The sequence below is a fragment of the Pelodiscus sinensis genome, chromosome 5 (genome assembly GCF_052426305.1).
Source record: "Pelodiscus sinensis isolate ZL-2025 chromosome 5, ASM5242630v1, whole genome shotgun sequence".
In the NCBI taxonomy this organism is placed as follows: Eukaryota; Metazoa; Chordata; order Testudines; family Trionychidae; genus Pelodiscus; species Pelodiscus sinensis.
The window spans coordinates 90,148,708-90,209,655 of NC_143056.1; the positions used below are offsets into that span (position 1 = coordinate 90,148,708).

The window sequence follows — 60,948 nt, forward strand, 5'->3', positions numbered from 1 at the left end:
AAAAACCCTTTTGCGCAAGAGCCATTCTTCCTCAACAAATGATGAAATAAGCTAATAGAGAAAGGGAGGGGTTGTGCAAAAAAGAGCCATCTATACAGCGCTTTTTTAAGCAAAAACCTCTTGTGCAAAAGCGATCCGAGGAGGAAATGCAAATGAGAGCACAACATATGCCAATGAACGCTCCATTTGCATTTCCTCTTGCGGAAGAGGCTCGTAGTGTAGACGTAGCATCTGAGACAAACCAAATCACGCTGAAAGCTTTAGAAAATTTGATTCAGGATGTGAACTCTCAGCTACACTTCGCTTTCCAATATCACTGCACAAACAGGTAGCACAGCAACCTATTCTACAGATCCCAGGACAATTATCAAATCACTCAGGAGGGCAGAGAAGAAGCAGGGATTTTGGAATATGACTCAGATGAAGGTTTAACTAGCACTGCGGAGGGTTTCGAACATGCAGCTGCTTCAAATGTGTGCCTAATTTAACAGTACAGTACTCGATGGCAGTAGACATTACAACCACCCAGACTGGAGGCAGGAGGAAGGGCCAGTGGACGAAGGAGGGATAAACACGGAAAAAAGCCTTTTGAAATTTTTTGAAGAGTGTTCTCTATCAGCTTATTTCATCTAGCCACAGAGAGCAAGTTAACTTCAAATCTCAGTTACAGCATGTGAGCAATTTTTATTGCTCAACAAAAAGGACATTAGACATTTATGATCTCATTTTATTAAATACTCCTACTCATGATGATCACCATCAGGCACGCGCATGTGTTTAATGTAAAAAAAAAAAAAGCCAAAAAGGTGCATGATATTTGGGCATTAATAAGGTTAAACACTCACCTGGATGACAGGTGTTGTTGGGGCCACATGCCTGGGTTATGGATTAACCAACTGCTATCAGACAACCAGGATCTGTCATCCAAACCTAAAGCAAGCAAGGCAGGTGCTTTTCTTGCTGATCCAGCCAGGGGCGCCGATTGAATTACATTAGGAAAGAATAGCTTTGCGTTTTCATGAAACTTGATTAGAGAGAGAGAGAGAGGTAGCACCTTGCACAACATGGTGAAGTTTAAAGGACAATCTGCTCTTCTTATGGCCCCTTCTGTTGGCTACTTTGATCTGAGTTTCATTGTCTGAGTTTAACACCTTCATCTTTAATTTTACTGAGAAGTTCTTTAGAGTTGTTTTTCTATAGCAACCGATTGTTCAAGTCTTTTAATAGGAACCCTCAATTATCCAGGATGCTGGAAACTGAATACATGCAGTTTTGGTGAAATATAAGATTATTCTCACCGGTATTAAAACATGTAGGAGAGGCCACATTAAAGAATCAGGTTTTACTTTCCAAGACCATTACTTAATAAAATGAACACTGGCAACAGCTCAGCCCATTAGGTTTGGAACCAGTTCAACCCAAAATGCAGAAAAGAGACTTAATGAAGCAAAATAATACAGGTTAGCCTGGCTGTCCTGCTCACTTCAATAGGATCTTTATTATAGAGAATCCTGCCATATTGGCATGGCCCAATACTGCAGGAGTTCAATGCCACAGCATTACAAATTTGATAGAACAAAATCAGACTCCTCTTTGGGAGGGTAACAGAATCTACTCTTGTCAACCATTAGCCTGTTTTTAAGTCCAGAAGCAACTATTATGAGCATGTAGTGTGATATTCTGCATAACGCAGACATTAGAATTTCACACAGCAGTTCCTGCAGCCACTCCATGTGGTCGAATTAGCACATACGTTTTAGAAAGGCATCCAATCTGGTATTGCCCTAGCTGTTAACGTGCTTATTTCCAATTTGAACTCTGCTTATTTAAGCTTCCAGCCATGAGATCTTGTTGTGTTCTAGATTTTGCAGAAGAATTCAACTATTTGGATGAGAGCACAGACCAGCACAGAGCAAGTTTCCATTGATTGACTTCTATTTTCAGGTGGCTCAGGGCTTCTGAAAAAAGCAGATCCTTTGCTTTTATGCCCCACGTGTTAAGACTGTGAAAGCTGAATTTTAAGAATATAACAGAATATCAATTGCATAAATGCAGATGAGTCTGGCCCACAGCTTACAGAAGTGGATCTATGTGTTCCTAAAGTGAATGTGATGGGTTGAGAAAGGGGGGTAGACTTAGAAAAATATTTGTGTTGGGTGGTATTCAACCTTTTTTAACATTTGCATAAATGACTGAATCCTGGCTATGTGCTAAGTTCTAGGATATGGGGATCTGGTGTGCCCATCTGCATTCAAAAGCCTAAATGTTTGTAAACCAGATGATAAATCTTTAAAATTCTCCCTTTGATAGAACAAGCACAACTCATACTTGAAGTTTGGATATTCCAAAATATTTCTGCCAGATTTCCTTCTATTGTCTAAAAACTGAGGTTCATCTTGGGAAGGACTTAAAAATAGAACAACAACATGCGACACAAAAATAAACAAGAGTAGCATGGAAGAGATAAGTATGCATGGTGGCAAAATCATGAACCAGTTAAACTGGAGATATCAACGTGTTTTTACAACATATACCTGAAATTCACAGCTAACTGAAAAGAAAGAAGGTTAGTAATAAACTCCCACCTCACAAAGATGTTTTGAGGAAACTCCATATGTAGCTGGGAGGTGCTGGGATACTGCTGTGAAGAGGGCCATTCATGTATCCACAGAGAACAAGGCCAAGATACCTGCCCTGCTAGCTTACTGCAGCATAGATGACCCAATATTTTTTAAAGAAATGCGTCACACTGAAATTAAAAAAATGTAACAGGACAGTCTGGGATATTTCTTTGTGCAATCTCTGTTTTAAATTACAAAAATTCATGTCTTAATTCAGAGCAAACTTTCTAATATGCTTAGTATGAAAATGTCAAAGTTTAAAATTCAATATGAATCCAGGCAAAAAAACCTTCTTGAAAACATGAGATTCTGACAAGTCCAATTTAATAAAACCACTGACATGCCTGATTTCTGGCCAGCTTGTTTCTTCTAGCATTTGCATTAATATGACTTTGGGACTGCAGTATTGTCTGTCTCACTGAAACCACAGAGCTAAAATCTAAATGACTGGAATGTTTGAGACTGTGTGTTTCATTTTGTACTTGCAAGTAAATATTTTTGTTGGTTGGAATCATAACTGTGAGCCATAGCAGACATTTTGGTTTTCCCACATAAGTAACATGGATAATTCATGACACAGCATAAGTCCCATCTTTGGCAGCCACATGCACGCCCAGTGGCGGCAACTGCACACCATCATTTTTCTCTAGGAATGTAATAGTTTGTTAGCTCACTAAGGCACTATTTTAAAAACCCACACTCACTTATTATACCTAGCAACTACATTTTATATTCAGTCTTGACATTCTTCACATACTCTGCAAAGGAGATAATTATAGGGGGCCATTTAAATAGTTGGCTACATACATCACTATATATTTAGTCTTAAAAAAATAATCTCTAAGACTTGTGTTTTCTGAACATTTTCCCTAGTTTCATGTTGAGAAAACAACAGCTCTGCAAACACAAAGAATAATTCTGGCTCATACACTCCACTCTACAGGGAGAAAGGCTAGGTTTGTGGTTAAGGATGTCAGGGCATTTAGGATCTATTCCCACCTCAGCCACAGACTTGCCATGTGACCTTGGGCTAATTACTTAATCTCTCCTGCCTCAATTTATCTGTAACACGGGGAAAGTAGCTTACAGAGAAGTTGTGACACTTGACTAATTTTTATGATTGTTAACCTAGATTTTCACAAATGACTAACAATTTTGAGTGTCTCAACTTTTAGGCATGCTCAACCTGTAAGAGAATAAAAGGGGAATGATTTTAAAAGGTTGTTTATGCACAACAATTCCTGAAAATCAAGTTGACAGTCCCAGGCATCTATAAGCATTCATCATTCTTGGCTACTGAGATATGTATTAACAGGAAAACACAAACAAATGCATATAAATGAAAAAAAGCATTAAGGGGTAAAGCTTTCAAAAATGCCTACGTGCCTAATTTTCAGGCGCGTCTCAGGTTCCTGATGTGCTCAGTTCCCATTTCCAGTTCAGGAAACAAAGTTTTATCTTAAGTCTAAATTTGGTTATCATCAAATCACTGATGATTTTTGTAGGGTTTCATTGTGTAAAAACGTACACATTTCACTTTGGAAGAACAAACATCAATAAATTGGGGAACCAATGAACAATTGGGAGACTGGGAGCAGACAAAACAGAAACAAACCATTCAAAACAAATTTACAGAATCACCCAACTGCACTCCACAGGATTAAGGAAGGATGTGAGAAAATGCTCATTTAGAGCACTCCCATTGCTACTGACAGTTCATGTAAAATGTCTGTGTGTGACTTTGTGAAATATGAGATAGAAACAAAGGTAAATGAATTACCAGTAAACAGAAGACTTATTTACAGCAGTTAGCATTAAGTTAAGCAAAAACAGGATATGTAATGTTGAATTTAAAAAGCTCAGAATTGAAATATTCAAAGCCCGCTGCCCACACTACCATCTCACTCTCATACCCCCCAAATCCTCCTCCTTTCCAGCATTTAAAGGTTTACACTGAAAGCTCTGTTTCGCCTAAGGCAGCAGCTATCGGATCTGAGCTAACATCCTTTAAAATCAAATCAGTACACTTACACCAAATTTCAACAGGCTTTGAACTGAGCCCATATACCGTCAAGATATCATGGTGAAAACCTATAGAAACTGGAAGAGGAGGTTGACACATTCTGCTCTTATTTTGGTTGGTTGATTTTAATGAAAAGCAAAGATACAGGGGGATGGAATTCTGAAACAGTTGCTATTTCAGCAGTTTTCACATTTTTAGGGGCTGAGTTCTCAAATCTTTTGTCTCGCAATTTTTGGTTGCATCTTCCCAATCCAGACAAAAATAGACATGCAAAGGTATGCTTGGTGGCCTACTCATCAATCTAACAGAAATGTTGATACAGCTTTAATTAAATTATCTACACCTGTAAGTTTCAGAAACACAGATACTTACCAATGGCACAGTCAAGGCTTCCTCAGCAGCATGGCTACTTTTATCTTGCAGCCAGACTATGCTGCTAGGGCTGGGACAACACCCGCCCCTCCTCCACAGGGTTCTCAAAGTGGAGAAAGGCACATGCAGTGGTCTCTGGGGTGCAAAGGCTGCTGGGAGTGGAAACTGGTGTGGTCATGGCAAATGTTGACACTGACCCACATGGCAGGGTAGCACTCTGAGATGAGTCGGGGGGGGGGGGGTCAAGGTGGTGCTCCCTGCCCTACACCACAATGGGACCTGGCCCAGGTCCTTCTGTGCAGGGATGGTATGAGCTGCTTAGCTTCAGCGCTTGCCCCCTCCCCGAATGCTTGGTTTGGATAAAGGAATGTTAAGCCGCGGTATGAGCTTAACAGTATGCACAGCTGCCACCGCATGTGATCTATCAGCAGGTGAAAAGATAAACCCTGTAAACATACACAAGATAAAAGACAGCACCATACTTGAGTGTTTAAACTAACCTGACCTTGCAGCTTGAGAATAACTAATGGACCCTGGATAATTTTTCTATTGCTCTAAAAACCTAGAAAACAAATGTTTGCAAAAGCAGCAATTGCCAGCACACCATGCACACAGATTTACACACAGCAGCACATTACAGATATTAATACAAATGCAGAGAAAATATAAAGTCTGTTTTCCCCATTTCATTCAATAAAATTTGCACCTGACTTTGCCTGCTAATGACAGGCTTTCCTCTATGCATTGTAACATGTGCGTAGTAATGGAATTATAATGTCTACCTCATTTGCAGTTTTGAACACTTATCTTCATACATTTCTCCATTGAACAGTATGCTTGTGTGGTCTCTGTCTACTGAATAGAGTCATAACACCTCAGCTTTATTCCCCAAACTGTAGCTATACAGAGGTTTCTCCTTTAGTGAGAGGGGTTTGTGATTTTGGAATAGGAAGATCTGGGGTACAATCCAGATGTCACTAAAAAGTTTTGCATGGCAACAGTAATATATGTAAGCACACTGTGAAGTTCTGTATGGTCATGGATGATGGTTTGGGTTGGGGGTTGTTGTTTTTTTCATTTCTACAGAACAGCTTTTTCCTAGAAAGCAACCCAGAAGAAAAAAAATCCTCTGAAGATACAGCAACAAATCTGGTTTTCTAGCTTCATATGAGAATCAAGCTATGGTTTCAAAGCATTTTTCCAAAGTTTTCAGATGGTCATTTCTTCCAGGTGTTGTGTCTGTATGTGTCTCATCTAACCACCCTCAGCAAGAGAAATCACCATCTTGTGTCCAGATTACACAACACAGCATAAATAGTAAATCCATGTAGGTTTGATCAAAATAAGTGCTGACCACTTAGCACTCAACTCTCACTGAAATCGATGGGTGTGGAAAGTGCACAGCATGTCATAAGAAGAGCTCAGCACCTCAGATGACCAAACTACATATGGAGGTCCTTCAACATTTAAAACATGTAAATGGAAGAAAGGAATAAAAGTGACATTTTTATCAATTAAGCCTTCTATTTTACTCCTACTCATAATTGCATACACTCCTGTTCGTGTCTCTGTGCATTTAAAACGTAACAATTGCATCAGTCATTTACTGCTTACAGTACAATTTATATTAGACATACTATTCCATGCATGTAGTTCTGCATTACATTCCCAGTCCAACATAGAAACAATAAACAAACAATCACTAAAACAGATTGTTCTCTGCACATCTATTCACATGTAAGGATTGCATACAGGAGACGTGATTTATGAAGATCATTTGACTATCACACCAAGTCATGCTGCTGGGGCAGACAATGGAATATCATGGTCAAATAAAAATGAAGAGCTAAAACAGAATGGCAAACATCTCAGGCCAACAGCGACTGGCAGCCTCATTTGGCAGGATGATCACACTTAATTCATCAACTAGATAGATGATAAAAACAGCAAGGAGAAAAGGAAACTGTTTAAGGAGGTTAAGGACTCTAATAACCAGGACTCAGAGTAACTGGCTTACACTAAACTAAGAAAAAATTGTGCTATCTTCCTACTGCATCAGACTAGGGGGGACCTAGTCAACTGTGCAAGAGTCTTGCTGTGGAAGACTGGGGAAAAAAACTTAGAAAAAAGGGGATAATCCTGGGATTCCAAAGGGACAGAGTAGACGACCTAATACGCTCTCTGCCCCTCCCTCATTTCTGATACAATAAGTTTAACCAGCACTGGAAAGCACCACAAAGACGACATCCCATGAAAAAAGGGAGTATAGAAATGGGGCAGACAGTAGGTTTAGACTGTATAAAAATAAAAGAAAGCTTCTGATGCCACAGAGTGCACAATGAATTAATTAAAAGGTGGGCTAGTAGGAAACACACAGGTGATAGCATGTGAGGTGACCACACAGACACATAATGATTTTGTGAGTGACTTAAAGATCAACTTACATTTGTTCCACAAGTTCAACTACACAATGGGCGAGAAAATTCTTTGCTCCCAAAGCATGTTCTAGACAACATTGGAAAGTGGATGGTACAGACACATGCTATTGAGATCAAATGCCCCAAACTCCAGACAAATTCTGCTTCAGCTGCCAGCATTAGAGAGAAAACAGGAAAGAAAAAAAACTATTCAGGAAAGGGAATGACAATTGCAGAGCTACTTAAAATCCTTTGTTGACTAAATGGATCAGGGAAATTAGAAACAGAAGCAACCTACTATATCAAATAATCTGATCCTTGCCATTGTCACTGCAGGATGGATCCTGCCAGTGTATTTGGGGCTGATTTTATCTATTCTAGTTATAAAGCTCTCAAGTAAGGGACTTGACATGTGTTAAACATCCATCACAAATGTGTTAGGTGATTTAATGGTGACCTGATCTGAAAAGTCCAGTGAAATGCCTTGTTAGGAGTGATACTAAGGTATAAATGGGACACACAGTCACCACTTACCACATCTTTTAGGATTTATGTATGTATTATGAAAAAGTTATTTACCCAAGAGTTAGGTGGGTCACCAAAGCAAGTGGTACCATGTGAGACCTATAATTGTTAAAATGCATTTATTTAGGTAAGTGTGTGACCACTGAAAATTTCAGCGATTACACGCTTACATGCAAGGGGAAGTGGCTCCTGCCTGCCCTTCTCCCCACACTGCTTCCTTTGATACAGAGGAAGCCAGGGAAGGGGAGGGCAGTCTTCATGTAACTATGCATGTTAACCAATGAGCACATGCTCATATTAACCGTGTACACGTTTATTCTTTCACATCCCTAGTGTATCACAATAATTTGACGGGAAAAAGTACACGGGCTATGATAGTGACCAATAGAACGTATACTCAAGCTTCTATGGATTACGGTAAGAACTGAGAGGGGCCCAGCACCTTGCAGGATTGATCCCACCCAGCTCAAATGAAAGTGAAATGATCCCCAATGATTTTGGTGCCACATCCTATCCCACATCCACTCCCTTGAATTTAAACACAATTTATTATATCCGGGTACAGTTTATGAGGGGAAGCCTGAACATGATTGCTTGCTTTCCATCTACCCAAAATGGATAAATGACTACATGTTGCACTGGGGTTTCCACTAAAATTCTTGCAAAGATAAACAAACTCTGGCTCGGTGTGAACCAACAGCTTCTATCCACATTTACTACAGGAGAAGGGAAAACAAGGCTTGTCAGAATGCAACAGAAGAGCTCATTTTCAAAGCAAGATGATGATATTGTGTCTGAAGCAGAGCTTAATTATTCCAGATTGCAAAACAAAGGCACGATTGTTCCATCCAAAATTATACTGACCTTGATAATGTTATCAATATCATACAACCACAACATGGACACAGCCCTTAGCACTCACCAACAAAAGGAAATTGTCTGTATCACAATCTCCAGCTTTGACCTGAATTTAAATAAGTAGTTTTGAATAGGAATGTATCATTATGAACATTTAGTAAATACAACAATGTTGGCATCATATTTCAATAAAAATAGTGTTTCATCTTCCCTTATTACAAAAAGGCTGAGCATCTAGAGCACGAGTGCCTAATTCATTCAAGAATTTCAAGGCACTGATCTTGGCACGCACGGAAAGCCAGAATAGGCAGTTCCATTATTTATGGTGCAAAAGAGCAGCAAGCACAATGGTTATAAGTGTTTGCATTTTAAAGTGCACTGTCGTCTTAATACTCCCTTCCTTCTTAAAAAATTAAATAAAATTATAACTCCTTGCCCTGATATAATTAATAAAAGTAACAACTGCATATTCCTATCAAACAATTCTAAAAATCAAGTCAAATTAGAAGAATTTAAATATTTTTAAAAGGGGTTGATTATAAAAAAAAATCCCTGTACAAGTCCTCTGTATTGTAAGTGGTGTTCAAAAGTAAAATCGAAACGTCAACCAAAATGTTATATGCTTTGTTATAAATTTTCAGGTTAGTAGTACTTTACAGAAAATCCATTCCACTTCACTGCAGCATCAGCCCGCCAGCTGATAACCTTATTGCAAAAAATGGTATGAAAAAAATTAGTCCTCGCGTCTGTCTGTCATCTACACAGTTGCAGGTGTGGATGCTGGTGCAGCTTTTCCATCAGCTCTTCCTCTGTAGGTTCTTGCAAAACATCCCTACAAAGCAAAAAGCTTAAGTTGCTTAGGGCAGCAAAGGAAATTTTTCAATATTTTTTGCAACATAAGTACTGAGATATAATGTGCTTATTTCAAGACTGGAGCAAAGAATTGAAATTAAAACAGGCTGATGCTCCCTAATGATACATCTAGTTGTGAGTGATCCATCCTTCTACAGATGTGTCATAGAAAGCCAGCAACTGTTTTCCCATAAGGAGAAGGGAAGCAATTTCCTGCACACAGTGCAACATAACTGAGGTCAATAGATGAGTTTCCCTGAAAAAGCTTGTCAAATGAGAACATGCTCCCAGTCCCAACGCTGCCATTGCACATTACATTTGTATGACAACGTCTACTTATGCAACATGATCAACTCTCCACCCAGAGCTTAACATAAAGCCAAGAATCTGGATCATTTTATCCTTCCCAACTAGAATAGTTTTTCATTACTAGCACCTCTTCTCCCAACATCATAGGAGTGGAAGTTTCTTGGCAGGCATAAGTAAAGCATCTTCAGGACTGCTCCAGGTGAACAATTGAAAGATTTCCACTCTTACTTAACATGCTTGAAGCAAACCTCACATCTTGTTCCTGTCTGGGACAAGGTCTTTGAAAAAGGAGATTAGCAGCCTTAAAAATAGGTTCTCATTAGCCACATACTCCCAGTGTGACTCACCTGAACATTAATTCCACCGTGGTCTGGTATTCAATTTCTGAGAGAGACCGCCGATGGGAGTGACGGTCCCACTTGTGAATAAAGTTCTGCAATTGGAAGGAGAAAGGGAAATAAAAGGCTAGTTTCAGTATCTTTAGATATAAGGTTTAGGTTTTATATTTTCTGCATGGTTGAGATGTATAAATCTAAATAAAGTCCAGAACAGGAATGTTCTTAGAAACGAAGCCTTCAGTACGGTTCCTCTTTATGAATACAAACCAGACAGCAATGCATCCACATGCAGTTGCCTATGCATATCAATAAACCAAAATAATACTAATACACCAAATAATAAACCATAATAATAAACCAAAATACTACTTCTACACTTCACTGAATTAACATAACACTTCAACACATCCCTTCAAGGTAAATCACTGCTTATATTTCTGTGCCTCAGATAGGGATGAGTAACTTTGTTCATGGTCACACAGTGAGAGAATGGTGGAAGTAAAAATAGAGCAAAACAACTTCAGGACTCCTGCTTTCTATGCAATGTACAAATTGCATTTCCTGATTTTAATATCCACATTTTTTAAATGTTCACATTTCTAAAGTGCTCCTGCAAGCATTCACCAGTTGAGGTTCCCCCTCCCCCCCCCCCCTGCTTCCCCGCCCCTCAGCCATTTCTTTTACATACTCCAAGTTAAAATGTCACGGCTTTATCAAAGAAAGAATACATTTTCTTGCTTGTCTGCTTGCTTTGATTTATACAGTAAAACTACAGTGGTCCAGCATCCAATGGTCAAGCACTCCTGCACAATCTGGAACCCGGAAGTGCTCCGGGCAGCCGGACAATTGGAGCTGCTCTGCCCCCGGCTTCCCCGATTCAGCCGCTGCTGAAATTGACCGGGTTGGTCCCGTAGCATCGCCCCTTGGCGCTGTGGGACCAACCCGACAGCACCCCATCTACTCTGCCCCAGACTTCCCCAAGTCAGCCGCTGCTGAAACTGACCAGCGGCTGACTCCAGGAAGCCCAGGGCAGAGCACTCCAGCTGCTCTGCCCTGGGCTTCCTGGAGTCAGCTGCTGGTCAGTTTTAGCAGTGGCTGAGTTGGGGAAGTCTGGGGCAGAGCAGATGGGGTGCTTCCAGGTTGGTCCCGTAGCGCCAAGGGGTGCATCCCCCTCACTCCATCCCAGACCCCTCATAGCCCCCCCCCCCCCCCCCCCCCCCCCCCCCCCCCCCCCCCCCCCCCCCCCCCCCCCCCCCCCCCCCCCCCCCCTCCTGGGTCCTAAAGGTGCCAGATTATCGGAAGTTTACTGTACAATGGCAAGAGGTAGATGGACAATTCATGCAGGAACTAAGTTTCCTGCCACACAGACCCACATCCAAGCCACCATGCCAGATATAGGCAGCAAATCTGCAGAAAGAAGTCAATGGATCTCTCTGTACCTCTGGTCCCAAAATGTGGAAGATCTTCCACTAATAGAGAAAGTTTGGAACTGAAGTCAGTAGTCCAGAATCTATTTTGTAGTTATTGAGACTTTCAGAGAGGATGCAGAGACATGTGACTGGTGAAGCTGTAGGTTTGTCGTGGCAATGTTTTTATACACTAATTTCAGCACCATGTTTAAAACCTGTTTCATCATGACCATACTCTAAACACCAGTGGTTTTCAAACTATGGGTCGTGACCCAGCACTGGGTTGCATAATGTCAGACACTGGGTCACCTTGCTTGTAGGGTGATCCGATGACTAGTGTGGGGTGGTAGGCAGGCTTCCTGCCTGTCCTGGCACCATGCATTACGCTGCAAATCTGTAGGAGGCAGCAAGGAGGGAGACAGCTGGGACCGCAGGAGCCAATATGCATGGGTAAGCTGGCTTGAAAGCAAACAGTGTAACATACAATAACAAGGGAGCAGGAAAAATGCTGTCCAAATGATCCTGGGATAAATACCTTGCAATGAATGCTCTGGAGTCTTTAATGGCTACACAAAACTGGCAGGACCTTGGTATGTGTGGCCTCATCCAAAAAATGCATATTCCCTCTTAATACAGTTATTGTGTGCCAAAGGTGATCAGACATACACAAGAACATTTGGGATACTTCATGCTAATAGTAATATTCTCTTTTCATTTCCCATTAGAGGATATTGGATGGACAATGTTCTCTAAAGCTATTTTAATTATTATGTCCATAGACACTTACCACTAGATGTCCTCTTAAGCCTGGACAAGTTTAGAATTGAATCCATCACTAGATTCTCAATTTGGCATAAGGGCAAAACTCTACCTCCAATAGATCTGCATAAAAACACTCACACTTTTCAAGAACTGACAGCTAAAACGGATTCCCTTACCTCCAGAAGTAAGGCCACGAACAAATTGACCCAGATGACAGAGGAAATTAGCCACCAGGCCACAAAATAGATCTTTGACCACCTGAAGAAGGATATTAAAGACAAGAAAAATAAAAATACAAACAATAGTAGGAGACTGACAATTTCACCTTCTAATGAAAATTATTATCCACCACCTTCATCCCTTAGATAGAGCCAGGAATATGCATTGCTATGGACTTACATTTTTTTCTGTAAAAAGCTGCACTATTTTCATAAATAAAACCATAGTCTGAGAGAAACCATTTGTTAAGTTTGGATTGCAATCAGCAGAGGGATAAATGTACTATCCCTCCTCAGAATCCACCCCCAAACACTCCTCACACAAAAACACACTCATATCAGACCGGTGTCACAGTATGAATTCTGAAAAATATGGAGTAAAATATTGGCTCCACCAAAACTGCCAGGGTATAAAGTTCATTGTGCTTTAACCAACTAAGTTTAAGATACCAAAGGAAAAATTAACTTAAAGAAAATCAAGATTCTTAAACTTTATCAATGCCTACTTGATGCAAATAAAATATGCTAGACTGAAACCAGAGGAGACTGAATGCTTCCATTTATGCACAGAATGGATAAAAACAGTAGTACACGCTTCTCCACAATGATCTACTCACACACCTTTAAGTAGGCCTTGAATTCATACAATGTGTGGAAGCAAACTCATATGGAGTTCAATCTCCCTGGTCAATTCAATTCTGGGTTAAATCAACTGCTAGTAAAGATTCCAAATTATTGCTAAATATGACGCCCACTGGGTACTGGACTACTAGTTTACATACACACACAGTTGTCCATTAAGCAGCAAATTTTGGTTACTAATACTTCGGGGGATTTGAAGAGAAGCAGCTCCATAGTAGCAAGCAGACAATAGTTTCACTCCCAGATCATAAGATGTGTGGTTTCTTTAGGTACCAGCTTTATTACTTACGGACTTGAATATCTTGAAAATGCATCCAAGAAAACTTGCCAATTATTCACCACCATGACATCCCAGAGAGTCACTACTGCAGCCTAAGGAACAAGATGAAACAGAGGTTGAGTGCTCTATTGCACTATCAGTAGCTGTTGGAAAACACAGAACACAATCCACTAGCAACCAGACTCACAGCAAAGTCATCAAAGTTGTTTGGCCAATACTCCAACTGCTCGTAGGTCCCACACTGAAAGGTGCTGTTACCGGAAGTTGCATTGACAACACTACAGTGAAATTAGAGTGCAAAGTTATTATAGCATGCTATAGACACTTCCTTTGGTAGAATGCTTCTACTGAGTTGAGTACCTTCCACTGAGTATAGGCAGAAACGGAGCACTAGTTACAGAGAAAGCAGAAAAGGAGCCTGAAAATTTCCAAGAGGGGATGAGCATTCCTGGAGATGCAAAATAGTGGTTGGAAGTTGGAAAGATAGAATAATGGGGGGAGGGGAGGAGAGACACCTGAAAGATTTAAGAGATTAGTGATAGACTGGAGAAAAAGGAAGAGAAAGAGAAGGAAGAAAAACCAAAAGACTCAGAGTGCGAGTCCAAGAATCTTGTCCCAACACAAATTAAAGAGGTACTATAATCAGAAGAGGATACTGAGGATTGAGATACTTATCAAAGAGTCCAGAGAGATAAGAGCAGAGTTATACAGTGGATTTTCAAAAACCAAGAGAATTTTTCCAAATACCACACATTTAGAATAAAATCTTACCTAATATTTCCCATAGGAACAACAGCGCCTTTAAATAGCACTATTCCAGTTATAGCAAATGCATAGAAAACTACCTGGAAAGGAATACACATTAACATTAGTCACTAAAAGGCTCAAAAACTAAATCTGAGTACTGTAAGATAAGCTCCTCAGAGACTGTACAATGTTCAAAAGAAATAGAGTCAATCTAAAACTCGTGGGCTGCGTCTAGACTGGCAAGTTTTTCCACAAAAGCGGGTGCTTTTGCGGAAAAACTTGCCAGCTGTCTACACTGGCCGCTTGATTTTGCACAAAAGCACTGACTTTCTACTGTCTGAAATCAGTGCTTCTTGCACAAATGCTTTGACGTTCCCGTTCGGACAAAAGCCCTTTTCCGGAAATGTTTTTGCACAAGAGGGCCAGTATAGACAGCTAAAAACTGTTTTGTGCAAAAAAGCCCCAATGGCAAAAATGGCGATCGGGGCTTTCTTGCGCAAAACTGCGTCTAGATTGGCATGGACGCTTTTCCGCAAAAAGTGCTTTTGCGGAAAAGCGTCCGTGCCAATCTAGACGCTCTTTTCTGCAAATGCTTTTAACTGAAAGGTTTTTCCGTTAAAAGCATTTGCAGAAAATCATGCCAGTCTAGACGTAGCCATGGTATAACAGAGGTAAGGAAATCTGTTTAAAACAAAGCAATGAGTTATTAGAGGTGTAAGAATTTTTAAAGCCCACTCATTTTTTTGATCTACGCTGTATGCTTTCTTTTCTGTAGTCCATTCAGCTAGGAACTGTTAAAAAAACCTGATGAAGTCACTTTTCTTCATAAGAAGTTTCATTTTTTGGTTCTCAGAGCTGTGATAGCTGAACTACAAACACCACAGAGGAGTGACTGTTAAAAAAATCTTTCTATTGGGATTTTTAAAAAGTTATGGGAAGATTGCTGTTGGACTCTGGGCAATTTCCTAAAAGCAAGCTTCTACCAAACATAAACTCTGACCAAATTTAAATCAGCTATTTCAATTTAACCAGAAACATTTGTAATAGCACAGATGCAATCATGATAAAGTTAAATTTTCAAAAGTGCTTCAGTGCTTTCAAAGCATTTTCCCAATTTTGAAAAAGGACCAACTCCCATTGATTATCAATGAGCAGGGGAGCAGACAGCCTCAACAGGCTCGTGGGCGGGTGGGGGTGCAGCTCCACACCATGAAAAGGGAAGGACTTCAGATGGAAGGAACAAAGCCAGGGCAGGCAGCCCATAGCACCACCTAGACCACCCCACCTCCCCCCGCCTTTAGAGCTGTTTGGAGCGTACAATGTGGTGCTCCAGTGGGGATTTAAAGGGCTTGGGTTTCCGGGAACCACTGCTACTACAGTGGCATTGCTGGGAGACCTGGGGCAGGGGCCTGTTAAGTCCAAAAACAAGACTTACATTTTGAAATCAACTCATGCACTTTTGAAAATTTTAATCACATATCAGGGCTTGCCCTAGAATAACCTTCAAAGAGTTGTCAATGCTTCACAAGTCTTACTGAAGAAAGTATCATTTCCTCCTAGGCTGGCCTGAAATAACATGAGCTTTCTAGAAAAAATGCCAGGATAATTCCAGGTCTCATGTTTCTATATTGTTATTCTAAAAGTCCCAGGAAGGAAAAGGGGATTATACTGAGCTACACACAAGAGGATTTTATGTTGACTACAATTGACTGATATAGCTCCACAATCTGCCAGTAGGTGGGGCAACTGGGTTAGTAATGATAAACCTGTTTTATTCCTTGTAACACCAACTATAAAATTAAGGCGAGCATACACATTCAACAGTTAAAAGAGAAGCTGGCCAATAGATAATTAACATTATAATATTCATAATATATGTTGCAGACTAACATTGGAATAAAATAATTCTCAGATCAACAATAAATATAATAAGGCTTTATCATTCAAGATCAAATGAACTTAAACTCCAACTTTAACAAAAATATTTGAAATTAGTGACAGTTGAGTGTGCTCAGCCTATTTCCAAAACCGGTCTCAGACTGTACCCACTTGCATGGTCTAGTACAGCCAGGGACGGCTGTTGGCAAGCCTGGTGCCTTCCTAAGTGGGCAGGGCTGTGGATAGTACAGACATGCCACAGAAGCTGCTTGGGCTGTGCACTGGCTCCTAGAAGCTGTGGCCTGACATACGGCTGCTTTCCTGGTAGAGCTCCGCTGCTCCGTGGATACCCACATTATAGCTGCAGATATAAATTTTGAATCTGCTCAGAGCTCCAGCTGTTTAGGGCTTTTTTTCCAACAGAGGAAAAATATATTTCCTTAACATTCTTAATGGGCATGGCTGAACTGTTTTAGCTGAAATTTAAAAGAGAGCCTGAGGCAAAAACACTGGACAGTAAATTTCAGCCTGAAGGCTTACAGACTGGTAAAAGTTATAAGCAACTGAAAACATGGTCTTATAATGGAAAGTTGCTACTAGCTCCACATATAATAATAAATGAGGGTGTTGATCACTTAGGAAGGATTGAACTGTTAGGGGGCAAGAAAAAAAACAGCTACTGTGCTGTTTGATGGACAAAAGACATATAGCTTCTGCCTTTGTTAGTGGAAACAGTGTATGTACTATTCCCTGGCTTTCTCTATTGAAAGTGTACCCTTTATTATAGCATAATATAGAAAGAGTGGTAATCTCGGGAAGAGGGATAGCTCAGTGGTTTGAGCATTGGCCTACTAAACCAGGGTTAGGAGTTCAATCCTTGAGGAGGCCACTTAGGGATTTGGGGCAAAAATTGTCAGGGATGGTACTTAGTCCTGCTGTGAAGGCAGGGGATTGTACTCTATGACCTTTCAAGGTCCCTTCCAGTTCTAGGAGATAGGCAATCTCCATTAATTTAATTGAATGGTAACTCACCACCAACACCCCTGCAAAGGCTCGTAAGTTTTTCACCAGATCCAGCAGTGTACTAGCAACCAAGGCCATGAACTAAAACAAAACACAGAATTCTTAACAATATTTTATGATACAGTTTTAAGCCCTGCTAATATATTGTAACAAAAATGATACAAAATGATGGCAGGCTGGGAAAATAAAGCACAGTTTAATACTTTGCACTTCTAGTACAGTGTCTAGTGTGGCAAGGTCCTGACTCATGCCTGGGCTCCTACCTGCTACAATAATACAAGTAATAGCAGAGATTTACACCGATGGATTTCCACATACTGAGTACAGTTAACGAACAAAGCTATACATCCTTGGGAAGTGAATGCCAGGGCTGGCCTTACCATGAGGTGAACTGTGGCGGCCACTAGAACCCAGAGAATTGAGACCTTTCAAAGTTTTGGCCCAAACAAAGGGGGCATGGGGGCGTCATTTGAGCTCCCCTCCACTTAAAGTTTTCAAGCTCCCAGCCTTCATCTCTCTTGAGCAGATTCGCTTTTTTCTTTCTCCCTGCTGAATGGGAGCTTCAAGGCTGCACAGCTCCTTGGGTAACACTGAAATATCCTCAGCAAATCCAGTATCTGCACTTTGCTTTCTTTCTGAAGAGCACTGCTACTTGTATGTCTGCACATGGCTCATTCTAAGTAAACACATTTATTCTTAAGGTAAAAGGATTACAGAGAAAACATATCAATGAAAGAACTTCACGCATGCTAAAAAGCTTATCCTCGGTCACTCCCAGCCCCAGCCAAAGGCTCTGGTAGGTTTACTTCAGTCTTCAAAACCCACAGTAGGTTTTTCCCTCCATGGTTACAAGTTAAGATCTCTTTTCTATCCAGAACAAGAATGCAGACTGGGCAGAAATGGCTTAGACCTTTTACCCTGGCCTTCAATAACAGATAAATCAGCAGACAAACATTAAGTCAGGGCAAAACTGTAAAAGACCAGGGTTTTACATAACCAGAGTTAGGGAACTTGAGTAATCCTCTCCTCCTGAATCTCTAAGAAATCCACTTAACTCTGATTGTCCCAAAATTGCACACTTGTCTGGCACATTTTCAATACAGACTTTTTAAGTCCCAGGAGTTGCTCTTCTTCAGCTAAGAGTACCTTTCCCAGATCACTCCCATGTGGCTTAGATATTTGTCTCTCTTACCAACAGAAGGTGGGCCAATAAAAGATATTACCTCACCCCATCTGGTTTCTCTAATATTCTGAGATATTAGACACAGCCACAGTTTCACTGCAAGCTTGAAACAAGTCATATTTTTTCACTTTTAATGGGAAAATTCCCATATACAGAATCAGTTCTTCAAATATGGGGTGAAACTGGGCTTGTGTTGTAAGCAGGTTGGTCTTCATAAGAGAATGTAGGAAGTCATTTCAGCCACAAAGAAAAGTGCCCGGGCATTTCACCTTTGTGAATCTGGGTTCAAACTCTGACCTAGATTGCAAGTGAAAATGAAGCCATTGTCTCATCCTCAGTAGTTATTTACACAAATGACAAAAACCCCATTCGATGCCCTCCAAACACAGGACTTGTTCTAGAAATTGGGTGGGAAAGCTTGCACAGCACCTGGCAACAATTGTAAGTTCCTCACTCAGCTGCTCAAGAGGGAGAGCATTAGACTAAAGGTCAGCTACAGGGCAAGCGTACACTGCAGCGGGAATTTCCAGCTTGAGCAGACAGACATGTGCTAGCTGTCATCAAACTAGCGTCCTACCAACAGCAGTGTGGCCTCAGCAACTTGGGTGGCAGCTTTGGCCAGCTGCCAGAGAACATCCCTAGGCTGTTGCACAGGATGTGCTTGGGTGGCTAGCCCATGCTGCTGCAGCTACACTTGGGCCCATATTAACCAATATGCAACTTGGTACTTTTGCACCAATCCCTATTTTGGGCAGGGCATGACCATTGGCATAAAGAGATGGGCAACTGGTAGCTGCAGGGCCACATCTGAACCACCAGGTCATTTTATATGGTCTGCCATCCCCTCAATCAAAGCTAGTATATGTACACCTATGCATGCTGGAATTACAGCTCACATCCGTATCCAGGCGTATCCAAAGACTTCCCAGAGTTTTGAAGAGTTTCCGCCACAGATGGGCATGTTGTTGCAAGCATGAATGCACTCATTTCTCTCACAGCAGTGCTGTTCCAAGAGTTCTGGGAACACAATGGCTATGTCAAGACAACAGAGTTTTTCAAAACTCCACCGCATCCAGGAAATGCATCTGCTCTTCTGATATTTTTGCGGAACAGCAGATGCACTCTTTCAGAAGCCCTGTCTTCCTCGTTTCATGAGAAAGAGGGGCTCTACAAAAAGAGGAGGTTTTTCCAAAATTTGGCACAGTGTAGACGGGCCAAATTTTGGAAAAGCCTCTTCCAAAAAAATAATCGGAAAAAGGTACATAAATTGTGGCGCGCAATTTGCATACCTTTTTCTGACAAAAATTGGCAGTCTAGATATAGTCAATGAAAGCTTCATGCATGCTACTGAATGTACAGCCTCCATGTTTTAAAACAGTGAAGTCAGTTCCAATAGCATCAGCAACTTTCCCTGCTGCTTGACCACAGAAAACTAGATGCACGAAGAAAGCAATGACAAGAAAGAGAGCTGCAGTTTAATGGCCTGGAAAAAGGACTAGGAGCCAGGAGTTTCCAAGCTGTAAACCCAACTCAGGTGCTCTTCAATGCAATCCATCTGAAGATGAAAAGGGTTATTGTTCTGAGAAGATTCTAGGAAGTTTTTAATCATTTGCCTAGTTGAGAATTGAGGAAGTAAGTAAAAGCAAGGCACACTTACCTTCATATTAGGGATAATCCGCAGAAATCTAAATACAATTAGCATATTCACCAGGCGCACCATATCCCACAGAGACAGCAACCCCATCATTTCAGGTCTCCTAGGAAAGACACATGAATAACGCAATAAATTAAAGAAATAGTTAATGACACAAAAAACCAAAAGAGAAGCGACTGCTATTAATTTTGTATTTGTTCTTCACAAATTTTGTTCAGCATCTATGGGTAAATCATTTGTAGAAAAAGGAAGGTCTATTTCATCATGTAGGCTCAGCCGCAGGAAATGCTAATGACTGACAAGAAAGGAGAAACTCATAACTGCCATCACATAAGCTACAGTTTTAAATGTGGATAGGACATACAGGCATCTCCAGCTGAAGTCTGAACTGAAATGCCTGGTCAACTGCTCTTGCTTCTAATAGACTGCCCCTCTCCTGTCTCTTCCAAGGAGACTGAATCCTCAGAAGGGAAGTTTGAATCCTCTGAAAGTTGGATGTAAGTCCTTGTGGAAATTTAAACCTGTGTAGGTGTAGGCTGCATCCATGATGGGCCAGGCTACTACTAATTCATAAGGAGACAAGTTCGGAGTCACAGCGGTGCATTTCATTACTGAAAGGCTGGCAGAATGCCCTACCCGTTTAGATCCCTTTTTTAAAGTCCATTTAAAAATGTGTGGAGATATACAAGATTTGATGTGATATATTAATTGAAATATTCCAAGAAAAAAGAAAAGTATTGCTCACACACAAACACTTTTCTACTTTTTTCATTGATCATAAGTATTTCTTTTTATTTTCCCAAGTGGAAACTGATTTTCACAGTAAATGAATTAGCAATGAAAAATACGAAGAGTGTTTAAGTGCAGTTAAAGAAGGGATGCACATTACTGGCTACTATTACATTAGCAAAATTGATTTTGCTGCACTCAGGCATCAAACTGCACACTAAATTCAGACAAATCTCGTATGTTCAGCCATGCCGTACAGCTTAACTGAAACAGCATTCTGTACATTACAGGACTGCATCTGAAAACTCAGTGCTAATAATAGTCGTCTTTTTCACTGGAACATTGTGAGTTTCTCTTGCTAAGAGGGAAAAGTCTTTTGGAAAACGGGAAACTCCCCAACAAATAAGTGAAAATTCCAAAGCCATGATTCAGGGGTGCCAGAATACTCAATCCAAATATTAGAGCAAGAACTAAGAAATCACAACACAGGAGACATACTCTGGAAACCTTTTAATAAATACACTACCACTTATGATATGTTTATACTGTGATAAAACCCCACAGCACCAAGGGTATGTCTAGACTACATACCTCTGGCGACAGAGGCATGTAGATTAGGCTACCCGGCATAGGGAAATGAAGCAGCTATGCTTCATTTACATTTAAATGGCTGCCGCGCTGTGCCGATCATCTGTTTGTCGGCTCAGCGAGCTAGTCTGGACGGTCCGCAGTCGACATCAAAGGCATTTGTCAACCTCCCCAGTAAACCTCACCCCACGAGGCATACCGGAGAGGTCAACAAACGCCTTTGATGTCGACCATAGAGCGTCCAGACTAGCGCGCTGAGCCGACAAACAGCTGATCGGCTCAGCGCGGCAGCCATTTAATCTCTGCTTCATTTAAATTTATTTAAATCCCCGCTTCATTTCCCTATGCCGGGTAGCCTAATCTACATGCCTCTGTCGCCAGAGGCATGGAGTCTAGACATACCCCAAGTGTGCATCAGGCTGAGGGGGGCTACAAAATTGCAGTGTAGATGTTCAGACTCGGGCCGGAGCCTGGGTTCTAAGACCTCCACAAGTGGGGAGGGTCCCAAAGCCCAGGCTCCAACCCGAGACTGAACATTTGCACTGCAATTTTATATCCTCTTAGCCCTAATCAGCTGACTTGGGCCAGACATGTTCATGCCGTGGGTCTTTTATTGCAATGTAGATATATTCAACAGAGCCAACAATCGGCTAATACATTGTAACTGGCATCACAAGATTCATTCTGATCTCCCTGAACGGTAAGCAGTTTGGGGCAGGGACATTCTTTTCACTTTCTAAGTGTGTTAGTGCCTTTCACAATAGAGTGCAAGATCCCCCACTGGTACCTGTGGATGCTACTGCAATACAAATAGGATATCAAATAATAAAGATGTGCATTCACAAATCAAAGGGCAAAGTTAAGCCCAAATTTGTCAGAGGCATTTATGTGGAAAACTAATTAAATTCAGAGACGCCACTGTAAACAGCTTGTTCATAGCCATTAACAGCCTTCTGACAGAGCCTATTCAACCCCAATATGTTATTCGAAATGCATTCCGTATGAAACAGTTTCATAGAATCATAGAATACTAGGACTGGAAGGGACCTCGAAAGGTCATCGAGTCCAGGCCCCTGCCTTCATGGCAGGACCCAGTACTGTCTAGACCATCCCTGATAGACATTTATCTAACCTACTCTTAAATATTTCCACAGATGGAGATTCCACAACCTCCCTGGGCAATTTATTCCAGTGTTTAACCACTCTAACAGTTAGGAAGTTTTTCCTAACGTCCAACCTAAGCCTCCCTTACTGCAGTTTAAGCCCATTGCTTCTTGTTTTATCCTCAGTTTCTTTAGTTATGACAGCTAACTACCGGGTATCTTGTGCCACTCAAAGATGGGTGTATAAAATAAGACTCCGAACATACTGACCTTAAAGTGGGATATAATTCAGAAGAAAATGGCTTTAAAAAAATTGGCTCTTCAGCTCAGAGAAACAAAATTACATGCCAGAGCCCATTACGAAGGACTCTCACAATACGATGGAGGACATACTCTTTTTCCAAAAGCAAATGGAAGTAGATCCCTTGTCTGACTGTTTAAAGCAGGAATCATCTGTTTTCCTATCTATGTGGAGAGCTGCTGCAGCATGTCACTTTAAAAATTTTATCTATGATTCTTTTTGTTCTACTTCAAGGAAAAGAGCCACTGAAAGGTCAATTTCTGAGCTATGAGAAGCAAAGAGCAGTAATTAAACTACTGGTTGGTTACTGTGTGCATATATCTGAAAATTCTTTTACCCCAATAGAGAGCTATGGGAGAAATTCTGTATCTACATCAACTTATTTCTACAGCAAAACTCAAACTTAAAGCTACAGTGAAAATTGTTGTATGAGTCTATACAGCTAGGTTTAACTGTACAGAACAAGGTTAGCATGAGCTAATATGTACATTACATTAAATTTAATTTCATACACTTTTAGAAAAGCACTAAAAAGGGACACAAGCTATTTCTCCAAGTCTGTTTTGCTTTCATTCTAAGACAGACCCCCCAAGGTACACGTCTTCTCTCAGAACAGCAGACAAAATATTCTGTCAGATATCTAACAGCAGTATTTTCCCAGTTCTCTGTATTGCCTGACCTCTAGTGACTGCAGAGGTGAATTATTGACATTGCTTTTAACAGGTGTGGCAAGTTGTAGTAGGCAGTTGTTTTTAATAGGTTTGGCAGCAAGCATATATAGACAAACACCTAATGGGCATCATGTTTGAAAAATAAGAACAATTGCTATTTTATAAACAGTTGTCCCTGGTTGTTGAACCAATGAAAATACATGTGAGTCACTATATTATTGCCATGTAAATTTTTAGCCAGGGTCTTTTAAGTCCCAACATTAGTTGTTTCCTTATGCTACAATTTTTAGAGGAGCTATAAATGCTTACGAAAATACATACCAGCCTGGATGAGGAAATCCATACACCGCAAATGTTGAGATCTCCAAAACCTTTTATTACAAAAGAAGAGAGGCAAAACTGCAGCAACTCTAATGTCAGTTTGGTGAATTAAAATCAAGAATTTGATTTCAAACTTCTTCCAAATGGACAGTGACAAGAGTTCTAGTTAGTAATTTGACCCATTGTAAAGCTAGGTAATTGTCACTTTCTGCTATCGGATTGCAAAATTACTCCTGCTTCCCTACCCAAATCCAGTGGTGGGAAGTAACACCTTACTACTTCTACAGAAATAAGTTAGAGTGCATGCAGGCTTTTATTTAGGTTTAGGACCTAGTAGCAGGCAAGTGAGTAGTTTCAGAACTCCCAATAATTTCAGAGAAACTAATTCTATGGAATCCAAATTGAAAATGGCAACTTATAGAATTTAGAATAAATTAGAATTTTTCTTGTAAAGTTACAAGAATATCATGAGTGAAACAACTTTAAAATATAAACAAAATGAAAGCTTGTATTGCTGTTCTATGAAAGCATTTTTACAGGGTATTGAGAATTGGAGGTTTTCACAGAAGCCTAAGGAAAGTGCCCACATTCTACTGCATTTAAATTGGATTTAAGCCCTAACTCCCTACATCTTCCCAGTCTGAGTGATTACAAAAAGCAATGTTCTCCATTCAAATCCAGCATGTATGGATAATTATTTTCCCTCCCTCACATTAAACTGGAAAAGGCTTCTTGGTTTAAACCCAGAAACTTTTCTCTTGGGCGAAAACTAAACAAACATACTTTGCTAGTTGGGAAAAAAGGAGAAAAAGCAACTGGTGGCTCTTAAGTGGGCACAGAATATTGAATTTAGACCTGGTCTAAGGAAGTATTAATACATTACACCAGGCTTGAAACTGGTCTCAGATGACCAGCGAATTCTCTTATTTCATCAAATAACTACATTAATTATTAGTCTGCTACTCCTGGCCCAAATATTAGGGTTATTGCCGATTATGTAAAATGCAATACCTCCTCTTATTGTAATTGTTGTTTGAGAGACTTGAGCTCTTCCGATTTAACACAGAGGCAGTGTGTGGAGAAGCTTATCCCTCCAAACATCTATCTCCAAAATGAGGGGTAAAACATATCTACTGATATTCAAAGATCAAGACTAAATTTAATTTCAATATATATTGATCAGTTTCTTACATGTGCCAAATCATTATCTTATTGACTCAACCAAATAATTCTGATTTTAGATCTGGGTTATCCTAGAAACTCACTTTCACGAACACAGTGGAAGTTATCCATTGACTTACCAAAAGAATTACAGTCAAAAGTCCATCAAATCTATTGCTTGGGTATGATAAGTATCTTTTAAATCCCATTGCCAATATTTTCAGCAGCATTTCCAGCAGATAGTACAGGATAAAAAAACAATTTATAGCCTTGAAGGTGTAAAATAAAAAACATCATTAGCATGAAGCTTTGAGGACCAACAGCAACCACATAGGACACTTGATATTTCTTACCCCCAAGAAGTAGTCATCTCGTTCAGAAGGCTGCTTATCTGCATCCATTACCAAAACCACCTGGAAACAAAAAAACCTCTGGTCAATCACCAGTTGGCTGATGAACACTAGAGCACACATCAAATCAAAGTGCCACATCAGATCAAGACTGTCTCCTGATATAGTAGGGCAAGTTAAACACCTGAAAAAACAGAATTGCTTTTTCACCTCTCTGACCCTCAGTTTCTCCATCTGTAAAATGGGAACAATGGCATTGTTCTCCTTTGCAAAGCACTTTGAGATCTACTAATTAGAAATACTATGCAAGAGCTAGTTACAGTAAAACTCCAGTAGTCCGGCATCCAATTGTCCGGCACTCCTGATAGTCTGGCATAGTGCACGGGTGGCCAACCCGATGCACCTGATGGAAAAAAATTGCGGCTCCTGACGGAACCAGGATGGAACCTGGAACCGCTCAGGTCAGCCGCTCTCGGGGCTGGACCGCTGTGAGCCGCATGCGCACTCACAGCCTGCACCATTCTGTTCATGGCCCCCAGTGCACTGCGTCATACCCTGCACATGCACACAGCATCCCAGCCTGCACGTGCTAGCAGCCAGCTGCTGAGAGCAGCCAGCTGCTCCGGGAACCAGACATAAGGTTGGGGGGGAGAGATGTCTGGCTCTGGAGAAAAGGAGGGATATCGGGGGGAGGGAGGGGACGTGGTGCGCATGACATCCCAGATACAGCGCAGCGGCTCTGACTCTGGGACCCAAGCATAAGGTTGGGGCGGGGGGGATTGGGTTACAGCAGGAAGGAGAGGTGTTTGGCTCTGGAGGAGGGGATGATAGAGGAGGGAGATTGGGTTGTGCACGGTATCCTGGCCAGCTCATGCTCAAGAACGGCCACTCAGTGCTCGTGCCCCAGTGCCTGGAGGGAGACACGTGGCTGTAGCAGTGGCTCCAGGACCCGAGAATTAGATTAGAGTAGGGGGAGGGGGATTGGACTGGGAGTATGCCCCCTTATAGTACCTCCTGATAGTCCGGCATATCCAATAATCCGGCACCACCTACGTCCCAAAGATGCCGGATTATCGGAAATCTGCTGTATGCTGCAGAGAAATTATTCTTTTCCAGAGAAATTATGCCTTAGTTTTAAATATTAAATTTAATTTAATAAATATTAAATATAATATGCAGGATTAAACAATGCTTAATAGAGACCTCTATACAAGGTGGTGGTAAGAATGCAGAATAATATTCAAAACAATCCTATTTTGATTCTGATGCAAAAATCAATACTTACACAGATAGAAACAATGTTTGCTAGTGCTACAAAGTTTCCTAAGTAGCCAAAGAAGCGATGGCCCACAGCAAATTGCACTTTCTGCAGAAAAAGAGACTGGTACTCTGGTTTGGGAGGGTGCTGAAAAGAAAAGAACAGTCATTTTTGAGATTCAGGGTCTAAATTCTTTGTTAGGAGTGGGCAAGTACACAAGATGAAAGGAGAAATTAAACCCCAATATAAGCAGGGAGCAACACTCAAAATTCCAGAGACATTGGATAAATTGATGGTAGGACTGAATTTATTCCTAAAACCTAGTTTACACATACAATTGCTTCATCTTAACTAAAGGTGTGATTTTTAAACCAATTCAGGGATATTGGTGCCAAAAACTATGTAAAAACTATTATTTTGGCCTAAGACAAATTTATTTTGATTTAGTTTATTCAGATTAGGAATTAGTTTAACCTAAACCAAAGCATGCCCCCTTAAACCGAAATAAAAATATCCAGGCAAGGGTTTGTACCAATTTATAATCAGTTTTTAAAACCAGTTTTAGTTAAAATCAATGCAACTAAAATCAATGCAACTTAAAGCTCTTTTAAGACTTTATGTTTCACTGGTGGCAAAGAAGCAAAACTTCGACGTCATTCAAAGACTGAGAGGCTTTGACATTGTCTGCCAAAAAATAAACATATGGGGAACATGAATTACCTCAAAATGGGACTCTCTCATGGTGGAAAATATTTTAAAAATACCTCACACATTTCATTAGAACCCTATTTACCATGGTGTTTTGGTTTTTGTTTGTTTCCTCTACATATTTCTAATGATCAAAAATGGTTTTTAAGCAAGCAAGCACTGAATACTTATCCTCTCTTTAATCCTCCATGGAAACAATAATTATAAATTTGCAGTATTGTTCCTTTCCAGTGTATTTTTGGTCTAGAGACCAACTGATGATATTCTACTCCGCAAGCAACATAAATTATCAATTTTCTTTTTTAAATGTGAAATGGATTAATTCTTCTAGCACAGTCGAGTCACTTAAACATAAAGTTTACATATAGTAGTTTCAGTTTTCACACTTATGAGAATAGCTAACTTACAAATGAACTTTTGGGGAATGTAGTCTCTCGCCAACTCATCTTTCATTTGCTTATTACTAATCATATCTTCTAATAAAGGAAAATTTACACACATTTTATCTAGTCAAAGCACTTAAGAATTCCCAAGATAAGAAGCATTACAAATATTTTTCTTTGAATATTTTTAGAAGGTATTTAATGTTTAAAGGCTCAATTAGGGATGTTAAATATTGGATAATTGAATAGTCGATTAACCTCATGAATTCTTATCGGTTAGTCGACTATTCTATAGTCCTCAGGGGTGGGGCCGGAAGCCAATGCGCTCTGGCCCCACTCCCAAGGTGCTCCCTGACACTCCACACTGCCGCCTCTGTATCAGAGGCAGCAGCGTGGGGTACCAGGAGGAAGCTGGTCCGCAAGGAGAGCCAATATAAAAAACAGCTCCCCTCGCAAGCCAGCTGCCTGTTGCCCTACGCTGCTGCCTCTGATACAGATGCAGCAGCACAGGGTGGCAGCAGCCCCTGTGCAGGGGAGGGGCTGAGCTCCCAGACCGGGCATGAGCTAGAACTGAACCAGGTTGCCTGCCCATCTGGCTCCTAATACACTTTAAATGCAGAGCCACAGTGGGGGTAGGCTCTGGACCCAGCCCAAGCCAGGACTGAGCTGGGCTGCTGGCCAGCCTCCTAAAAAATTTACTGGAAGGTGGGGGCGGGGGAGAATGTGTGTAGTCTATAGCATTAACCTAGAAGGTGTTGCTTATCAGTTAATCGATTACACTTACATCCCTAGGCTCGACCCTTTAAAAAAAAGGACATAAGACTAAAGAGCAATGGACCTTGTCAAGATTAAAACCATTTATGAATAATACAGTGAATATAACATGTAATCAATTAACCCTCATGACTCTATTGTCTGCTCAATATCATATCTTCACAGTCAAAGCCTGCTATTTACTGTTGTACCAAACTGCATGGTTTAAAAGTGCTATTTAAATAGTTCGCATGCACTTACCTGTTTAACAGGATCTTTTTCGAGTTCATCAAAGAGCTTCTGAAATGAGGCAGCTGACAGTATGCCACGAGGGCATGACCGAAGTGTCTTTACATATAAGAGAAACAGTAATCAACCTCTGCGTTTAATACATCTTTAGATGCCTAAAGACTATATCAGTACTCAGTGAGGAAGCAGGCTCCAGGAGATCCAGGGTCTAGTCCCGTTGTCCCCAACACGGTGCCCGCGGGCGCCATGGCGCCCGCGGGGGCATTTCAATGCGCCCGCCAGGTGCTTGGGGCTGGCCTGGCCCCGGGCACATGGCGCACAGGCGCTTGCGGGGGGAGCGCGCTTGGCGGGGGGAGCGCTGGGCGCGCGGCACTCGGCGGGGCAGGGTGGGGGCGGGCACCGTCCCGTTGTCCCCGGTCTCGGTGGAGGGGGGGGAGCGCTGGCCCCGGGCGCGCGGCCTTTGGAGGGGGCCCTGCCCCCGGGCGCGCGGCTATGGGGGGGCCCCGCCCCCAGGCGCGCGGCTATGGAGGGGCCCGGGGGGCCCGCCCCCGGCCATGCGGCAAGGGGGGGGGCCGCCCCCGGGCGCGCTAGTGTCCCTGCCCCTGGCGCCTGGCGGGCAAACGGCCATGCCCCTGGCGCCCGACAACCTCAAAAGTTGGGGACCACTGGTCTAGTCCTTACGTGGCCACTGACCTGCTGTGTGACCTTGGACAAGTCACTTCTTTCATTTCTCCTCCCACCAACAGGCTATGTCTACACACTACCACTTATGTGGAAAAAACTGATGTAATTCACAAGGGCATGAAAATTCCACTCCACGAGCAACAAAAGTTATGCCGGTATAAGTGCTAGTGTGGACAGTCACACAACACATAAAGAGCTGTATATGCTTCCCACAATGGTAAACAGGTTGAGAACAGCTGTCTTTGACGCTAAGCTGTCAAAACACAGGTGTCTAGAATTAGCCACTTAAACAATACCATTTTTATATAGCTTCCTTTTTATATAGTTTCCCTTTCCCTTTTTACCAGACAAGGTTTAAAAATGGAATTTACAATAAAAACGCAAAAGAATGCGCAAAAAAAATGCTTAATGAAAACAAAATAGAATCACACCAAGAAGAGGCTGAATGGCTCTGGGAGTTTATAATGAGACATGAAACCTTCTACCCCTGGTTCAAACTCTGAGTTTGCCAGTAGTGACTCTCATTCAGCGAGGTTTCCGATATTGCCAGGACAGTGGGAAGAAATTACTGCTGATGTGACCACTCCCAGACCGGCTATAGGATTAAACAGAAGTTCGCAGTCCACAGAGCTATTAGGCAGAACCTTAAACAAGCACTAACATGAATTTAATCAAATGAAATCAAATTCCTACCCTCGAGATGGCTTGCTTGCAGCAAGGGTCCATTTCAACTTTTTGAAGCACTTGTAGCAATGTATTAGCATTGACAAACAACCTGTTTACAAATAAATTTTTTTAAAAGGAGACAACTAGCTCTCACAACTATCTTGAAACATAATCTGTCTCCTGCCTCTCATGAAAGGCACCATCGAAATGATGATCTTCACTCCAGCCCTGTGCTTATTTTTTCAAGCATTTTCAACAGACATGGAAGATCGGATGCAAAAGCAAGAACCAGCGTGCATCCTCCCCCCTCTCTACCCATTTATAAGACAGACAAAACGAGAGCCTCAGAACAGTGTTTACATTATATGGCTATGGCTGTTATAAGGAGAGGGTAGAAGAGGTGGCAGGAAGAAAAAAGAGTCATTAAATAAACAGATGGGTGATAATGTGCCTGGCCCCAAAAAAGGGAACCTCAGGAGCAGTAACAGACATGATTGGAGGAAAAATATTACTCTCTTCCCCAGCAGCAGCATGCACTGTGGCATTCTTCACTTACTCGTGTGTATTGACAGAACTTTCTTTCATGGAGCACAGCACTTCGAATGCAGCTCGGATTCCTAAACGTCTCCTCAAGAGCGAGGACTGGACCGATTTCTATATAGTGACAATACCGCAGAGAAGAGAAGTTACCTTTCAGTAGCTATTACAGGAGGAGTGGGACAATGGGCCTCCACGAGACGGATTTAGCCCACCAAGTGGGTTGATTCGGCCCATGGAGGCCCTGCTGTTCCCTTGCCCCAAGACCAATTAGGGCCTGGGGGCACGGGAAAGCACATGAAGTTTCCTCCGCCCTGCCAGAAGCACGCAGCACTTTGAAATGCAACCTGCTACTGGCAGAGCGGGAGGAGACACTGCGCACTCCCCACCCCCCAAGTCAATTGGCCTGGGGGGGGCGGGAGGAGCATGCAAAGTTTCCTCCACCCTACCCCCACCCTGAGAGGTGTGCATGGCACTTAGAAGTGCTGAGCGCTCCTGGCAGGGCAGAAGGAGGCTTTGCACGCTTCCCCATCCCCAGACCAATCATGGTCTGTGGGTGGGGAAGCCTGGAGGTATCCTTCCCCTGCCCCTTCCATTTGAGGCCCTACCCCTTCCGGTGTAGCCCGGTTTTTGAAGCGGCCCCCAACAAAAAATTATTGCCCACCCCTGTATTAGAGAGACAACTCTCTCAGCTGAAGTGAAGAGTGCCCCAAGTCACTGCCTCCCTCTCAAACCAAAGCAAAAAGGGCTTTTTCAGTTCAGTTAAGGGTAATTTCAGAAAAGGCAAGATCCCCTTCACCTCCCTCTTTGCCAATTCCCCCACCCCCAGTCATCAGCAGTCCATTAACAGGGTCCAACTACATATTTTCTCTGCAGTTTAAAGGGTAACTTACAAGTGTCTAAGGCTAAGCTCAGGGGAGCCCAAGAGAAGACATATTGCTGAGAGAGAGCAAGAAGATGTATAAGTCCCACTAATGCCACCCAGTCTCCCTACAGGACCAAGACTTCTGGTTTTAGTGATTTCCTATACACGCTTCTTTGGGACAGGGCAGTAGAACTACAAGGGAAAGAAAATGGAGGCCTGTCTGAGCTCACATATACATCCAGGGCTGATATTCAAACCCTGGCTCCCACTGATGTGGGCACACTTTTGGGAACAAATCCCAGAAAGTACAGTTTATGACTGGTATTAGAGTATCCAAAAGCATCAATGTGCACCACAATCCATGCATCTGATTCATCATAATCTGATGAAGTGGGTTTTACCCACGAAACGTTATGCCCTAATAAATCTGTTAGCCTGTAAGGTACCACAGGTCTCCTTCTCTAACAAATCTGTTAGTCTCTAAGGACTCCTTGTTGTTTTACTGATTTTTTTAAATTTTATTCTTATCTATTAAAATAGCACCTAAAAGCCCCAACCAAGAGAGGGGACCTATTGTACCAGGCACCATAAACAGTAATACACCTGTCACTGAGCCACATTTTTTTTTTGTTATGATATAGCTATTTTGGTTAGGATTGTAGGTTTTTTACAAGTTAAATCAGTACAAATTCTAGTGTAAGAAGAGTTACACTGATACAGTTTATTCCTCTTCCCTTACAGAAAGGCACCATACTAGTAGAAATGCCTTTATATATTGTAACTGTGGCCCTAGTTGAAGAGCACATGAGCTGCTTTGACTGTATCATTAATGCAAATTCCTCTCTCATGCATTTCAGACTTAGAGCTACCTTGAGAAGCTATAAATTTATGGCTCACCAATAGTGCAATTGGCACTTATCAGCACACATATAAGGCATGTTTTACTCACTAGAAGGTATCCTCGAAACTGATTGTATATTATTGCTGTCAGCAAGTTCATCAGAAACAAGTTTCCTTTAAGGAAAGAAATACACACAGTGAGATCCACTGCACATTTAGTTCTGTTTCTTTGACTCATATCACGTTTGCCTGAGTATAAGCCACACAATCAATAATTTGGACCTAAACACAGTCATTTTTGGTGAAATAATAGTCCTATAGGATTTGAATATTTCTAGCTTATAAAACAGGAGCCTTTTTACAATAGTCACCAAGAAAGAAATCAAAATTAATATTTCTATTTCTCATTCAGAACAATAACAGGAAGCCAGTTTTTAGGATAAAAGTATTGATAAATGAATAAGCTAATGAAGATATTTTTGAACTGAATAGAAGCCATCAACACTTAGATAGAAAAAAATTAAGAATTAAAATTACAGCCACATTTGTGTATGTTGCATAATAAGCTGCTAAAGTAAATCTGAAAGTCAACATAATTAGTTTCCTCACAATAAATATTTGATTATTGCCCTCCCTGACAGTCTTGTTCATGTAAGTTGCCAATAGTTGGTAGGTACAATTCTACAAAATTTTGAACTATTAACAGATCATAGGCTAAAAATGAGTAAAATTGCTGTAAGTATCTTTCACAAAAAGTAAACTGCAAGATACTTCAGAGAATTAAATAAAACTGCAAAGTTGAAGTGAAAAGAAACACAAAGCAGGAAGTCTCTTATACAGGCAGTCCCCGACTTACGCGGATCCGACTTATGTCGGATCCGCACTTACGAACGGGGCTTTTCTCGCACCGGAGCTCACGGGCGGCGGGTCGCCACCCGTGTCCTCCGGGGCGAAAAAAGCTTCTCCCGGTCTCCCTGGTCTGCTCAGGGGGTCCAGCAAAGCCGCTGGACTCCCCCGGCAGACCAGGGACACCCGAGCAAAGCCGCCCAGGCGGCGGGATTCCCGCTGCCTGGGCGGCTTTGCTCGTTTGCCCCGGAGCAAAGCCGCCCAGGCAGTGGGACTCCCGCCGCCTGGGCGGCTTTGCTCCTGGTCTGCTTGGGGGGGTCCAGCGACTTTGCTGGACCCCCCCCCCCCAGCAGACCAGGGGGACAGGAGCAAAGCCACGGAGCATGCCCGCAGCGGGACAGCCCAAGCGCACCCGGGCTGTCCCGCTGCGGGCATGCTCAGCGGCTTTGCTCCCCGTCTCCCTGGTCTGCAGGGAGACAGGGAGCAAAGCCTTGGCGCACGCCCGCTGCGGGCGTGCTCCGCGGCTTTGCTCCTGTCCCCCTGGTCTGCTGGGGGGGTGGGTGCAGCTAGTGCCCCCCTTCCCCCAGCAGGCCAGGCTTTTCTTGCCTACCCCTGGGGTAGAGCAGCTGGGGGCTGCCGGGTTAGTCCCGCAGCGCCGCTCCGGACCAACCCGGCAGCACCCCAGCTGCTCTGCCCCAGGCGTCCTGATTCAGCCACTGCTGGTCAGTTTCAGCAGCGGCTGAATCAGGACGCCTGGGGCAGCGCAGCTGGGGTGCTACTGGGTTGCTCCAGTAGTGCCGAGGAGCCGTGCTACTGGAGCAACCCAGCAGCACCCCAGCTGCTCTGCCCCAGGCGTCCCCAAGTCAGCCGCTGCTGAAACTGACCAGCGGCTGACTACAGGAAGCCCGAGGCCTGGAATCAGCCGCTGATCAGTTTCAGCAGCAGCTGACTTGGGGACGCCTGGGGTTCTTAAGTTGAATCTGTACGCCAGTTCCGACTTACATACAGTTCCAACTTACATACAGATTCAACTTAAGAACAAACCTACAGTCCCTATCTTGTACGTCCCCCGGGGACTGCCTGTAGTTCTAAATCTTCAGAAACAATGAAAACAGCTTTTCCAAACTCTAATTCTAAAATTCCTTAATCAGAGTATGATGATTAACAAGTAACTTTGTATGCTACAGGACAGTATACACTAGAAGTGCTGCAGCTGTGTGACTGTAGCATGTCTGGTGAAGATACTCTATGCCAATAGGCAAGAACTCTCCTGTCTACATAAAAAAAAAGCACCTCCATAAGAAGTGTTAGCTATGTTGGTGGAAGAACTTCTCCCATCAAGAGCTTAATCCACACCAGTGGGCGACATAAATTATACTGACACAAGTGGTAGTGTGTGTACAAGTCCTACATTACTAAAGAGAACAGGTGACTTACCCAACACAGTGAAGAGTATGAAGAAGATCGAATAGGCTCGATTAATAGAATATGCAGGAATCATCACTGTATAAAAGTTTTAAAACAAATGGGAATTAGGAATGTTGAGCCTGAAAGAAACAAACATTTAATACTTAAAATCCTTGGTACTAATGGAGACCATGGGGCAGAGTAGCTGGGGTAATTGTCATAGCTTAAGTCAACCCAACTTCGACAGCTTAAATTGTGTCAGTGGGGCAGAAGTTGGAAAAATCTTTAAAGGCTTTAAAAAGAGTTAAAAGGACACAAATGTGGAACAATCCATACATAGTTTTCTCACTGAAGGCACCATTATAGGAAACAACAACAAGAATGTTAAAGATCATTTAACAGAAGTCAGACAGTAAACTAAGGAAAGCAATGGAATCTATTCCATCAATTATTTTATGTTGTTAATAAAAGAGAGGAGATGAGAATGATTTTGGAATGGATTGCTCACCGTCAGGGTTATTTGCAGTAGTCAGCAGCACCAGCAACGAAGTCAGTGAATCTGGCAAATTGTGAAAATATCCCACCCATTCCTTCTCCTGCTGCTTATCCTAAGCAAAGAGATCCATGTTATTACCAAAGCAACACAAAGTTGTCAACAAGCATCTCTCGTCAGGGAAAATCTGTTAAGAAACACTCAAGAACCTTTGTCACTGCTTGATACAATGTAGACAGACAAGTCCACCAAACAAGGTAGAAGAGAGCTGTGAGAATAGTGTAGAAGATGTAGACGACATACATGCAAGCTTCTGATACAATCAGTTAGTTATGCTTCTCTAGCATTTTCAAGCAGACAACCGACTGACTAATAATCATTAAAACACAAGACAGAGCATATTTTAAAATGGAAAGATGTAGAAGTGTTAATACAGGATTTAGATCTGGCCAAATCGATGGACACGAGAGAAAAAATAATGCCACAAGGAGGGAGTGTAACAATTTAAAGCACTTCTGAAAATGGCACAAAGTTGTAAAGAGCATCCCCTCCAAGCTGAGAGAACAGCTGGTGCATCAGAGAGAATTGGATTCAGAGTATGATAAAAATCACTAACATAAGAGACTGTAATGCATATAGGCCCCTACCTACACTGTGAAAGTCAAGCCTGGAAGGGAAGTTCATTACCACATAGTCCACAGACACTAACACAGTTCTATCTTACAGTGAAGATGGAAAAATAACCCATCTTCCAAACTAAGATACAGCATCTTTTCCAAATTCCAATTCTGAGATTCCTCTGTCAAGGTATTGTAAAATGATTAACAAGTAACTTAGCATTCTATTGCAAAGCTGTAGAACAATTTGCAGATATGATTAAAAAAGATTCTATCTATAATATGAAGCAGAAACAGGTGTTACAAGTTACAGACAGCTGCAGTGGCTCTATCAGCATGCAGAGGCTCTATCAGCACTGAAGAACAAGCCATGGTAGTGACAACTGTGTTTAAAACAGGCCCTCAACCGCAGCCTGAGAACTATTTGTAAACACAGTTGTCATTTGTTCACAGAGGAGGAAGCCCTGATGGTCTTGCACTGAGACCTCTTGACATTTCCAAGTCCTTCTGCCAAACAGCATCTTCCACTGCTAGAAATAAGCCTGCTGGCACTCTTCCTCCTGGAGACAAGGCACTTCCTTTCCAAACGAACTCAAATAAGCTCAAGAACATATTTACTCAGGACATAATTAGTGAGACAACTTTTAAGACAGTTTGTGGTGTAGAACATCAAAAGCTTCAAAAGTCTGAAAAAGGGAGACTATTCCCTGCTTTATTTTCCCTTATTTTAGAGAAGGTGAAGGAGAAACACAAGGGGGGGAGTCATGGGAGAAGAAATTCTTGATCACTAGAAGAAGCGATGAGGAGTCCTGTGGCACCTTATAGACTAACTGAAGTGTAGGAGCATAAGCTTTCGTGGGCAAAGACCCACTTCGTCAGATGCATGTAGTGGAAATTTCCAGAGGCCTCTGGAAATTTCCACTACATGCATCTGACGAAGTGGGTCTTTGCCCACGAAAGCTTATGCTCCTACACTTCAGTTAGTCTATAAGGTGCCACAGGACTCCTCATCGCTTTTGCAGATTCAGACTAACACGGCTACCCCTCTGATACTTGATCACTAGAAGTGGTTACTGTTTAGTATAGGAAACTTTACAGCTTTACTAATATGAAGCATATAGAGTAGGGGGGCTCAGAGTGCCTGATACCCATGTACAAAATGACAGATAACTATTTTAAAGAACTTGAAAATTCCAGGAGATAGTCATTGAAATTGTTTTTTTTTTGGCTCAGTAAAGCCAGCAGCTGATCTGCAGGTAAAGCAGCTAATTACAGATGGTTTTGTGTTTTAAATACAATAGTGTGACCCACAAAACAGCTATGCAAACGAAGAACCATTAAAAAGGAAATGCAGACATGAACTTAACTATTAGACTCATTAACTTCCACCGACTGTGCTTGGAAGATAAAGAATGCGTTTTAAGCTTCCAGGGGCTGTGTTTGATCCCCGGACCACACTTTGGGTTCCTTTAACTGACTACAGAATTATTAATTCTGATGTTATCAGGATTACTACCAAGAAACAAGTGGGGAGGCAGACATTGAGTGTGTTTACTGAATAGAATCAGAACTGGAATGGACCTTGAGAGATCATCAAGTCCAGTCCCCTGCCCTCATGGCAGGGCCAAGCACAGTCCATATCGGGGTGGGCAAAGGACCCTTCGTGGGCCGGATTCGGCCTGCTAAGCTGGTGGATCTGGCCTGCGGCCGCCCTGCCACTACGCAACCGCTAGGCCAATCAGGGTCTGACAGCGGGGGAGCGCACAAAGTCTCCTCGACCCCACAAAAGCATGCGGCAGCTAGAGACACACACCGGCTGTTTTAAAACAGCCAGTGTTTATCTCTAGCTGCTGCATGCCTTTGGCGGGGTGGGGGGTGAGTTGTGTGTGCTCCCCACTCCCATGCCAAGCAGGGCCTGGGGCGGGGAGCATGCAAAATATCCCGCATGCTGTCCCTGCCTTGCCAGGGGCACGCAACAGCAAAAGACACACACCGGCAGCCAGCATGACTCTCTAGCTGTGCACTCTAGCAGGAGCAAGGGGACTATGCGCACTCCCCCACCCCCAAGCCCTGACTGGCCTGGGGAAAGGGAGATCACACAAGATCTCTTTCCACTAGGTGCCTTGAGGGAACCGCCAGCTGTTTTAAAACAGCTGGCATTTCGCTCTGAGGGGGGAGGAAAGAGGAAGACTTCTCATGCTCCCCCACCCCCAGGCCAATCAGAGTGGGGGGAAGCACAAGAAGTCTCCTGGCCCCGCCCCTTCTGCCTGAGGCCCTACCCCATCCGGGATGTCCCAGAGCCTCTTCAGAATTTTCTAAAGTGGCCACCTTTTAAAAATTATTGCCCACCCCGGTCTGTATCATCTCTGACAGGTGTCTGTCTAACCTGCGCTTAAATATCCCCAGTGATGGAGATTCCACAACCTCCCTAGGCAATTTATTCCAGTGTTTAACCAACCTGACAGTTAGGAAGGTTTTCCTAATGTCCAACCTAAACCTCCCTTGCTGCAATTTAAGCTTTTTGTCCTATCCTCAGAGGCCAAGGAGAACAATTTTCCCCCTTCTTCCCTGTGACATCCTTTTAGATACCTGAAAACTGCTATCATGTGCCCTTTCAGTCTTCTCTTTTACCAACTAAACAAGCCCAATTCTTTCAGTCTTCCCTTGTAGGCCATGTTTTCTAGACCTTTAAACATTTTTGTTGCTCTTCTCTGGACCTTCTCCAATTTGTCCATATCTTTCTTGAAATATGGTACCTACAACTGGACTCAACACTCCAGTTATCAGAGGGGTAGCTGTGTTAGTCTGAATCTGCAAAAGCAACAAGGAGTCCCTTGGCACCTTATAGACCTGTGGTCCCCAACACGGTGCCCGCGGGCGCCATGGCGCCCGCGGGGGCATTTGTCTGCGCCCGCCAAGTGCTCAGGGCTGGCCTGGCCCCGGGCACGTGGCGCACGGTGAGCGCTGGCCCGGGGGCACTGCGGATTCACCCCCCACGGCGCATGGGGGGGGAAGAGCGCCAGCGCCGGCCCCGGGCACGCGGCGCTTGGGGGCGGGGGGGGAGGAAGCGCTAGCGCCGGCCCTGGGCACGCGGCGCTTGGGGAGAGAGCGCTAGCACCAGCCGGGGCGCGCGGCGCTTGGGGGAGGGAGTGGGGAGAGAGCGCCGGCCCAGGGTGCGCGGCGCTTGGGGGAGGGAGGGGGAGAGAGCGCTGGCCCCGGGCGTGCGGCGCTTGGGGGAGGGGGCTGGGAGAGCGCCGGCCCCGAGTGCGCGGCGCTTGAGGGGAGAGCGCCGGCCCCCGGAATGCGGCTATGGGGGGCCCCGCCCCCCCCCGGGCGCCCGGCGAGAGAACAGCCACGCCCCCTGGCGCCCGGCAACCCCAAATGGTTGGGGACCACTGTGAGGGTATGTCTACACTACCCCGCTAGTTCGAACTAGCGGGGTAATGTATGCAAACTGCACTTGCTAATGAAGCCCGGGATTTGAATTTCCCGGGCTTCATTAGCATAAGCGGGGAGCCGCCATTTTTAAATCCCCGCTGCTTCGAACCCCGTGCAGCGCGGCTACACGGGGCTCGAACTAGGTAGTTCGGACTAGGGTGCCTATTCCGAACTACCGGTACACCTCGTTTCACGAGGAGTAACGGTAGTTCGGAATAGGAACCTAGTCCGAACTACCTAGTTCGAGCCCCGTGTAGCCGCGCTGCACGGGGTTCGAAGCAGTGGGGATTTAAAAATGGCGGCTCCCCGCTTATGCTAATGAAGCCCGGGAAATTCAAATCCTGGCTTCATTAGCAAGTGCGGTATGCATACATTACCCCGCTAGTTCGAACTAGCGGGGTAGTGTAGACATACCCTTATAGACTAACAGATTTATTGGAGAATAAGCTTTTGTGAGCAAAGACCCACTTCATCAGATGCATGCATCCAACAAAGTGGGTCTTTGCCCACAAAAGCTTATGCTCCAATAAATCTGTTAGTCTATAATACTCCAACTGAGGCCTAATCAGCACAGAGTAGTGCGGAAGAATGACTTTTTCCTTCTGTTCATGTATAAACATTTTTAAGATATGACCTGACCTTTAAGAGCACAAATATAAGAATGAACAGCCCCCTAGATCAGTAGAGAATGCTGAAAACAAAAAATAGCGATGAATGACACAAGCAAGATATAGATCAGATTTCCCTGGTCTGGCACCTCAGGGCTTGAGTGATCCCAAACCAAAGAATTTTCTGGACCAGGGGAGGTCAAGGCTCCGCACTTGGCTGTAGGATCTGCTCCTGGCCAGGGCTACACACCATGCCGCCTGCCACTGCCTCTAGCCCCACACCATGCCAGTCCCAGACAGGGGCAGGCTCCGCTATCTTCAGCCCCCCCCCCCCCCCCCCCCATGGGATTGACCCAGGCTGTATGCCCAGCTTCCAGCCTGCAGACTGCAGCCCTGGCCAGGGCTGCGCACTCCTCACTATGCCAACCCTATCTGATGCTGTGCTTCCTACTGCACCAGCCTCAGACTCAACTAGGCTCCTGACTGCCAGCCCGCTGCCCCCAACCCCAACTGGGGCCTCCTCGCCACCAGTCCTGGCTAGGGCTGCACCCGCCCACAATGCCAACTCCAGCTGAGGCTGCACTCCCCACTACCAGCCCAACCTGGGCTGCACTTCTAAACCTGGCCAGCTGTGTCTGTCTGGTCCAGCAATATCTGCGATCTGCCAGACCAGAGGGTCCCTGATTTTAGAGAGTCAACTTGTACCATCCAAAGAACGGTACGGTTCTCTCTCTCTAAGTACAAGGCCCAGCTTACACAGTGCAATGTTAGGGCTTTAACTACGCTTGCCTTTCTTGTTCCCACTTGAAAATTCTTACTTGTAATGATATCAGTGCAGTTGTCTCAACTATAACAACATTGGATGCTGTGGCATGGACATGGCTGCTGGCATTTTTACCGCCATGCCAGCTAGGATTACGATGAGCAGAACTATGCAAAGGGATAAAAATGCATCCCAAAAATAGTGGCAACATTTAAGTTTATGGTAGGGAAGTGTGTGTAGTTACAGCACAGACATGTAGGCAAAGTTCAGTGTTGAACATACAGCATTTTGAGAATGAGAAAGAAGAAACTGTAAAACTGGAGTGGTCTTCCATTACATTCTTACACATACAGTACAGCAGTCAGGCTGTGAAGGTTTTGTAATTCAGTTTCTAAAAACAACCCCTTATATGAGTTTATAAATTCATCCCAAGAGGTCTGAGAAAGAACCTATCTGTTCTTGCGGAATGGGTTATTCTGGCTTAGCCAGACACCTACCATATGCAACAACTTCTCAAATAAGAAACAACATTAGGATTTGTCATAGCACAAATATTAGGTATTAGTTACCTTTGTTCGAGCAAACAGCAGCATGCCAAACATGGTAAAGAGACACAGGTGAACAGCAAGTAGCAAAACAACACTATCAGAAAGAAAATATATATATCAACATCAATTCTTTGACTAAAACACAACAGGACATAGTTCTAAACAATGTTTTTTTAAAGTTAAAGCAATCTAACTAAACAAATCATACAGGCCTCACTTGGAAAAGTGTACTCACATGTGTGTCACTGACGTCAATCACAACTGACTGCAGGACAGAAGTCAACAGGACTTATGCATGCATCTAAATGCTTCCTGAATTAGGGTCATAGTTTTCTGTCATTTAGGGTACATCTAGAAGTATCCCAAAATAGCAATGCTGTGTCTTTAAAAGTGCCCACTATTTCCTGAAATAGCAAGCACGCTATTCCGGCATCCCTGTAACCTTCGTTCCAGGAGTGTTAAGGGATTTGTTGGAATAGTACCTTATTTTGAAATTTGGCGCGGTCTACACAGCACCAAATTTCAAAATAAGCTCTTTCCATTTAGACCTGGAATAAACTATGCAATTTGCAATAAACTACGCCCCCTTAATTATGGGGATTGTTTCTATGGCATTGGGCCTTATGGTCTACTTTGGCAAAAATATATATAGTCTTAGGGGGTTTATATATACATATTTGATTCTAAGATTAATATGCCCTCTGTGAATCAAATAGGTGACAGGGGATATAGCAAAGTTTATATACCGTACATATGCATGGGCAGGAACAGGTCTCTTTAAGAAAGCATCATACTGTGTGGCTGGGATTGCACTCCTTACCTTGATTTCTAGTTAAAGGCTTTTAATAAACACATATGATCAATATCTGTACTGCTAATTCTCCCCCAAAAGTGAAAATACTGAAGAAAAGCACATTGCAATCAATGCATCATGGAAGAAGGTAGCCTAATGGTTTGAGTTCTTGCTTGGGAGCCAAGAATTCCCTATGTTCCTATCAGAACTCTGAAACAGATTTTGTTAAAGGGTCTTGGACAAGTCACTTAACCAGCTGATGCTTGTTTCCCCTTATGCAAGGCAGTTATGAGGATTAATGCACATTGTACTTTGAATATAAAAAGAACTGAGTGCCAAGAATTAAATACAAGTATTAGAGACAAACATGTTCACATGCACAAATCGTCATTACTGCTACTCATTTTAGAGGCACCACATGATTTCTAGTGAGACTTACAATAGACAAGTGGTCTGACTCTAAGCTGTGATCCTAACACAACTTTCAGGACAAGATGCACAACCTGCAGTCCACAAGATCCCAGAAGGGAAGTGGAACGTTGAGAACCTCAGGCCATTGTGATGTGAAGGGCAGTAACATGCATATTTAAAACAACCAACCAAAAGAACCCTAAAATCCTTCCAAAACACTCCACTGCACACACCTCTCCCACAGAGAGAGGATGAGAACAAAAATACACGACAGGTGCACACATAGACCTTGTCTACACTACAAAATGAAATCGACCTAAGTTGGGTCGATGTAGAGCCACCACAGTCATTACTGTGGTAGCTCTACTTCTGTTGGTAGAGCATGTCCTCACAAAGAGCACTTCCATTGACATAACTGTTTGGGCATTGAGGGGCATATACAATTGGAGCGCGCATACACTCACCCACACACCTAACACTTACCCAACACCATGCCTCACATGGAGGCAGAGTTATTAGGTCAGTGTAATGGGTGACTTCATCAACAGGTCAGTTTAAACTCTTACAGTTAGGTTGATGTAAGATGTCGACCTAACTCTGTAGTGTAGACCAAATCTTAGTCACGTAGCTTAATCCACTACTGGAAGGCACTCAGACTACTATAGTGAGGATGGCAGCATGAGAAGCTATACAGAATAGATGCAGCTTACCTCACCTCAACACTAGGATAACATTCCAATTACTGTACTAGCTAATTCTTCTAGTCATATGTAGGCCACAGCCTAGCCCTGCAGGAAATTTCTTTCTTTTGCTCAGTGGGGAATCATTTACCTAGCTTGTCTCTTCTCAACACAGAACCTGTGTAGATTCCACATCCCCAGAACGATGCAATACCTAAAAGGCATGTTCAGGTACCTAAACAACCCTTACCTTGCCATTTCTGGCAGAGTGCTATTGATGCATTTTAATGTCTTTTTCATCATGGAGGAGTTCTGAAGAAGAAAGAAAGGCCGAAGAATTCGTCTTATTCTCACAGTCTGTGAAAATAAAATAGTTGATTTGGTATTGGGCCCTACAAAGTCTCACACGGCAGTTACCACTAACTTTTCCAGGCATTTGGGTCAGAAAAGATTAAGAAAAATATAGGCATCCAAGAAATAACAACCCTTTATAAAAGGAAATTTTCTTATGCTTTAGATAAACTCAGTCCAAAGGTCAGACAATAACTGAAGGTGATTAGAACACTTTATACTTCTAAACCCCCATGTATTCAGGGATCTCTGAGTGCTTTACAAACACTCATGAATTAATCTTCAATCATCTTGCAAGGCGCCTAATCATCTTTCCTTTTACAACTAGATAAACTGAGGCACACATTGGTTAAGGGTGGAATTTTCAACAGCATCTAATACATAACCCTCTCAGGATACAGAGTGAATCAGTGGCAGAACATGACATAATATTCTCAACTCAGTCCCTTGTTTTAACCATTAGTCATCAATCCCTTACCAAGTATATGAATTTACAAAGTTTTATTCTGCAAGCAAAAGGCAAATTGTATTGCACACAGGGAAAGCAATGTATAGAACATTAGTGGATTTTTTTAAAATTAGCATTTATGCAAATATGTTTAAAAAGAAATTTTTTTTTTTAAAGTGACCTTTAAAGGGAAAATAGTTTTGGCACCTGACTTTACAAAGTCCAAAACTTTTCATGCTGTCTTTATCCTTTAATTCTGCTTCTCCTCTCCCCTATAAACTTTTTTACATTAGAAATATTAAGTCTTCTCTGATTTTTGCTGAAGGACTTCCAGGACCACTGAAAAATTATCAGCATCACTACAAGGATGAGGGATGGAAGTAAATGAAGCATTTTAGATACATTTGGTTTTATTTAGTTTATGGCCACGTGGTTCCAGGGTTTATACATTAAGGTGCATAATGAAAAACTTTTTACATATAAAAACTATACCATTTTAATTATATCTGTATAGTGAAACTAGTACAAGTCCACTACCACTTAAGTTTGGAAGCAGTTATTACTGGTATAAAGAAGCTTATCCCGGTATAACTCATTTCCATAAAAGGAGAACAGGTTATAATATGAAAAAAGTACTATTGTGCAGATTCAACTATTTCTATAGAAAAAAAACCCACTCCCATCTGAAATAGTAAAAATAAACAAAAACTATGTACAGACCAAGCCTAAATATTAACAATGGTTGGGCTACAGAAGCAGTTGCTACCCCATATAGAGACTGTGTGTTGCAGTAGCAAAACAAGATCTTTATCTCATTCCTTCAACCAAGGTTTTGGTCTAATGCCTTTTTTTAGGTTAAAAATATACTAATAACAACTACTCTCTCAAAAGTACAAAGCATTGGTCTTGGGATATTAGCAAGCAAGGTGGGTAGGGTCTATTGGACAAACTCCTGTGGGTGAGAGACACAAGGTTTCAAGCTTACAAAGACTTCTCCTTCAGGTCTGGGAAACAAAGATAAATACAAAGTGGACTAGATTGTCTAACTACGTATTTAATACATATTTAGCCCTAGCACGTATTTCAATAGGCCTGTGAACACCCTCCAGTCAAGGGGAGAGGCAGAAAGAGGGAGCTCTAAGGGTATGTCTAGACTACATGGCTCCGTCAACGGATCCCCGCTTCATTAAATAATCCCTGCTTCATTAAAATAAAAATGGCCGGAGCGCTGTGCCGACAATCAGCTGATCCGGCACAGCGCGGCAGTCTAGACACGGATCGGTCGACAAGGGAAGCCTTTGTCGACCGTTCCCTTATGCCTCATGAAACAAGGTTTACAGAAGCGGTCGACAAAGGCTTCCCTTCTTGACCAATCCGCGTCTAGACTCCACGCTGTGCCGGATCAGCTGATTGTTGGCACAGCGCGGCGGCCATTTTTATTTTAATGAAGCAGAGATTACAGGCAGTCCCCGGGTTACGTACAAGATAGGGACTGTAGGTTTGTTCTTAAGTTGAATCTGTATGTAAGTCGGAACTGGCGTCCAGATTCAGCCGCTGCTGAAACTGACCGTCAGTTCTGACTTACATACAGATTCAACTTAAGAACCCCAAGCGTCCCCAAGTCAGCTGCTGCTGAAACTGATCAGTGGCTGATTCCAGGAAGCCTGGGGCAGAGCAACTCTGCCTCGGGCTTCCTGTAGTCAGCGCTGGTCAGTTTCAGCAGCGGCTGACTTGGGGACGCCTGGGGCAGAGCAGCTGGGGTGCTGCTGGCTTGCTCCAGTAGCACCGCTCCTCGGCGCTACTGGACCAACCCAGCAGCATCCCAGCTGCTCTGCCCCAGGCGTCCTGATTCAGCCACTGCTGAAACTGACCAGCAGCGGCTGAATCAGGACCTGGGGCAGAGCAGCTGGGGTGCTGCCGGGTTGGTCCAGTAGTGCGCAGGGCGGCGCTGCGGGACCAATCGGCAGCGCCCCAGCTGCTCTGCCCCAGGGTCCACAACAAAAGCCTGGTCTGCTGGGGGGGGGGCACACTAGCCCGGCCCCCCCCCCCCCCAGCAGACCAGGGACACGGGGAGCAGAGCCGCAGTGGCAGCGGGGTGCCGCGCCTCTGAGGCTTTGCTCTGGCAAAGCCTCAGAAGCGCGTGAACCCGCCGCTGCTGCGGCTTCAGTCCCGGTGCCCCTGGTCTGCTGGAGACAGTCTCCAGCAGACCAGGGGCACCGGGAGCAGCTTACAAACGGGGCTTTCTCGCCCCGGAGCTCGCAGGCAGCAATCCGCCACCTCGACCTCCGGGGCGAGAAAGCCCCGTTCGTAAGTGCGGACCGCGTAAGTCGGAGACTGCCTGTATTTAAATCCCAGCTTCACTGACTATGTCGGGTAAACTAAGTTACATGGCTCCGTCGATGGAGCCACGTAGTCTAGCCATACCCTAGAAGGGTTACAGATTGTTGTAATAAGCCATAAACACCATGTCTTGGATATATCCATGAGTTTTGGTGTCTAGCAAAGTTATGAATTTAAGCTCCAAGGCTTTTCTTTTGAAAGTATTGTGCAAGTTTCCTTTGAAGATGAAGTCTGATGAGTCAGATATAGAAGACAAAAATAACCAGTCACCCAGGGTGAACACTCTTCACAAAACAATGACGCTGTACCTTTTCACCTCAAAGGAAACTTGCACAACATCTTCAAAAGACAACCCTGAGCATTTCATTCATAACTTTGCTAGACACTAGAAATTATAAACGTAATAAAGACATGGGATTTACAGTTTATTATAACAATCTGTAACCCACTAAACCTGTTTTAGTCCTATGACTGCAGAGCTATTAACTGGCACTTCATCTTGGTCTCTTACAATATGGGTAAACTATTCATGCTAAACAATCTGTTCCACCTTGAATATTAGTTATGACACTCTGATTACCTTTCTCAGACCTGAAGAAGAGCTCTGTGTGGCTCAAAAGTTTGTCTCTGTCACCAAGAGAAATTGGTCCAATAAAAGATACTACCTCACCCACCGTGCGTCTAGGTAAAATGTAGAAAAGAAGCTAACTGTGACAGGTTTCAGCAAAACATTACTGCTTCATACGCAAGTTCAGCTGCTATGTCCATTCTACATGAAAAAAAATTTTTTTTTAACCACTGCACTAGTATCTTGGCCACTAAAATATGCATTACAAAATTGTGAGGCTAACAGTTTAACACTAATAGCACCAAATGCATCAAACCCATGGCTACTACTACAAATTATTTTGAAGCAAGATTTGCATGTTTTGCCATGAGTGGGTAGGCGGCATTTGACAATGGCTTTGGCACAGGGATCTTCATTAAAAGCAAAATGAAAAAGTCCAGCCTTGTTTGAATATTTTGTAATCACTGATTGATGATGATTGATGATTCAGTGTGAGTTATTTACAGCCAGTGGAGCTGTTGCACAGTGAAGGAAGATGAGTGAAAGACTAGATTACTAGCATTAGGATGTGTGTGCTTAGAAACTTGTCACAAGATTTGTGGTCATATTACTCCTGTGAAGTCATAAGGTGAAAATGACTGCAACGCCCTCTGAAAAAGTAAGATTTGGCAATATATTTATCTTTACATTTTGAGAGAGAAGATTGGCCGTGGGCAACTACATTCAGTAAATCCTGCAGTTATATCCTGTTGAAAATTCTGTCCTTTCCCTCCTACACAATGAAGTTTCTGCTAATGGCCTTCAAATGATCACTAAGACTAATTATATAGCCAAAGCTTTATTTAATTTTACAGACAGCATTAAATCCTTCATTAAGAACCTCAAATCAAGAGTCCCTGGAGAAAAGCTTTGCAGGTGTTTCCTAATGTCTCAACGTGCTCACTCTAACAGCAAACATAAGACAAGACACTCTACCCTGCACTGTAATTTTTAGTTACCATGCAGCAAAGGCCCTCCTAGAAGCTTTCTCTGCAGTAACTCCCTCCCTATCACAAGGTTGCTGATAGCTTGGGGGAGGGAGGGATGGAAAACAGTTCTTACCTCTGTACAGGAAAAGCTCAGTGACACAGTCCAGTCAATAAGGGAGACGACCAATATCAGGATATAAGCCAGCAACCATTTGGTTTTCCGAAATTCTTCCCAACCAATTAAGTAACTCTTGAAGGCAAACAAAATGTAAACAACGGTTAAACCTTAACTAGTTTGAGTGGGACACAAACTGAAAAGGAAACTGACCCGAATACACTGTCAAAGGTGTTACTTTTAAGTCTTTTTTGGAAATATTTCCCATGGAATGTGGAAAAAAACCTTACACTGAATCCTAGAATTCTTCTACTAGCGGAGCTAAGTAACAGTCAACAGAAGTTGCAGATGTTCCTCACCTCTTTGAGTAGACCTATATATACACACAAACACACGGTAAATATCTGTGTAGTGATCAAAATGCTGATCCTTCTAAAATAGGAAGCATCTAAGGGTTCAAACTTCACAAATTAGTCTATGCATCTGAGGAAGCTGGATCATTTAGGGCTCAGTTCTACAAGTCTAACAAAAATAGCAAGAATATCTGGTCCTTAGCAAAACAATTATAATTTTATTTCCTGTCAGCATACAGAGGACTGAATATAAGGAAATAAGGTTATATTTCTTGGAAATGCATGATTCGTACCTCCCCAATGATGAAGTGTTTTTGCACTGTTTTTATATTTTATATATCAGTAGGAAGTTGCCTTTTTCCCAAAATTTAATATATAATCAAACAAGCCAAATTCCAAAGCTGATTAAACCTTTCAAATCACACCATGTCCCAAAATACAAAGGAGGAACGGACAGACCACATTAACCGTGTTTACCATAAATATGATAAACAAGCACACGTGCTTCTTAAATATTGTGCAGACCTCAACGTTGCTCACCTTCACAGAGACGTCAGCTATAAAGATGAAGAAACAAAGCAGCTCTATGCTTTCAGTCAGGCCACAAGGAGGCGCCCAGGCTGTGCCACGGTAACGTACATCCGACGTGATAGTGAGCGAAGAAGGGATTTCAATGAAAGCCAGAGCCAGAATCAGAGTAATGGTGAGACTCAAAACCCTGAAAAGGTAGGAAACATAAAAGACTAGAATAAAAGGCAGCAGATGCTGATCACAAATTTAAATAAGGTATCACAGTATCAATTTTTATAATGGTATTAAGCTTAATGCATATAGCAGGCACCGTATGAAAGTAGGGATTAGTTGACAATCCGATAAGCAAATGGTTATCTGATAGTCAACACAGTAGTCGACTAGTCACTTCCCCTGCCCCTGCTTGCTGCCTCTATCAGAAAGGGGGAAGTTAAAGGGGTACTTCAAAGCGGCAGAGCTGTGTGGAGCCTTTGAAACGCAGCCTGGGACTCCCCCACTGACCACGGTCTCCATGCGGCACTGCCGCTTTGAAGTGTCGCGGGGAGAAAGGAGCCAGCGGGGGACTGCTTGAGTCCCTTGATAGACCCATGCTCCCTGCAGCACTTTCGCCTTGATGTGTAGCAACAGCCCTTGAAAGGCAGAGGCACTCTTATTGATTAATTAAATAGTTGATGCAAAAATGCATCGACTATTCGATTAGCCAATTAGTCTAAATTTAACATCCCTACCTGAAAGCACTATATCACACTCCTAACCGTATTGGACTTTTTGTCTGCATTTAGAATTACAAGGCTGGCCTCAAACCAAAAACCACACTTGGAAAATGTTGCACTTTTAATGGCACCCACTGGAAAATAAATGAACTAAAAAACATACAGTTGCCGCTGCTTAAATAAATGTTATTAACAAATTCAAGTTTCAATAACTAGTGTGTGATCCTGCAAACAGCTCCATGATTAGCCCCTTGGAATTCAACAAAGGTATCTGCAATAATAAGAGTTTACAATATTTACTACTGTCCAGTTTTGTCACATTCAGATTTATTCTTCAATTTGATTTGCTAGAAAAGTTTGTTTTGGAATACAGCAACAATTACTATATCAGCTAAGCAAACTAACAAAAAACAAAAACAAAAGCAAGAAGTCATTTCAGAACCCGCTCTGCTAAATCAAAGAGGAAGGAAAAAAAAAAAAAAGCAGAAAACCAAGTTCTCACCACTGGCAAATTCTTGAATAATACCATCGATAAAGCCACAGGGATTGGGAATCCATTCGGTGATTTATGGAACGATACTGGAGGCAGGAGACAAAGCAAAGTATTTCAAATGTTGCATTTGGTCTCTACCTCAAATAGAGATATCAAGCTTTTTAAAATCTAAGATGCCTCAATTTCTGAGACACTTTCAGCCCTAAATTAATGGCAGGTGTAGACTTACCTGGAGATCGGTGCTGCAACAGATCAATCATCAGAGGTTGATTTAGCAGATCTAAATCAACCACCGATTGCTTTCTTGTCAACTCCAGTTCTCCACCGTAACAAGACGCATATGGGAAGTCAACGGAAGAATTTCTCCCATCAACCCCCCACAATGAAGACCCCATGGCTACTTGACCTAAGGTACAACAACTCCAGCTACACTATTCATGTACCTGGTGTTGCATATCTTCGGTTGACATTGCCCTGTAGTGTAGGCCTGCTCTAAGACATAGAGGATACTAAAAAAAGCATGAAGTCCACCTCTTAGTTTGCACACATGTGAATTAAAAGTGACATTGCAAAGAAATTGCTTTTATAAAGACCTTTTCACCCTAGGACCTCAAAACATCATAAATTATACCTCAACATCCATAGAAGGTAGGCATCATTATTGACATATATGGCTCAGTAAACTGAGGTATAGAGCGGCTAACTTACCTACATCTGGACAATATGACAGTAACTGAGCAGGAAATAAAATTAGAGAGTCCTGATATCAGTCTCATGCTCTAGCCACTACACTCTCGTCTGATAATATCCAGTCATTTACCTCACTTATTTAGCAGGTCCTTAATCTAAGGCTGTTCAAAAACGCCTAAGTAAAGTAAATGTGGAATAAACTGATTCCGAAAACAACAGCTGGCCTCAATTTCAGCTCAAATCATCAAACACACTGGTTTAAAATTTAATTCAAGCAAGTACCAGCCACACCTCACAACAGGGTCACTTGCTCTTGCTGAAACCCACCTTAGCAGTTCACACTTTAGTAGTCCTAGTAGTTTCTCAGATGTGCACCTGCTCCTGGGAAAGCCTCAGAGTGCACTATATTTGAAGGCAGTAAAAGAATTCTAGACCTCAGGCCTCCCAACTAATATCACAGAGGTGACCAGGACTCAGAGAAATTGAAAGATGCTATACAGAGAAGAGGGAAAGAAAAAAGGACAAAAGGATATTTCAAGAGGTAGTAAACTCAGATAAATGTAGGGAAGTTTGTATGTACGTATCACACTGCTGACTCACATTTAGCTTGTGGTGCACTATGACCCTTAGATGCCATTTTTGCAGTATTCCTTCCTAGACAGTCACTCCCCATTCTGTATGTGTGAAACGGATTGTTCCTTCCTAAGTGAAGTATTTTGCATTTGTCCTTATTAAGCTTCATCCTGTTTACCTCAGATCATTTTTCCAGTTTGTCCTGATCATTTTGAATTAATACCCTATTCTCAAAAGCACTTGCAACCCCTCCCAGCTTGGCATCATCTGCAAACTTTATAGGCTGGGAGCTGACATCATCTGTAAACTACTGCTTGGATAACCATTCTCATGCAACCACCTTAGAGTAGCCCCATCTATTTTGAATTTCCCTAATTTACTGATAAAAAGGTCATGCAAGAGTGTATCTAATGCTTTACTAAGGCAAGGTATATCATGTCTACCACTTCCCCTTTATCTACAAGGCTTGTTATTCTATCATAGAAAGCTATCAGATTGGTTTGACATGATTTGTTCTTGACAAAAACCTAAGTAAATGACTGTTAATTATCATCTTCTTATCTTCCAGTTGTTTGCAGATGGATTCCTTCATTATTTGCTCCTTTATCTTTCCTGGCACAGAAGTAAAGCTGACTGACCTGTGGTTTCATGTGTTGCCCTTATTTCCCTTTTTATAGATAGGCACTATATTGGCCCTTTTCCAGGCTTCTGGAATCTCTCCCATCTTCTATGATTTTCAAAGAGGATAGCTACTGGCTCAGATATCTCCTCAGCCAGTTCCTTGAGTATTCTAGGATACTGAAAGAATGTTCTACTTAATCTCATCACCCCCAAGTGATATAAAAAACTAATAATTATAACTAAGGTTAAGATTTTGTCACGGATATTTTTAGGAAAAGCCATGGACAGGCCATGAGTAATAAAGAAAAATTAATAGAAGCCTTGACCCGTCTGTGACTTTTCCTAAAAATATCTGTGACAAATGGGGATCTGCGAGTTCCCACACTGCTTGCAGCAGGGCAGCGGTGGTGCAGCTAGCAGCTCCTGGGGCCCCCTACATATGTTGAGTGTCAGAGCTCCAAGGTCTCCCACCACACATAACCGTGAACTGTGGAGGCCCCGCAACTTGCACGTAGCTAACTGGAGGTGGTGGGGTACTCCTGCTGTCCACTGCCCCTGGGGTCTCCACTATGACCTCCAGGACTAACTCATAGCCGTAATTATGACATTTGATAAATACACAGCACTATAGGAACAGTCAGAAAGAAACAAATTCTATTTACCTGTATTGCATCTTCAATAAATACTACAGCTTGGTTTATGTAAAGTTCATGGTCAGCTCCTGCAACTGTGAGGTTAAAAGAAACAGTGGTTATTTATGATACCTGGGCAAACCCCGCCACACTAATTATTACTTATGTTACCAACTAGGCATCCTCATCATAGCTCAAGACCCCAGTGTGTTAGATGTTGTGCAAAATACAGAATAAAAAGATCATCTGTACCCCCAAAGATTTTACAATCTAATTCGGGGTGGGCAATAAACCAGTAGTGGTTGGTCAGGGTTAGCCCTTGGTGGGTCATTGCCACTAAATTTACCTGTGCCTCTGCGGATACTGGAAATCACATCTCCCATTGGCCACAGAACATAATCTGGACAATGGGAGCTGTGGGGGAACTGGTGCCCCTATCTGTGCCTCTTCCCACCACTCTCGTTGGCTGGCAATGACAATCCGTGGCCAACGCAGCTGCCATCGCCTGTACTTACGGAGGCGCAGGTAAATATAGCAGTGGCAACCCGCCAGAGGCTAACCCTGGCAGACTGATCCGGCCTGCAGGACAGTATTTGCCCACCCCTGAAATAGAGGGATAGTGACTGAAAGCAGAGCACAAAAACAGTGAGATAAAAAAAGTCAGCAGAATATGCAGAGGCCTCAGCACACAAACTTGCTTACCATGGTCAAATTGTATCACGATTTTCAATGTGGATTATGAACAGATTAAGCTTCCTTTCCTACCTTATAAGCACTATTTGCACTGAGTGACTATGAAATAAAGACATCTACTTTGTTTTCACCATTTACTCAGTGCTTATTTATGCCTCTCTCTCAGACTCTGCAGTGAATCAATATATAATCAATTTCACTTTTCAGGCTCTCCTGCAGCCTGTTTGATTACAAGATTTACAGATCATTTGTTTCAAGGAACAGGAAGGAAGGAGAAGAGAAATCTTTCCTTATCAGAACGTAAAAAAGATAATATATAAAAATGAGCTTTTACAAAACCAAAGGCCAATGGAAATGTTTCTCAAACTTTAATTTGGAACAAAATGTGTCTGAATTGTACCTAAAATGGTTCATCTCATGCAAAGAACCATGCCTCTCAATTTAACTAGGCCTACATGTGAAATGCAAAGTGTGGCAGTGTGACAAAGTGAAGGTTACAAAAAATTATTAATTTGGGGAATTTAAAATGTTTTGTCAGTGTTAACAGTTCTTTAAAGTAAATAGCTCTTTCTATAAACTTTTCATTATTTGTTATTTCTGATGTAAACATTTTTAACAAAGGTGCATAAAATGTGTGTGGACCACTGGTAACTCCGGAGTCAAGGAACAATATCACTCAAAATGTAGTATAAAGTCAGAACTATGTAGGGCTGGAAGGTACACCATTTATATCCAGCCTCCTGAGCTGAGTCAGGACCAAGTATACTTACACCTTCCTTGTCAAGTGTTTGTCTAATCTATTCTGATGGGGATTCCACAACCTCCCTTAGAGCTCAACTACTCTTTTGGTTAGAAAGTTTTTCCTAGTATCTAACATAAATCTCCCATGATGCAGAGTAAGCCCATTACTTCTTGTCCAACCTTCAGTGGACATGGAGAACAAGTGATCCCGATTCTCCTTATAACACTCCTTAATCTATCTGTAAACTTATCAGGTCCCTCCCTCCCTTCATCTTCTTTTCTCTAGATATCCAGGTTTTTTTATTTTTCCTCCTACGTCAGACAGGACTTCTATTTTCAAGGTCTACTCAAAAGACACACACATCAAAGACTTCTCTACAAAGGGAAATTTACAATAATTACTATTGTTAATTGTTTTTAATTACAAGTCCTGGAACACTGTGCTAAGCAATGTACAAACACAGAACATAATGGTATAGCTTTACCTCTATAGTTATAATTCTCTTTGTGGCCACTCTTACTCAGAGTAATAGTGACATTTTTTCAGTTTATCTGATGTTGCTAAATTACATTGATAATTGTATCATGCCAGTAAGTTGCCTCAGGTAAAAATGAAGCTCTGAGCAACTTACAGAGAGCACTTAGTAACCGAATTTGAGCATTTGATGCCCAGAAACTTACTATTTTGCACACAAAAATATCCCCTCCTATACAACAGGCTCCCAAAACAGTTAGCCAGAGAAAAGGAAAAATGAAAGAAATTCTGTTGGAGTGATTTCTAAGCAACTGACTCTTACCCAGTTGTTATCACAGCAGGCAAAAAGGACTGCATTTCCGGTCAGCAAAAATCAGAAATAAAGAAAATCAGAACAATATATTTAATAGAGTGTCAGCCAAATTCTTTTCTGGTAGCATACAAAATACGTCAGTTATCCAGATGTACCTTTTAATAAAGACAGAGCTTCAAAATTCTGCACCTGACTTGATCCCACTGAACTGGATGGAGCGGTGCCACAGAGTGAAATGAGAAAAGAATAGGGTCCTCCCTTTTCATATCAACCTGCAGCTATTGCTCTTATATACACCAGGACATGATCCAAAGCACAGGGAAAAGATAACAGTACATACATAATAAAGTAAAACAAAGCATCACTACATGATAGTTGTATTAGCATAACAATGTATAGGTCATCTAATCCAGTACCCTTTACCAAGGCAAGACCAAATATTCTCTAGACAGGTTAGACAAATGTTTGTCAGGGTTTGCTCTTGAAAACCTCCGATGATAGCGTTCCACGAGCTTCATAGGTGATGTGTTCTAATGCTTAACCACCCTAACAGTTAGGAGGGTTTTCCTAATGTCTAACCTAAGTTTCCCTTGATGCAATTGGAGACCATTATGGAATAATCAGTCCAAAATTCACTAACAGAGACTGTGATAAATTATATACTTCCACCTTCAGTTTGACTATATGCCTTTGGTACCAAGGAATCTTTGATTGCCCCAGTAATTAATGTAGTGAAGGGAACCAGAGACAGTCCATTATTGTGGGGGGGAGGAAAAGAGTCTCCCTCAGACAACAAATGATGACAGGGGCTCAGTGCTGCATTTAATACATGCCAGTGACAGGCTCTAAAAAGCTTGATTTTGAAAAGAAAAGGGGCCAACTCCCCATGATGTTCCTCTAGCTGATAGAAATTCAGTACCAGAACCTCCAGCTTATCCCTGCAAGGCATGGCAATCAAAGAGGCTGACTAGGACATTATGAGAAAAAAAAAAAGATCCCATAGCTAGTTGAGCTTTTCCCATATCTTTGGTTCAAAAGCATAACGCATCACTAAGCAACATTCACCACTGCATTGTATTCCCAGGTGACACTGATCTGAACAGTATTCAATTTCCTAAGAGATCAGGAAACAATTTAAAAATTTTACCGCATATCAGTGCGTAACGACCACATATTTTTTTAAATAGACCCTGACATCAACCATGAAGACAAACGCAACAGAGATTAAATTGGTTTTAAAAAAATACAGAGGCTTCTTTCAAACAGCAGAAAAGGCCTTTATTAGTCTTATCTTTATAAATCTTAGATTCCCCATTTCAGTGACCACAGAACCATAAAAGGCGAAGCGGCCTAAAGGAATAGTGTCAGGAACTGAGGAGAGAGTGTTGTATTTTTAAAAGCAACCCATGTGGACTTAATTTCTTTCCTATTGATTTCTGTAAGAGAAATGTCAAGGCAATCCTGAGCACCTTTGAAAATCCCACCCTTAGGTTTTATAGTAAAATATGTTTGCAGTTCTACTAAAGACAGATTGTGTGTGATTCTGTACTATCATGAATGTGCTACTCAAAGTCCTAGTTTACACCCAAAGTTATGTAGACATGGCTACAGTGCTCAGGGGCATGAAAAAAAAATCATATGCTATACTACCATAGCTATGTCAGCCTAACACGAGTATAGGCATAGCTAGGTCAATGGAAGTCATTTGGAAAGATGAATTACATACAATGACAAAAAAAATCCTTCTATAGATATAGAAAGTTTCTACATAGTGCTACAGAGGCATATCTGTATCAATGCAACTATGTAGCCCCCACAGTGTAGACATGATTGCATCCAATTCTTCCATCCTTATATGAGCAGTATTTAACATGAGTAGTGACACAATGGTGGCATTCAGTTCAAGAGTGCTACTTAAGTCAACTCAAAAACTGAGCCTCTTACAAATAATTATATAAAGTGCCTACTACAAAAAGCTTGTCCTCTAAGACTGGGATTTTCAAAAGACTCATAAGGGAGTTAGGTGCTTGATTCCTACAGAAATGTGTTAGGTGTTATAGAGTTTAGCCATCCAACTCTTGTTGAATTTCAAATAAGAATTAAGCACCTGCCTGCTTCCCTTTGGCTTCTTTGAAAATCCCAAGCTAAAGGCAGCATGAAATTTAGCTTATACAATTTTCCACATGTCCCCTTCCCTTAACATAAAGCCCACTTAAGTAGTTTGCACCTCTTGTAAGAGAGAAGGGAAAAAAGCACTTAGCTCTTAACATAAAATAAACGTGAATGAAAACAGCATGATGCAGGAGTAGAATATTGAAAACAGCTTAAATCTCAAGTCATATTGCTTTATTTCACGCATTGTCCCCAGTCAGCTAGGCTCATCAAAAACAAGCATGTAAATAAATCAATGGCATAGTGAAGCTATGTGACAAATCAAATCCACATGCCTGTTATGTATATATACTCCGTCTATAGCAGTGGTGGGCAACCTGCAGCCTGAGGGCCACATGCAGCCCATTAGGGTTCTGCGTGTGACCTGTGAGACATTTTGTTCACTGTTGCCCACATGCAGGGTTGCCAGATTCCACTGATTTCTGCCTGTTTTTTCCTAAGAGTATTACTAAAGGGGAGTACAAAGCGAGGATACATGAAACGAGGTGCATGCTGATTGCACACAACATTGACTGTAAGAGTTGTTCATCCCATCAAAGCCTGCTACAGTTCAATCAGCACATCCCGCAAATTCTAGGTACGGAAGCTTAGTTAGCAAAACTACCCTATCCCAGGAGACCAACTTGGTTACAACAATCTTGTGGTCCACTGAGATGAAGGAGGACACTCATGTGGCCCACTCACTAGCCTAGGTTGCCCATCAGTGGTCTATAGCAGGATGTTAAATTTCAATTAACTGACTCAGAGTCCCCCACTGGCCCCAGGCTCCATGCAACATTTCCACTTTGAAATGTGCAAGAGCCCCAGCAGGAACTCTTGTACATTTCAAAGTTGGAACACTGTCACTGCGCCCTTGCCCCCTCCCACAGAGCTGGAGCTGAAGGGGGGAAACCAGCTTTTAAGATGGCTCCCCCCATCATTCCCTCCCATTCCCCTCCCCCTTTGCTGCCTCTTTCTGACATTTACTACATTTAAATGAAGAGTCACAAAGTGGGGAGGTCCCGGACCCGGCGCAAGCTGGGACTGAACCAGGCTTGCCCAGTCTGGGACTTACACCCACTGCCTGCAGGTCTGGCTCCTACTACATTTAAACTGCAGAGCCACAGTGGGGGTAGTTCCTGGACCCAGTGTGAGCCGGGACTGAGCGCCTTTCCTTTTTGACTAATCGAGTAGTCAATACAAATTGTATCAACACGATGAACCAATTACCTGCCTCTTAACATCCTTAGTCCAGATGGGAAGCCACTTCAGTGCCCCTTATTCCACAATCAACTATTTCATTTCCTTCCCCATGCTGACTATTGCTCGTCTAGATTATGATTACAGGCATCACTCTTCAGTCTCTGTTCTACAGCTGCCACCCTAAAGTCACCAGGGCCTTGGTTCTGCAGGCACTAATCCATATGCTGTAGGCCCTGGAGTATATCCTCTGGACTGTACGTAAATGGCCTTGGCACTGCAATTGGGCTGATATAAGGGACCTTTTAAGTACCATGCTCTAGATGAGGGGTAGGCGACCTAGAGCTTGGGGGCTGAACCTGACATTTTTTGGTTTTTTTGGGGGGGGGGGTCTTCTCACTTTTATATGGTCCTCACCTGATTTTTTTCTCTGGGTCAGCAGCCCCCACCCAAAAACGGTTCCCCACCCTTGCTCTAGAGATGCTCCAGTTCAGTGTTTCTCAACCTTTTTTATAAAGTACCCCTTTTTCAAACCAAAAAAAGTATAAGTACCCCCAGGACCTACGGTTTTCAGACATGCAATGGTAGAAAACAAAATTGTAACACATTTGTTTAAACAACTTAATCGCAGCTAGGCAAGCGATGAAATTAGTGGCTGTAAAAAAGTACAAAAATAACAAAGCGCTTGTAAAACTTACAACAACAATTCAGTTTTCTCCAAGTTTCAGTTGTGCTGACGTACCCCCCAGACTTCCCTCGAGTACCCCAAAGGGTACTGGTACCTCGGTTGAGAAACACTGCTCTAGGTGCCCCACACAGCGGGCGTGCCTAGGCTTTACGGGGCAAGCCCCACATCCCCGGGATCTCCGCGCTCCAGCGCATCCCTCTGCGGGGCACCAGCCGCAGGCTCCCCCGTCCCACTCACCGTCCTGGGCGGCGCTGCAGGCCGCTGAAGCGGAGCACTCGCCGGCCCCGACGGTTCCCGGGCGTGAGTGGCCGCGGCCCGCTGTGCGGGCAGGCAGCAGAGGCTCCCTCTCGGCGCCGGCTCCCTCCGCCATGGACAGCGGCGGCTGCGCCCAGACCTCCCCGGCAGCAGTTGTCAGGCGCGGCCAGCCGGCCCATAGGGAAAAGCAGGAAGGGAAGCAGCGCGCACTCCGCAGGGGCTGGCCGGGGTGCTCCGCCCGCTCCACGTCACCCGGCAGAGGATCCGCCTCATCCCGGCTCAGTCCGGCTGCCTCTAGCGGGACTGCAAGGCAGCGCCGCGACCGGCAGGCGCTGGAAAGGGCAGGCACCGCAGGGGTAGTCAGGGCTCCGGTGGGAGAGGGGCTGATGCTCCCAGGGATCCTGGATGCAGAAGGGTGTGTAGGTGCGGGATCTGCCAGGGGCTGGCGGGGGGCGTAGCCGGGGGACTGGGGCATGTCCTGCAGCCCCTCTTTCCTGACACTGCTGCCCCATGCTCGCTCCTTCAGCTGGTAGGTTCACCTGTCCACAGGCGAGAGTCCCACAGTAACTCCTGCTGCCTTGGTTCACACTGAGCAGAACTATGAATCTCTTAAAGGGCTGGCGCCTAGTTGCTAACACATTATCCTTACTACCACTATTGTCTGGAAAGCACAACAGGCACAGTACTGGCACAGTTGCAAGGCAGAAAACCGGAATCCAATCTTTAAAAAATGTCAACTGAACAGTACAAATCAATTTCCGGTTGTGATCCTGGAGTAGTTCTGGTTTCTCCAAAGTGCTCTATAGCTAGTCGACATAGCACTTCATTTGCAGTAAGCATGGACCAGATCCTCAAAGGTAGACAGACACCATTGGGAAATGAGGTGCCTAAATACATTTGAGGACGGGGGCAGAAGTGAAAACCTTTGGCTAATATTCAATACATAGCATTAAAATAACTTATTTAGAGTAGCATCCAATGAAAGGCGAGGTGGCACTAGTAGTCCTACTATACAGGGAGCGACCACAGATGGAATTAAGAGCCTCATTTATGAACTGTCATATCATTCATAACATTTTTTCCAGATGACTGAGCACAGAATTGGGAGTTGGAAGGCCCTGTCTCTGCCACCTATTCAACAGAAAGCCTTGGCCAAGTCATCTCACCTCCTGTCTCACTTTTTACTATCTACAGTGAAGATCTGACTATGCATCCACTTCTCAAGAGTATTCTGAAAATTAGTGGCAGTTGGTTATGTGCCGTGCTTTGAACATGTAAAGGACTATAGAGATTATTATCTGTATTACAATATCACCCAAAAATCCCAATTACAGTATATAATTACAGTAAATAGGATGACAGTCCCTACCCTGGAGATTTATGCTCATTATTATAAAATGTTTTGCAGTAAGTGATCTAATCACCTGCCACATTGGTTTTCTTGGAAACAGATAATTTATGGAAGGAATGTAGTCAACTCGAAATTTCACTTTTCATCAAACCTTTTCTTTGTTTTAAGTGATGCAAGTATTTTCCACCAGGCTGTATGATTCAGAATAATTAAACCTTCCATTCTCACCATCTAATTCACTGATTGCATTCGGGATATTACATTTCGATTAATCAGCTAGTTGAGTAGTTGATGGAATTTTCATCGACTACTCGATTAGTCGATAAAGGGGGTGGGCTGCTCACTATCACAGCTGCACCTCTGCCTTTTAAATGTAGTAAGAGCAGCTCGCAGCTCTTAATATATTTAAAAGGCTGAGGCACAGTGGGAAGCCTGGGGTGAGCAGGGATTCAAGCAGTCTCCGCTCGCACCAGGTCCCAACTGCTGTGCTTTTGCCTTTTAAATGTAGCAAGAGCCCCATGCTACATTTCAAAGGCAGAGACACAGCAGTTGTGACCCAGCACGAGCAGGGACTGCTTCAGTTCCTGCTGGCCCTGGGTTTCCCGCTGCATCTCTGCCTTCCCTCCTCCACCCCGCCCAGAGACAGTGCTGGGGGGAACCAGCTTTTAAGCCGGCTCCCCCCAGCACCTGCTCCTGCTCCCCATTGCTGCTTCTGATACAGAAGCATCAAGGTTGGGGGGAAAGCGACTAGTTGAGTAGTGACTCGACTACCCAATAAGCTTATGCTTATCGGGTAGTCGACT

General features: G+C 42.9%; 1 protein-coding gene across 2 annotated transcripts; it reads right to left on the reverse strand.

Moving 5' to 3' along the window:
* Nucleotides 1-6,520: 6,520 nt before the first annotated feature.
* TPCN2 (two pore segment channel 2) lies at nucleotides 6,521-59,063 on the reverse strand. Of its 2 annotated transcripts, none has more exons than XM_075927710.2 (25): nucleotides 58,777-59,063; nucleotides 52,309-52,373; nucleotides 49,772-49,848; nucleotides 48,566-48,743; nucleotides 47,691-47,807; nucleotides 43,133-43,239; nucleotides 41,020-41,092; nucleotides 35,040-35,139; nucleotides 34,562-34,627; nucleotides 32,388-32,452; nucleotides 30,593-30,690; nucleotides 30,064-30,145; nucleotides 28,699-28,785; nucleotides 26,621-26,740; nucleotides 25,339-25,398; nucleotides 25,126-25,254; nucleotides 23,825-23,874; nucleotides 20,115-20,214; nucleotides 17,280-17,355; nucleotides 14,398-14,467; nucleotides 13,814-13,904; nucleotides 13,636-13,718; nucleotides 12,663-12,744; nucleotides 10,325-10,410; nucleotides 6,521-9,648 (listed from the first exon to the last, which is right to left on the reverse strand). In XM_075927710.2, exons 1-25 carry the CDS (start codon nucleotides 58,907-58,909, stop codon nucleotides 9,570-9,572), a joined length of 2,274 nt encoding a protein of 757 aa, XP_075783825.2. In that variant the 5' UTR covers nucleotides 58,910-59,063; the 3' UTR covers nucleotides 6,521-9,569. The 2 variants fall into 2 exon arrangements, with proteins under 2 accessions (XP_075783825.2, XP_075783824.2); XM_075927709.2 differs by having other exon boundaries at nucleotides 14,398-14,471; nucleotides 17,284-17,355; nucleotides 58,777-59,061.
* Nucleotides 59,064-60,948: the final 1,885 nt, after the last annotated feature.

Coding starts and splice junctions, on each gene's coding strand:
- TPCN2 (XM_075927710.2), bottom strand. CDS start 58,909: ATGGCGGAGGGAGCCGGCGCCGAGAGGGAGCCTCTGCTGCCTGCCCGC. Junction 35,140..41,019: donor TGCTGTTTGCTCGAACAAAG/GTAACTAATACC, acceptor CTCTTTGCTTAG/GATAAGCAGCAGGAGAAGGA. Junction 26,741..28,698: donor AAAAAGATCCTGTTAAACAG/GTAAGTGCATGC, acceptor TTTTCTTTTCAG/CACCCTCCCAAACCAGAGTA.